Source organism: Hippocampus zosterae, chromosome 11 (assembly GCF_025434085.1).
Source record: "Hippocampus zosterae strain Florida chromosome 11, ASM2543408v3, whole genome shotgun sequence".
NCBI lineage: Eukaryota > Metazoa > Chordata > Actinopteri > Syngnathiformes > Syngnathidae > Hippocampus > Hippocampus zosterae.
Window position 1 is genome coordinate 15,424,619 of NC_067461.1, and position 72,089 is coordinate 15,496,707.

At 42.2% G+C, this 72,089-nt stretch overlaps 1 protein-coding gene and 1 long non-coding RNA gene across 2 annotated transcripts; one reads left to right on the forward strand and one right to left on the reverse strand.

Annotated features, from left to right (window-relative positions):
- Window positions 1–5,825: 5,825 nt before the first annotated feature.
- wdr11 (WD repeat domain 11) lies at window positions 5,826–51,078 on the reverse strand. Its single transcript, XM_052080060.1, has 29 exons — window positions 50,870–51,078; window positions 49,960–50,071; window positions 45,811–45,964; window positions 45,379–45,552; window positions 45,076–45,277; window positions 41,153–41,318; window positions 38,528–38,639; window positions 37,746–37,944; window positions 36,698–36,798; window positions 35,711–35,887; window positions 28,549–28,633; window positions 26,507–26,613; window positions 24,605–24,680; window positions 23,370–23,478; window positions 22,598–22,719; window positions 22,322–22,469; window positions 21,242–21,348; window positions 20,600–20,714; window positions 18,563–18,734; window positions 18,316–18,424; window positions 17,499–17,561; window positions 17,274–17,339; window positions 15,411–15,591; window positions 12,299–12,394; window positions 11,017–11,182; window positions 10,613–10,710; window positions 8,711–8,856; window positions 8,283–8,354; window positions 5,826–7,943 (listed from the first exon to the last, which is right to left on the reverse strand). The coding sequence occupies exons 1-29, from the start codon at window positions 50,953–50,955 to the stop codon at window positions 7,736–7,738; spliced, it is 3,729 nt and encodes a 1,242-aa protein (XP_051936020.1). The 5' UTR covers window positions 50,956–51,078; the 3' UTR covers window positions 5,826–7,735.
- On the forward strand, window positions 7,794–8,645 carry LOC127610226 (uncharacterized). Its single transcript, XR_007964785.1, has 2 exons — window positions 7,794–7,943; window positions 8,283–8,645. It is a non-coding gene; the product is annotated as an uncharacterized LOC127610226 (long non-coding RNA).
- Window positions 51,079–72,089: the final 21,011 nt, after the last annotated feature.

The window sequence follows — 72,089 nt, forward strand, 5'->3', positions numbered from 1 at the left end:
CCAGTGGAGTGAACATCTGTACATATCTATCCCATCTTTACTTGATGGACTGACTGAGACCCGCACCCTGCCTCTAGCAAGTCTCCAGGGGAGTGCACACTTGTGTCACGGATGACTTGCAAATCTTTTAAAATCTAGCATGCCATTACGTGATTGTTTACCTTACTGAGGCAGAACATCATTAGGGTATCATTAACGGCCGCATTTGGAGAAGATCCATCTCTTTTTTTTCTCTGCTGTTTGGGCCTTCGCTTAAAAGCGGGGTAGAGATGGGGTTAAAAAAAAAAAGCAAAACTAACCCATTTGTGCCCCTTTATTAACCTTTGCTGACTGTAAGCACAGGCTGTGCCGCTACAGATTTGCAAGACAGTACGCAGTGGTGAGATGTTACTGCACCAGAGTAGATTTTCAGGTATCGACACTCTTCACTTAGAACAGTGGTTCTTAACCTGGGTTCGATGAATCGGTCTTGGGGATTTTGACCGAGCCTCTGCCATGGAGGGTAACACACAACTAATTCAACATGACAATTAGTTATGACATGCGCGCTTGGTCATCACTGGCAGTAAATGTTCACATGACATTGCTTGTCCAATCAGTGCTGCGGGAAATTTAGTTTGCTTCGTAGTCAACGTGCGACTGTCGTGATAGTACATACAATAAAAAAAAAGTATACTTATCCCTTGAAATAGTAGTAACCGTTTTTAATAAATGTGTTTAAAAATAAATATATAATTTATATTAAAAAAATATATATATAATTAATATATATATTTACTTTTCATGAATGAAGGGTTCGGTGAATGTGCATATTAACTGGTTGGGTGCAGTACCTCTAAGAAGGTTAACAACCACTGACTGGGAGTAATAGTACATTTTTTATTTTTATGTTGACTTCTTCATATATTTGAAAAGCAGATATTTTTACTCTCTACTCACAGAATGTGCACACGACTTTTGCCATCTCAGACAGTATGTCTCGAATGCATGTAGCATTATACGTTGCTTTTCCGAAGACAGCATTGAGTGCCCACCTAAAGGGATGACATCTTGATTGTTTAAAACCATCAGCGGCCTCTCATTGTCATCTACTCTTTCATTCTGTTCTATGGACAGGCTTCTCACCTATTCACCTAGATTTATCACTTCCCTTTCATTGCTTTGTCACTTATCCTTTCATTTTGATGTGACACCTTTCCAGTTGGCTGGCATTTCTACTTCAGGGAACTCATGAAGGTGAAGGTCAGATGAGATGAGGCAAACTGGCGTATAAATTGCAGTTTTCGTGTGTGGATTCGGGAGTCAACACCAATTCTGAGCGTGCAGGGTGTCCGATTGTCGCTGTGATAGCGGATACTTGGCGCCAAAATGCACAAGTACAGCGACATGTTATGAAATGGGCCTGAAACCACTGGGTGATATTCTCAGGAAACTAAGCAGGCATCTCAGCCAGTCAGAAAGCATGCAGACACACTGGAATGTGAAGCTTTTCAAAAGAAATCAGGCAGAGATCCTGTGGTTGAGCCTGTAATTCTGAAGCATAAATGAAGAAAATGTTCACTGAATTTAAAAAAAAAAAAAAAAAAAGCTCAAGAATTTCACCCTGGAAATTCTAACAGTGTGATTTTTCAAATTATACAAGTCAGTGTACCAGCAATTTCAGCAAATTAAACTATTTCACAATCTTGAAACACACCTGCCACGGTATTAATGTCCAGCCTCGATCTTATTATTTCCGTTGATTATTTCAGTCGCGTTACTACTACCATATACCACATACCAAAAGACATACGTCTATTTCTCGGTCCTTTAGCGCCCTCTGGTGGCTCATTTTATACAGAGGCACATCCCGTTCCAACTGTGCCAGCTTTGATCCAAACATACAACTGCAATTTTACTCTCAGACCCTTACAATATATAGTGACAATTAATTTAAAAAGCAAATTGCTTAACATTGCTTCCATAAACCTTTTAGTTCTTCATTAGAAATTGTAATCATTTTCAGATATAACTTTGCTGCAGCATTTTTTGTTGTATTGATCTGGAGTATTGTGGGATCGCTTGGCACCTTAATTTGCTTTCTTTTAGTCTATGCAGTATATGCTCCATATTACTCTTTAAGCGTTATGTTTACTCTCGTTCCAGCGACTCTGTGGTTGATTCCTTGAATCGAGCAACGGATCATGGTGCTGATTTTATTTTGGCAGTGGAGCTGCTTACCCTCAGGAGCGCATGCACGCACATGCCGCTGCAAAAGAGACTCCCCAGTACTGAGCCTCGAGTCCCCCGCTCGACCCCTCTTCTCACAAACACAGGCCCCCAGTGTGTCCGGTCGTAGCCGGCAGAGAGGAAACACATATACTTTGCTTGACTAGAAACAATAACATAAAAGTCCATGAGAGAAACAGCAGGAAGGAGGCCAGGCGAGTGAGAGTGGATAACTGCGTGCAGACTAATAGTTCACTGGGCACACGTTCGTGAGTGGAGAGGTACATAGATAACTTCTGAGAAGCACACACACTCTATACATGCACATCTGCACAACCATCTCCACACGAAATGGGTCAGCTGCAGCAGGTATCCTTTACTTCCTCCGCTGGCCTCCATTGTGCATCAGAGAAAGGGAATACCTTGTCTCTGCTGAACTGGCCCGCGTCAGTCAAACTTGCAAGAGGCTATTTCCTTCATAATCGTAGCTGGGGAATCTGTGGCATGCATGTATTAGATTATGAAGACATTCACAGTTTGGCCATCAAGAAAATTGCTTCAATTTACGTTAGCAGCAGACAGCAAGCAGTCATTGATGAATGTGTCTGGACAAACATCTACTATACAATCTTATGAATCAATGAGGGCTCAGGCTACACATCTTAAACAATAATCACTATGGAGTTATTTTAATACATAATTTGAATCTGTGGGAATAGATTGGAGCAGTTTTTTTCTGCTCCTGGACTGACTGTGCTCCAATTTACCCAGCAAGATACAACAAGGAGTTTAGTATGAAGAACACAGATTGTGAACCAGGCCTCCTTCACATGCCGTATGCAGCGCAAATGTTGTACAAAGTCTTGCAAAGTGGTTATCAAAACAATGTTTTTCTTTCATCATGGCCAGTTGCATAAAGACTTTTTTTTTCTTGTAGTATGGAATTGATCTTTTTTCCCCTCTTCCGTCAATTTTATTACCACACATGCAAAGACCATTGTCAAAGTGCGGTTCAGGCCTTCAAAAGAGAGATTGTTACATCTGTAAATTGGCATACACATTAATTCATAACATAAGAGCATATTGAAGTGTGTCAGTACTGTGAGCACATTTTAGTGCCCGTGTTAACCTTCTGCCTGCTCTCTCATAACATAGTCAGTATAACATTCTCTTTCACATCTCCAACTGACACTGCAGTGACGGGGCTGGCGGCTGCATGCTTGCGACACAAAGCATCCATGATTGCATTCCCCCCTTTTCATGAAAAGCCTCGACCAAAGCGTGCACATGTGGAGGAAGACAGAAAAGAGTAGATCACAATCTTGAACAAAGATAGCTCACCCTGGGCTCAAATCATTACCTAGGAGTCGCTAAGAGTTTGTCATCGACTCGTAATGCTCCGGAGTTCCTGTTGTTCCCCGATGCAACCCAAGTCTAGACTCAAGGTCACAAATCTATTTCTCTCTCTCGCTCATGGCTCCCTGAAATCAGAGCAGCGTGGTGTTGTGAAACCACGGTCGACTGGCGTTCAACTAAACATAATCAGATAAAGCCGAGGGACTAAATACCTTTTATGCAAAACAATCTGTCACTGCCTCAGTGTGGTGGCTTACTGGTCTTACATTTAAAGGTCAAATATGTGGAAGAACTGGGAGATAAGGCTGTGGTCCTCAAACCAGGGAGAGGAATCAAATGAGATCAGGTCTGCTTCCATTTTTCAGGTGATGAGAGGTGATGCTTAGGTGACAGAAACTCACACTTCTTCCCTGCAGTGTGGTACAAAACATTCCAAAAAGGCAACGGAAGAATGAGACCTACTGGATCACAGTCGAGTAAAGGCAAGGAAAATATGCAAATGGGGAAAAACTGCAGTCAAGACGAACCAATAAATCCTAAATTAAGTCAATACTTGGTTATTTTACTGTCAGGGGGCCTCTCCCTGTATCAAATGCTCCAAAGAAACTGAGGAATGAACTGAGGGATAACCCTCAGCATGGAGGCTGTCAGTACGCAAGCTCACACCTGCCCACCTTTTATGGACATACAGTAAAGCTGTCTGTCTGTCAGCACCACACGATAACACACTCATGGGAACGGAGTGACCTGCTGCTCCTGGTTTTTTTTGTTTCCCCCCCTCCGCATGATGCTGCACACACAGGGGTGCTTAATATACTTACTGTCCAAAACATTAGGTACACTTTGAGGAGATCCATGTCATCCACTGACGTTCTGCTCTCCTCAGGTTGTTAAATACTTCCAACCTCCGAGGTCTTAATGTACCAAATGTGGTACTGAGCAAACCAAAATGTTCAACAAAAAGCCATTCATTTTTGCATCACTTGTCTGGGTTTACATGTGAGCTGGGGCCTCTCTCTCAACTGGTTGCCAAGCAAAAGCAGGGGGGGATGTAGATCAACATTTTTAGATCTTTAACTAGGCCAGCATTCATGTTTTTAAGAATATCAAAGCGAGACTGCAAATTGAAAAAAATATTCTATGCTTATCGTTACATTTTAAGAAAACTTTCCCTTTGTTTCTAATTAAATATAACTTGGAAGTCAACCAACATCAAGAAAAATATTCAACTTGAGTTATAGAAAATGTATTCAAAACAGTTCATGGCAAAACGTAGGGCTTTCTCCAGGCACTCCAGTTGCCTGCCACATTCCAAGACAATTTAAATTAGCTTCACTGATGACTGAAAAGTTTTCTTAGGTGTCGATACAAGTGTGAATGATTGTCTATATGTTTCCTGTGATGGCTGGCAATCACCAAAGATCAGCTGGGATTGGCTCTAGCTCACCAAAGACCCCAAAAGAGGATATATAGAAATGTATGCATGGATTGAGCTGGCATAGCTAATTTAGTGGCCCGTGAGAGTCCATACTTTGAGCAGCAGCTACTCTGCAGCTTTTTCTCAGCTCAGAATCAAATTGCATGTAATACTCCAACATAGTAAAACTAATTACACCGGCGGAGCAGATGTATCTTGGAGCAAACAAGGGCCAAACTGAAAGAGGCTGGATTCAGAAGGTGTTTGGCACAAGGTCGAAAAGTAAGGTTTTACAGCACAAGCAGTGTGGAAGGCTGAAGTAAGAGAGGTTGTTTGGGGACCTGCACTTGGGGCCAGCTAACTGGGTGGTAGGCAGCGTGCTCAAGAAGAGAAGAGAAATGCTATGTGGCACACTGCATACTGATGACGAAGTTGCAGCGGCCGGGTCGGCTCGTCGGTAGTTATTCATGGGACCGTTACAAAAGAAACAATCGAGTTATTTGTGTGGCCTTCAGTTTTGCACTGCTTTTATTCTCTTTGAGCTTTGCGGAGCAAAGAACAAAATGCATGTCACTGAATGAATAAATAAATGTGAGGGAAAGAGGAGGCCAGCTGTTGGCCCTCCTTTGGAGCAGAGATGTAATGAATGGCGGAAGCGGGTTGCGTAAGAACAGATTCACTTCAAGACTGTTTTACGAATGAATGGACATTTAACTATAGCTGAGCTGGAATTAAATAAAGTAACCGTGATAGGACTTAAAACAGTATAATAGGTCTTTGTGCCAAACCCAGATAAATTGCGCCCTCTAGTGCACATATTTTCAAGCACAGCGATAACAAGTACAACAATGTAAATACTCTTTTTATTGCCATTCATATAGGGGTATGTTTTCTTTGAATATTTATGCTTGTAGAATTCAAAACATCACGGTGTGATCATAAACTGACAATGATGGGGGGGAAGAATGTGTATACTCTATGATTATTGATTGCAATAAAGGAGGCATATGTACAGGACTTAACCTGACACATTATTTTGTGCTATACAAACAACAGCATGAGGCTACTAGAAGCCATGAAGTAATGTGTATGCGTGTCTTGCATGACAAAATTCAGAGCCGCAAAAAAAAAAATTGATGTACATTGATGGTACTGTGACCGGATACTAGCTCTTCCACATACTGTGCAGTGGATATAAAAAGTCTAGACACCCCTGTTCAAATGCCAGGTTCATGTGATATAAAAAATCATTTTGCCTAATAACCTGTACCACAATGCAAAAATAACACTGTAGAGGTGGGAGTAAAAAGTGAGATAATGTGGTTCTGCATGTGCATACACCCTTTTATAACTCAGGCTGTGGCTTCACGTTATGTGAGATTAACTTGACATTTGAACAATTGTATGTAGACTTTACATTCACTTATAGAAGTGGGAATTGTGAAATAGATACACAACAACATTTAGATGTCGATTGACACTGCCTGGTTACACAGTAGGGAACATCACTGACAGGTTTATGAAACACAGCAACACACGGACGGTCCCACACAAGACATTTCTGCCAGACTGCAGGACAGGTTGACACATCATATTGTGGATAAACAGACAAGGGCTGTCAATGCATTCACGTACAAATGGTTTTGAGCAGAGTGGTTCCTTGAAAGGGGAAAGTTGTCACCTACTTGCGCAGAGTAGGTGACAACTTTCTTTCAAGTATGCATCAGCAGGAGCAACATGGATTAAGTGCGCAAAAGCAATCCATCCAACACATGCTGAAAAGCTAATGCTGAAAGCAGCCATAGATGACTCAAGCACTCAATACAAATACCAAGCTAAACACTTTGCCTCTTATTGTTTGTGTGGGAATATACAGTTAATACCACAAATTATTCTTTTCAGAGCCAATTTTACTTTAAAAGGATTTTTATTTGTTGAAAGGGAATTTTCTTGGTTGGGGAAACAAAACAAAACATATCACGAGTCAAGATAAGCCACATTAAACAAATGGATGGATGGTAAATACAATAAAATCATTTTTGTTCAAATTATTCATATGGCCATATTTTTTAGAAAATGCAAAAATTAATTTCAACTGAAAATTGGGCCACGTTATGGATATTTTTGGGATGCATTGTACATACAAGTGTCTGACAGGAATGGATTGTGCGTATCTGGGATTTGGTCATTTACTATTAAACCTCTTTAAGCATTGAGGTGCTCAGCGCTTGGAATGCTACTGCAAATGATTATTCTTTAAAGAACAATTAAGAGTGCGATGCTTTGGAATTCAGTGATGGAGAAGGTTAATGGTGAGAGCAACCTTTCAAGGCAGTGCAAACTTAACATGCAATAAAGAGGGGAAAATGTAGCATCTCACTGCATCACAGTAGTAGAACAGCAAAATACATTTTATCCCTCAAATGTATTTAACACAGGCACACGTAATACCCCACCATATTAAAAATTCAATTCAACAGACATCAAGTCAACAACAATGCGCAATACGTCAATTGTTGGGAAGATTAAATCTTTTGAAGAAGTAACATGCAAACACAACTGTCAACAGACACGATGGTCCCACCATCACAACAAAAACATTACGAAATGCCAAATTCGCCATAGCCACAAGACGATGAATGAACTGACAAATGACACAATGGGACTCTTCATCTCTCACCATTGTCTCATGACAAAGAGATAACAACAGAGTTCCCCGGTCAAGGTTGATGCTCAGTAGTTGGGGTCCACTCATCATGAAGAGTCAGTCGTCACCTTGGCCTCGTCACTGTCAATCGCGACCTCATGTCCTGCTCCCTCCCCCTTGAACAGATCCTCCAACAGCTGCTCGCCTGCGGTGCCGGCCCGCGACGCCCACAGAGCAGCTCCCTCTCGTAGGCCAAGTGAGCGCAGCAGCCGCGCATAGTCCAAAAATGCGGTCTCTATGAGTTTATGTGCAAATGTTAGGTCAAGGAGAACTTGTAAAAGGAGCTACAGTAAGCACACGTGATCCGAATAGCGGAAAGCAGGGAGGTTCGGCGACTGTGCAATCTCGATGCGCAGGATTTTACATTTATTTTTGTACAAATGACTTTATCCCTCAAATAAACCAACTAAGGGAAATCAAAGTATAATAAAAACAGAATTAATTCATAAATCAAGTTCCTTTGTTGAGAAGTAATTATGTTTGCTTAGCTCTGTCTGCATGCCTACAACAGAGATGGGCAAGCAGCAGTAAGACCACATCCATCAGTGGCCCTTGAAACAGTGTAATGGATTTTCAAAAAGGATATTAGATGAGTCGTTGGCCTCCATGACCCCGTATTTCAGGCAGGCTTCGATAAAGAGAGCGGCACTGTCAAAGTGCCTTGTACTGACAGCAAAGTGGATGGAGGAGAAGACAGACATGCAATTGTCAGAAAGCAGCACGAAACCTGATTTGATGTGAGTGACCCTACAGCATACGTGAGATACATGTCTCCTGAATGTCTTTCAAAATGTAAGGCACCATTAAAGGGGACGCTATGAAGAAAACAGATAAATTTTGAGACTAAAGACAAACGTCCATGACATGCAGTACTATGAGATATGCGAACAACATGAAGTGACTTCAGTGAATTATAAAATCAGAAAAAATAACAAGTGAAAAGTGAGAGTTGTGCATGTTATGTCAAAACTTCAACCTTATAGTGACATCATAATAAGCTCACGATAAAGCCAATGTCATACCTGTGTAGCATCTCTCCAACTTTGTAAAAGCAGCCCAGGGAAAGCAGCACCAGGATGGCTTTGGATTTCTGGTTGACCTGTGGGGAGCACAGATGCTCCGCCCATCGCTTCAGCACATCTGAACTCTCCGCTGGGTTCAGACGCACCTGACAAAAGAGCCACGTATATGGCGGACATATTCAAACAGTGCAGCTATGTAACAGACACACGCTCTGTAAAATGTCAGTTAACATCATGACTAAAGTAGTCCTGTATACCGCACGCACTGTATGTACAATGCTTGTGATACATTCTGGATCAGCACACAATTGTGCACCTTTATGGATAACCTCTTTTCTGCATTACGATGCATGCATTATTCAGCGAAGAGTTAAGAAACATGTGCTAAGATGCTGATACAACAAAATCTTAATGGCCCCTCCTCTCCACGAGGCTTTGAGGGAATCAGGAAGGCAATAGTTTGTGCGGAATTCTACCCACAAAGAGCCACGAATTCATAGATAATAAAAGGCACCCCAAAGAAGCTAAATGCATTTTAATGAAGACAGGCAAACAATTAATCCATCCATTTTCTAGACCGCTTAGCCTGTTCAGAGCGGAACTGTGCGGAAGTCAGGCGAGTGAACTACAAACGCTACTGTTCCCCTGCATATCGGCACCTTCTAAAATCACCCGTTTAAATTTTTTAACCTTTAGTATTTTCTAAAAACGTAGTTAATTGCTGTTATTGTGCTCAGTCAAAAGTCCGTTCTAATACAAAAGAATTGCTTTGGCAGCATCTTGTGGAATTGTGTTGCCATGAAACTCCATTGAAGTATGAAGAAGAGCTTAAGTTGGACAAGCCAGGCCCTCGTCTAACTGAAAAATAGTGCATTGCCAACATGTAATGTCATGAAAAGGCAATTATAGACCTTTTCGGGGAGGGGGTCAATTACACACGGATTGTCACTATTCAGTCTCTATACCCCTTTAATACAAAAACAGTACAATAATAGAGAAACCAATCTTTTTTGCCGTTTTTGTGTGCGGGCTAGAGCTGTTCAAGTGATGCTGTGGCACCCTCTTATTGAATCATGGTGCCAAGGAGCTACTGTATGCCAAAGTGAGGTGAGGTGCTTCTTTTGGACAAAAGCAGTGCTTCACTGCCATCTTGTACCACCTTGGTGCCAAGGAACTACATTGAAGTAAATTGAGGATCTTAATTTAAACAAAAGTGGTTGCATGAGATGCTTGTTGCATCTATGAGCAATTTTGAACCTTTTAGGGGGGCACCAATTTCCTGCAGACTTTCACCAATCGTGGCAGAGTTCCTGTTCCTATCCCCCTTTAGTGGCAGGGTAACAATGTAATGTTATATTAATAGGTCATTGACAGTGTCAATTGTCAAGTAGCATTGTATACATCTTTTTAGATTCAGGATGTGTCCGAATTTTCAGTGCCAGGTAGATTGAGTAACAGAAACTGAAGTGGTGACAACTAACATTCAATGTTGGGAGTGCTCTTAATAGAGCACTCCCAAAGATGCAAAGATGCAAAGATGCATCGCAACAGGGACTCATTTTGCTTGCATCTATCCAGGAGCATGGGCTTCCATTCCTAATTCATTATATTGCGGTTTGCCATTAAACTGACAGAAAACCTCCAGGATGTTCTTAGATGAGTAAACCTTTTCTGGTCTGACTACATTGCAGACCTACACATGGAAAAGACACAATAATAAATTCACAAGTATCATAAATCGAATGGAAATAATTGTTGTGAATGCTGCGGGGCTATCAACATTCATCCCATCCAACATCTAATCATATCCCCCTGGACAAAACTAAACAAACACACAAATAACTCCCCATGCCCCAAGAAAGTATTTGATACTTGTTGATGGACACACTGCTACTGAGTTACCTTGGCAAGCCAGGCAGCGCGGTTCCACTCCCCGTAGGTCTGCAGGTAGCGGCAAGCATCCGCAGCCTTGTCAATCAAACAAAGCAGCTGCACCCCCTCTGGTAGTAAAACAGCGGGATGCAAAGTTGCAATGTGATAACGAGTGACAAAAACACACATCAATTCATTTCGACACTGTAAATCTGCCATACTCTCAATACTCCTATCTACTTGGATGAGATCCAACAAGGATGTTGTGTGTGAGTGTTTCGTATTAGAGACACCACTACAGTGATGAATCTCGAGCAATTGCAAGCCTGGAGTTTTCCTGATTCAATTTAAGAAAAGCAAACCTTGGCAGACAGGCATGCACCCCTTCAAAGTAAAAAGTAAAGTAAAAGTCGCTGTGAGCGGTCAAACCATACCTGCTAACTTGCCATTGGCGATCATGTTAGTGGCTACAAGTTTGATGGTGGACTGGGAGGGACCGGAGGAGGTGATGGTGGTCACCAGGCAGGCCTTTAGGGAATCACAGTAGTAGCTGGGATTGTCTGCGCTCGTCTCCAACAATAATTGGACAGCACGGTCCGTCTGAAAGCAAGATCGAAGTACAATAGAAGGTAATGATTGAGGTATAGAGGATGGCAACAGCAGCCCGAAAAACGCAGAAAGTAATGACCAAACTGTAGGGGTATTATATTTATTATCACCCTTTTTATCCGGTGGCCATAAAGACTTTGCGCTCGTGTCAGAGCTGACTGACCTCTGCCTTTCTGCCTAGATAGGAGCGACACATCCAATACAAAGCCTGCTGATTGCAGCCTGCGATTACAAAAGGAACAGTGACATTGGGAGGTGACTACAATCCCCACGGCCAGAGTTCCTAAAGAGGAATGAGGGAGCTGTTATCCTCCATCTTGCCTCATTTGGCCTATAACATAAAGCAAAAATGGCTAACCGAACGAGCCACAAAACGTCCTGCCACAAATGGGTGTGAACACTACCATGGCAACAGTAATCGAACATGCCCAGCCACAATATTACCATATGTACAGTGCAATACTTTGTTGAGCTCATTTTGATACACGAGGAACAAAATACTTGGAACAGCTGATAGTCTCAAGTGAGCATTTATGGAGTAAGCTTTATAAAGGCAAACATCTGGGATTGGTTGTCAACTAGGTAAGGGCATAATACCCTGCCTCGTGAGGATTAGCAGGTCTGAAAATGCATTAATGGAAGGCAGTTTAAACAACGCTTGCATTGATCTCATTATTTTGTACAGTATATGTCAATGACAAATGAGGTGTCAATTGGTCACTTCTTCATTTCGTTCACTGTATGTAGGGCAACCAAATGATTTATAGCGTAATTTCAGTAATGGCCATTTGAATTATCTTTTTCATGTGTTGACAACAGAGACATGTTTTGATTTTACTTGTTGTAGCCCTTTCATGCACCCTATAACCTGTTAACATGTCCACTGTAGTCATTGCTGTCCCTGAGAGAGTTAATGTGTGTCACTGCTCCAAATGTGTTTTGAGCCCCTGAAAATTGAGGCACTGGCTCTGCTTCCTTAAGAGTTTTGCGAAACCATTTCACTGTGGTGTTGTATCAACACAAATATAAATATATATATACAAATTCAAAATACTTATTGGCCCTTGAGGGATGCTGGAAGACTTTCAATGGTCGTGGATTACTTACCTGACCCAGAAGGAGGAGCTGGTCAGCACATTTCTTAGTATGCTCATAACTGGTGCGCTTCACTTCCTGCAGGTGAACACGATCCAACTGGAATTTCTGTAAAGAAATGAAGGTTATGAAGATGAAAGATCAGTGTCAGCAAGTCATCGCGTGGATGGAAAACCATTCATATAGGACGGGGCATCACTAGTGATTAGGAAGATCTAATATGTAAATACAACTATACAGATGTGAATACCGCATAGAGATAATTTCGGGTTAATTATGAAGGCTGTAAAATATTCAGGAGTTGCTCATGTTTCTCAGTGCTGCAGTCCTGAAAAATTTATCTAATTTAGGGATATACTTTATTATTATTTTTTTAACAGTAGAACAAAGATTTCAAAGTCAGAAAGCTCTTTGTTTATGTGGGAATAACAGGAAAAATAGAAGACAGAGAGATAGACACAAATTATGTTTACTGAAAACGTTTTTTCTGCATGTAATTAGGCTCAATTCTTCGGTGAGTCAAAGCCACGGACATCAATCAACTGTGTTTTAAAGCTTTGGAACTGTGTGCACTCCGTTGGAGGCTTAGATATTAGTCATTACAGCCAGGCTGCCGCCAATGCGGCTGTCTTATGACAACACAAGCCAAGTGCAGCTACAGAACGACTGGGTGGTTCTTTCAAAGCCTTCTATTTATGCTCTCTGTGTGGCCCATTATTAAGACAGAAGTAGAAACTTTCATTAAAACAAAATCATGCATCATCTTTTTGTAAGTCATGGTGCCGATGATGGAGTTACAGAAAGACCCTTTCCAGCGGAAATTAGAAAGTCACATTTCCATTACTCTAATGCCATCTCAAAGATATTTCTCTTAATTTGTTCATCTTCCGGGGCATGATAAAAATAAAATGATTTACATATTTATCCCACAGTTCGAAGGTTCTGTGTTCAAATCTGAGCTCTGGCCTTTCTGTGTAGAGTTTGAATGTTATCCACATGCGTTTGTGGGTTTTCTTCCAAATTCCGAAATCATGGATCAGGTTCATCAAAGAATGTAATTAATAAGTGAGTGCCGTACTACACCTCTTGCCCCAAATCATCTCGGATCGGCTTCAACTCACAGTGATACTAAGATTAAGTGGTATAGAGGATCTTGCTGCAGGGAAATAGAGTGCATATTGAAGTTTTTCCCTTAATCTTTTATCTATTTCTTACTATCTATTTGGGAGGAAGAGTTAAATACTAGGGCGGCCCGGTAGTCCAGTGGTTAGCACGTCGGCTTCACAGTGCAGAGGTACCGGGTTCGATTCCAGCTCCGGCCTCCCTGTGTGGAGTTTGCATGTTCTCCCCGGGCCTGCGTGGGTTTTCTCCGGGTGCTCCGGTTTCCTCCCACATTCCAAAAACATGCGTGGTAGGCTGATTGAACACTCTAAATTGTGAGTTGTGAGCTGGCAACCGATTCGGGGTGTCCCCCGCCTACTGCCCAGAGACAGCTGGGATAGGCTCCGGCACCCCCCGCGACCCTAGTGAGGATCAAGCGGCTCGGGAGATGAATGAATGAATGAGTTAAATACTTTCACCTATTACCTCCCTTCCTTTATTTGTCTGAACAAAAACAAAGAAACATTTCATATCAGCCTGTAATTTAAGTGAAGGCAATCCAATCGTTTTAACATTGGAATGTTAATTAAGTGCTGAATCTCTCCCTTCATTCAGAATCGAAGCAAATGTCTCCTCGCGAAGTGTTTTGTTTAAATATGCCAACCAGGAATGAATTGTCATCTTCAATCTTTTTTTTTCTCAGGATTCTTTGAGCGAATGGGTTGAATGTTGAATAATAATTATATAAAAACAGATTCTAAAAACATTATTACTCACCAAGTGCTTCAGACCTGAAAGCAACAAGAGGTAATAATTTTGGCAAACAAAAGTCGCATTAAGTGCATTCGCGGAGTTTTCGTTCTTTTGTAAATGTGCTCGACTAGTGCGGATGGAAGGGCACATGTGCACCTTTGTGCGCCATTGTGGAAGTGAACGCTCCCAACTTATACCCTTTAAATTCAGCACAGAGAGAGGACCGTGGTTTACATGTACATGGAGGAAGGACACGCTGGAATCAATGCAGCGGCTTGGTGCCTGCAAAATGCATTCATACTAAAAGATCTCCACTGCAGATGATGCAAAGTGGGCTGAGGATTGGATGGACACCTGGAGACCACCTTCCACCCATGAACATGTGGCAATGTGTGACAATCACCAAATTGCCAGATGCGCTGGGGGCGTGCAATCAAACATGCCGAAACGCCTATCAAGGCATAGCACAATCCACCAAAGTCACAAACAAGGTAAATTAGACTTGCCCCGACATAAAAAAGGTGTGCCAGTTTTTAAACACCGGATGTGTTTTTTTTAACTTCATTTTTTTTTGGCCTGGACTCATACATGTTTTTTTTTCCATTATTTTATATTTTACACTGTACATATGCGAGTACAGCTGGAAGTTGGTTTATAAAAGGTGCCATCTGCTGTATCAAAGCAGCCCCAGGCATTTCAGCGTAATATCAGCCTCACTGCTTCTGTGAGGACCCATCCGTTTCTGGGCAAAGACCACACCTGGAGTTGGGTCTGTTTCAAATCAGATAGTCGTCATCTCATTAAATTCAAGAGCTTTGATGTGGGAGTGTGCATGCGTCTTGTTGGGACAAGTATTTCAACCAGAAGTGGGTTCTTTCAGCCTAAAGTGGATGCACACGTACTTTGCTTGTGAACAGTTAGCCAGCTATTGAGTTTTAAATCAACTGTTCAGCATTATGGTCAATGAAGCCCATCTTAAAGTTCAACACCTGTCATAGGCTTCTCCGTCATTCTGTAACACATGGCAAAACATGAAGAGTGTGTGTTTGCCCCAGAGATTTAGTTTAGCTTTACAATGCCGCTGATCCCTCCCAATGTGGATGATTTATTTTGTTTGATGCCGATAGGCGCAATAACAAACCTGGATTCTACATTTGGATCTTGAATAAGCAATTTTAAATGAACAAGTAAGACTTTTTGACGTTCAGGAGTTTCTTGACAATCTTTTGTCAAACCAAAAAAAGGGAGATTCTGAGCTCTTCTCACTGACCTGGAAATAGGAGCTCTCACAAAGCATGTCGTGGCAGATGTCCAGGTGATTCTGAGGCGACTGCTGAGCTAATTCACTTTGAATCTCACCCTCCACACTGAGGTGATGAGCCTGGGCAAATGACTGGAGGTAGTGTGAAGCCACTGTCCAAAAGTGAAGGTCAGACTCATCTCCGAACAACCTGCAGGGTGCCACATGACCACCTCCGTCAAAATCAACATATTAATGGTTTGTTTTTGTAATATCAGCTTTCTAATGATCATACTTCTTGCATCTTTCAGCACACATTTTTCCAATCTCACCATCTCTCTGCCCAACCACATCATCCTGTTATTTTTCTCATCATTTACCACTCTGAGCCTCCTTTAGCAATTCTGCACAGACACATAGCTGTTGCTAGGTTACCGAGCCACATTAACAGTGGCATGATATCTCAGGATGGCCAGATGCAGAGACATTACAGATTCATGAGCTCTATGATCGCATTCTCATTATTTTCTCGCCAAAAGTGTCCTTCATTCTCCCCAAATAAATTGCAACCAAGACAGATAGAATTGCTCTAGATTTGCTGGGAAAATTTTGAACTAGAATACAGCAACCAATGTTGTCAACACTGGTCATCATGTCGTGTTTTTTTTGTTGTCGGTTTTTTTTTTTGGTCATGATGCAAGACAATTTGCAATTCAACAAAACACATTGTGGAGAATTACAATGAACTAACTGTCAGGGTGCCTCATTTGATTATAATAATGTTGTCAATTAACTGATTAGCAAGTTTTCTGGAATTCATTGTTGCTCGTGCTCTGAAGCAATTCGTGCAAAAATGGGAGTGCACGGTCTGGCTGCATCCAGCAAAAGGGTTGTCGATTCTAAGAACATGTATGTGGTCTGAAGAGAATGCTGTCATCAATTTACAATAATTGTCAAGAAAAATGTTTCTTGGAAGGAGGATATACTGTATATGGAAAAAAACACATCTGAGTACGTTGCCATCAACTTATGATACGCTGCAACAACCGTAAGTTAGCATTGGTTACTCTTTTCATGACCTTTTATGTAGCAACCATTTTGACATAGAAGACGAGAAAATTGTATGATGGATACAGCTGGAAAAAACACGAAATACATTTCTACCAAATTCTTCTTTTTTATGCATAGGCCAAGAAATAACCCTTTCAATTACTAGTACATTATTTTCACCATTTCAGTCCACCCCCCAGAAACATAATGGCACCCTCACCATCAAATCAACCATTCTCCATGACTCAGGCAGTAGGATGAAAACTAACAGAGATGGGCAAATAAGTTCAAAATAGAGACACTCCATGAATGCAATTCACAGTTCTGCCTTTGGCAGAGGTCCTGGCATCAATGAATGAGCCAACCGAATTATAATTAGATATTGTCATCTAATGGTGTCAAAGACTTATGCACAGTACTGTATCGAGATTTGCAACACCAATTGATGAACAATTGACCCCCCCCCCCCTCCACACACACACAGACTACCAAGGTAATGCAAATATTGATTTCAATTTGCAAATTACTATATGTTAGAGTCTTTGCAAACGTCAATCATAGGATACCATAAGGGTACATTTAACAAAATGATTTCGTCGTATCCTTTCCAAAATAGAAATAATAACTACATTATATGAACTGAAAGATGCTTAACACAATTAAAAAAAAAAAAAAAAACAACAACAACAAAAAACACTGTAAAACATAATGACAGACAATGACACTGTGTTTTTTAAAATCAAGTGTACTAAAACTAGAAATGCTGCTATGGAATGTTTAAAAATACAAAAAAGTTGGAAAAGCCTCAAGAAGCGAGGAAAATGCATGCTGACAGCAACTCACCGTGAGACCAAAAGGCAGCGCTGCAGCAGACTGAGCTCTGGGTCCTGGAGCACACACTTCATGTCACTGGGGATACAACCAGAGATACACAGTAACACCAGAGCAATCTACATATATGTCGGCATGGCAATCCTCAGCAAGAGTATTGTTGTATTTCTTATAATAGTCATAGAAAATGACCTACACGTTCACTGCTTCTAAAGACAAAGCAAAGCAAACACGTACTTTGACAAAGAATTGAGCTGCTCCTGGATCAGACCTTTTATCTCATCTTTCTCACTGTAGTCTCTGCAAAGGCAAACAAAGTGGTGTCCATTGGTTGCTGAACTGAAATCCAACTTGAACTTGCAGATTACATCTGTGGTGAGTAAATATTATTTCTTAATACGGTATATAAAGTACAGTGGAACCTCTGGTAACTAATCTCTCTTTTAATGAACAATTCAGATTAGGAAACACATTTTCTTAGAAAAATGACCTCGATTGATATATTGTTTTCAATTTACAAACGATTCTTCTCACGCTATATAACCATCATTGGCAATGTGCATAAGGCGGAAACCATTGCATATAAAGGCGGAGGTTGCTGTTTTTATATTTGTTTGTTTAAAAAAAACACACACACATTTTGCAATTATTTTTGTTGTTTCTATACATTTTTTGTACTATCATGGCAAGACCAAAAATTGTGATGCAGGTAATTTTGGTTATGATAATCTTGACATGGAATTATCAAATCACTCAGCAGTGATACTGGTGTTATGGCTGGGAGCAAGAATAAAAGCAAGGACATTATTAGTTGCACATTTTTGTTTCCTCGCAAAACCTAATTTACATGCCACAATTTGAAAAGTTACCTAATATTTGTTTTGAAGAACATTCGTGCTTGAAAATCTAACATTTGTAGGTCTCTTCTGGATGCCACAGTTCAAATATCTATGTTTGTAAGTACAGTATGTATGTTCTAAAGTCAGATTTAGGGGAATAAGTACGATCTATTCTTGCTTGAGATACATGCGCCGAAACAAATTCTTACACTTACACTTGTGTAATGTCCATCGTGAAGGTTCCCGACCACGGCTGCAGGAGGAGGAAAGCCTTGAGAGTGAGGGCAGCTCGGGGTAGCAGCAGATAGGGGCACCACACTGAATCTGGACAAATTGGTCACAGAGCACACAGAAAGAAATTGTCTTGAAGAGCAGAACTACAACACGACAATTTCAAATGAAAAGGAACAAATTCTATTTTTATCTGTCTTTTACATGATTAATTTTCAGTGCGTAGCTTACCGGTGAGATCTTGTTCATCCATACGATAGCTAGCGGACTTCATGGCCATCTCCAACACCCGAATACACCCGTCATCCGAAGCCAGCACGACTTTGTCTGAAGTGCACCAGTCAATGTCTAAGACGCGATAGTTGACGTTGCGACCAATGCGCATGCTGCTGACCATTTGGACCTACAAGAGGTTATAACCAATGAAGATCAACACAAACCATTGAAGGTAGTGGAAAGTTACTTTCTTCGGAACCTGCATAAAGAGTAACTTAAAAAAATGGAGGAATTAGTTTTGACAAAAACCTTAAACCCCACTGAATAAATGAAATGTGGGATGGAGAAGGGAACACTGTCAGCAAACAGCCTTGTCAAGGGGTGCAAAATGCTTTATGGCTTTTAATGGGAATGTGCTGAAGTGAGCGTATAAGCCAGCTGTCAGCAGAGTGCTAAAGCATTTGGGAGATTTCTCCTGCTCCTCCCTTGCTTCTATGACTGCTCCCCTCTGCGTCTTGATCTATCAGCCTTTTACGATTGCCGACTGAGCAGTGCATCTTATCTCGGTTCCCATAAAGTATCCGCCCATCTTCCTGCAGCCTACACTGCTAAAGACACAAGAAAATAAACCTGTGTCCACCTTTGCTGGGTCCAAATTTCATTCCTGGTGAAAAAAGTAGGGTGAGTATACAAAGTAAAATATCGTCAAGTCTGTTCAAGTAGTTGAAAGGAGGAAGTTGAGCTAAAAATATGATTTCCAATTATTTATAATATTGCTAGAGTATATTATATGATATAATCAACATCGAATATTATTTCATAGGACCGTTACAAACACTTTGCAAAAACCAAGTCTGGATTAAAAGCGATTTAAGGAGTAATGAACATCCATGCTGCTTGGTTTGCACTTCTATTTATCCATGCAAAGCTTGTTAAAAACCTTGATGCATTTGTACAGAGCAATTTTGCATTCAATATGAATATTTGCCCATTATATATATATGATATTTCACATATGTACGTCACTCCAAGCAGTAAAAAGTTAATGTGTTTTTAATTACTTTTTTTTACTTTTTTATTTTTTATTATGCATTTAATATCGATTTTAAAAATAATATAGCTGGCCACCATGTTCATTGATCACCAGACAAGCATAATGCGTATAAGCTTTTGATTACACTACACACGTAATGGATCGTGTTCATCCTGAAGCAATGAAACCGTATTGTTTCCAGCCTTTACTATAAAATAAGTCTCCTGAAAAAAAAGATGCAGCACTGGATGGTCTTTTGATGGCATAAAATCCATTTTGGAGAAAAAAATGGACCCGGATGTGGAGCACACATGGTGCTCATTTGCCAGCGAAACACGCATTGACAATGTTGGAATCAACACAGTATGTCTTCCTACCTTCCGATGTACAGAGAGCTGCTTTTTGTCCAGTGTCTCAGCAGTTTAATTTACAAGTGCAGTCTCTGCTCTCATTATTGACATAATGCCCACAATGCCGCCACCGCCGCCAGGAATGGCAGGAGGTTTGTGAGAAAGCAAACCCTCTCTCGAGCAGTTAAGCTCATCTCCCTCTTGTTGTCCATGAAAAATACTTTTTAATTATTTTTTTTTTAATGTCAACTGAGTGGCATGTCTTCTTGGACTTAGCACGGACCTACCCGTGTGCTGAAAATGTTGGCATACAAGTCAAATTTTATTAATATAGAAGTGTATTATTTTTTTTGCTATATTTTTAGTAAACTAAACTAATTCATTACTACCAATCAATCCACACGTACAATTAAAGAAAATGTCCATATATCAAGTATCATACAATGTTCTAAGACCTACAGTTCAACATGGTCTTGGGAATCGTACACATATGTTACAACTGCTATCAGAAACAAAGACCTGAGGCATGTCACACACCTTTGAAAGAAGATGCTGATCAATGAAAATTTAAAGAATTACAGATATGCAGACAGCACCACAAAACAAAAACAAACCAAAAAAAACCTTTCTCATCAGAGGGTCACACAAGCTCACACGATGCATCCATACCTCTTTCGTGTCCCAGACCTCTGCTCCATCAGTGTACATAACCAAGAGTTTCTGGTTGCCTTTTCCTGGTGCAAAGCGAATTTTCTTCACCCAGCCTCGGTGAGTTGGGATTCCCCTAAATACCGATGACGTTGGGACATTCAATAATCGAAAATTTGTTTTTTTTTAGATTTTCATTTTTGGCCACAAGAAAAACTACACTTTCGGGATAAAGCAGTTCTGTATGTCTATAAACAATGCTTTTAAGTTGCAAATGTTTTTGCAGGATTCATCAAATCAAAGATTTAGGAATTCAATTTAAGAAACATATTTAGTTTCTCTCTCTCTCTCTCTCTCTCTCTCTATATATATATATATGAATAGAGAGAGAGAGAGAGAGAGAGAGAGAGAGAGAGAGAGAGAGAGAGAGAGAGAGAGAGAGACTGGCTGCAATGCAAGTTATTTCATGGGCTCATACACAGTAGTTGAAATACATGAAATGCGGTGGTGTATTATGCACTTGAGATAGCACAGAAAGAATGTAAAAAAAACAAAGACATGCCAAAACAATATAAGACTTAAGACAGAAAGTGAATTCCATTCTCCAAAATCCTTATTAGAATAAATGAATGATGCAGGAAGGGAATAAAAAACAAATTTTACCTGGACAAACGTGCTTTAAGGTCCCAGAAGTTAAGATTTCCATCTACATCACCGAGCACCAGAGTGTCACCTTTCCATGCAATGCAGGCAATACTACCCATACTGCCCTGCAACATATTCAATGAGCATGAGAAAATGACAATTCCACATTTCCAAACCTTCTCTTATATAAAACCATCACGGGCATTTGTGTTTTGGATGTGAGTGATATTAATATTTATGACAGAAAGGCTGTAACCATGGATGAGTATAAATTAGATTACATCACTAGACAAGACAGGTGCTGTGGAGTTGCTACATGCGTCTCACCTTCAAGTCTGTACGGTGTGGCTGACAGGATAAAACATTGTCGGAAAGTTTCTGTCAGTTTGCTGACACGGATATGAAGGCTGCAAAGCCTTTGGGGTATGCAAATCTAAGTGAAATGAATCTGCATCAGTCATGAAGAAATTATGAAGGATTTAAAATCCCTGGGTAGCCCTCTGGTCTCTACAACTGCGGTATGAAAAGATACTTGAGAGAGGGAGAAAACACCAAATCCAATCCTTAAGAATCCAATCTACTACTTAGACATAGAATGTGATATGATTGTGATGTCCCATTATAAAAAAGTGAGCTCAAGGACACTGTAATACTATAGACAAGTAATACTTACACCTTAAGTACCTACGGAGAAGTCAACTGAGGATTTATAAATACTTTATACTTTACTGAAGTTGCAACCAAACCAACATATTACCAGTGAAAAAAAGAATGATAGATAGATAGATAGATAGATAGATAGATAGATAGATAGATAGATAGATAGATAGATAGATAGATAGATAGATAGATAGATAGATAGATAGATAGATAGATAGATAGATAGATAGGTCCCTATTACCCACAAATAGAAATCAATATATAAAAATACCGTACACTTGTAGCCTGTAATTACCACTAATTGTCACTTATTAAACTTACAGTATACCGAATCTTCATAATTCAGAGTTATGAGGCATTGGAATGACTTGATGGGGAAAAAAAGAGCCAAAGGGACCACAGGACACAAAACAAAAAAGTGTCATAGACTGGACTCACATCAGGAGGGATACGGGCCCCATCTTTGACAGTGTTGCCTTCTACAGTGATATGGTACACCTGCCCATCTGTGTCAGTAAACACAAAATGTTCCCTGGCAGATATGGCCTGGGTGGTTTCTGACTTGCTCTCTGCATCCTGAAGCAGACTAGTGGAGAAATCAAACAAATGTACAATTCCCTCACGTATGCATTTTGTATAAAGCTCATCTGAAGCAACAGTATGTGACACATACACAAATGGACGACAGAATTTCGGAGGCTTTTGAGAGCTGACCTGATAACTGAAGATTCAACACTATTTTGCTCAGCGTCTGACACTGTCTGACGAGCCATGGCCTCCCTCGCTGCCATTTGCTTCTTCTTTAAACTTTTCAAGTTGTGTGATGGAGACCACTCCTGAACAAATACAAAAATTGTGATATGTGAGGAGCAAACCAAGACAAAAGCAAATCAAGACAAACCACAGTATGATTGAAAGCAAAAAGCAACTGAGGAAATGCATGTGTTTTTATTCTCACATAAAAGTAAAGCACACAAGAGTGACTCCCCAACCTTACTCCCAAGGAGCAACTGGTGGAATACTGTAATGGTGGTCTTGGACCTCAAGTTTGCAATCAATATGGAAATAAGACACCAATACGGTACTAAGGAAGGCCGGCATGTATTATTAAGGCTACTGTCGGTTTTATTCATTCTGTAGAGGCTTTTACAGCACCACTGTAAAGTTTGTCCCACATAGCTCTTCCTTTATGAGCGTAGCTGGACTACAGATGCCACAGTATCTTGCTGAGCAAGAATATTTTGTAAGAGAAATCATTCCAAGTGGCCACATGAGCTCAGGAAGATGCAGAAGAAAGAAGGTAAGTACAATGAGACGTCATCAACATGTTTTAGTTTAGCAGTTAAGGGATTATACCGGGCTAAATATGGACACAAACAGAAAACTGTAAACGTCACATGGTTTTCAATTTTAGTGACTGTAGATGAGCCAATTCATATCATTGTATACACACGACAATTAAAAAAAAAAGTATTCATCTCTGTACCAGAGCTGTAACAGTAGGGAAGTTCTTTGCCATCTCTCGGAGAAGTGTCCCTGTCCTGATGTCCCACAACTCCAGCGGTTTGTCTCTGAACACCACTACCAGGTACTGCCTGTGGATGAATGTGTGAAATGACAAAACTATGACAAGAAACTTTATGTTATGTAGATCTTTGGTTGCCATAAGTTTGGAATACCAATAGTACTAGGCAGCTTCAATGAATTGCATCATGTTAATTTGTACTTCATGATCAACTTTCTTTTTCGTCGTATTATAAGTGTGAAAGCACAGTTGCAGTCTGATGCAAATCTAATGGAAACATTTTGTGCTTACTTTGCTGTAATTTTGATGCTGTTACACAACCTTTATCTAATGTCACACATTAAGTTTTAATCATCGCTAACCCTTGTCTGTAATGGCTTTCTATTCTGACATTTTATCATAAATGCCAATAATGGCTATGGTCAAGTTTTAGTGGACTTCAACTAAAATTTCACTTGGGATGTGTGCGCTACCTGTTTCATCTTCCATAAAAGTAATCAAGAATTTGATGCTTTAAAAAGGGATGAGAAAAAAACACATCAGTGGTGGTGACAACTCCAGAGTCTGGAACTGCTTTGCTACTGCAAGACCTGGATGACTTTCTGTGATTAATGTAATAATAAATTATTGTTAAATTAATCAGCCCGCACCTCATGCAGAAAGCGATTCTGGAATTAAATTAATCAGAGATGCTGTAATGTGACCTTAAATCGTCCAATTTAAAAAAAACTCCAATATGATTGAGCTAAATCAATTCTGTGAAGATGAGTGGGACACAATTCCATTATAGTACGATCAGAGACTCATCACCATTTATAGCAAACACATGATTCCCATTCTGCTGCACAACCACTTATTCAGTTCAAGGGGCAATTAATTTTCATGCAGGGTCAGATGGGTTTTAATTTTTGTTCCATTCACGAATAAAACCAATATTTAGAAAGTGACTGTTATATTTACTTGTCTTTTAGATACAATTGGTATGATGTGATGATCTGACAGAGTGATAAATTAGGAAATGAATTTGAAATCTGGCCCAAGACAGAATCTATCTTGGCTTCACGTTTAGCAATGAGAGCGCAGGCGCTGAGTAAGTAGAGCAAGTAGTGTTTGATGTTTGTGCTATACAGTAGTACAAACAACTGCATTATGTTGATGCTTAGTTTTGTGGGTAATTGGAAAAACAGAACACTTACTTTAGATGTGAAACTTTTATCATCTCAATGGGTGGCTCATCATTCCCTCGCTCACCTCTGAAAGCAAAACATCGCCCTGAAAAACACATGGAAGGAAAGAGTAGATAAAGGGAGAAAGTTAGCTCATTTATGCGCTTGTGAAAAGACTGATTCTTTCAATTTCACTTTCTTGCTGGCTCCCCAGGGAAGAAAACAATCATCAAATTCCTCTTACCTGTGCTGTAATGTACAGTTTTCTCAAAATTGCACCCACTGAACAAGAACTCATGCAGCTTGCCAAGTTTAAGTACCAGTACTCGCACAAGATATCCATTCAGTTGGACTCTAATTGCCCCACGGGGATAAATAAAGTTTTCTGAAATCTAAATCTGAATCTATATTACACACGCCAAAAGAGGTGCTTTGCTTGGTTCATGTTCATGTGAGTTGTAATAATATAAATCATACATTTGATGATGTCTATTTTACAGCTGTAAATAATTTTGGAACATAAAACCGAAATACAAGTTTTGTTTGCTTTAACTTGCCTTAAGTGCATTTTTAATTTAATTTTTTTGTTACTGGCATTTCAAAAAAATTTTTTACATGCACAGAAAAGCTCTTACTTCCTACTCCTTTTCTTTGTGCAACGTTGGCACCCCTATGAATGCTAGTGTGAACCGGCCTGTCAGACACACGAGTGAAAGACGCAAAATCAGGCAGCGCAATTCATCTCACATTGAAGAATTCCCACCGTGGGGGCTAAATTCATATTCATACACATACTCCACCCATAGACTACCAAATTATATGCGAGGCAATGAATCTCATTTGGCAGATGCAATCCTGGTTGAGCCCAATTAGTACCGTATTTTCCGGACTATAAGACGCTCCCGAGTATAAGCCGCACCAGCCATAAAATGCATAATGAACAAAAAAAAACATACATAAGTCGCACCGGAGGTCGGCTTCACAGTGCAGAGGTACCGGGTTCGATTCCAGCTCTGGCCTCCCTGTGTGGAGTTTGCATGTTCTCCCCGGGCCTGCGTGGGTTTTCTCCGGGTGCTCCGGTTTCCTCCCACATTCCAAAAACATGCGTGGCAGGCTGATTGGACGCTCTAAATTGTCCCTAGGTGTGAATGTGAGCGTGGATGCTTGTTCGTCTCTGTGTGCCCTGTGATTGGCTGGCAACCGATTCAGGGTGTCCCCCGCCTACTGCCCGAAGACAGCTGGGATAGGCTCCAGCACCCCCCGCGACCCTAGTGAGGATCAAGCGGCTTGGAAGATGAATGAATGAATGAATGAATTTATATGATAAAATTAAATCCCAAGAACAGACATGTCGTCTTGAAAGGCAATTAAAAATAAAATAAAATAGCAAACAACAGGCTGAATAAGTGTACAATCTGCTCACGTTACATGACGCATAAACGTCAAACTGAGAACGTGCCTGGTATGTTCAGGTAACATATTAATATTTATTCAGATAACTATAGCATAAAGAGCATGCTAACAAGTTCACCAAACCATCAATGTCACACCAAATCACGAAATCCAATGGAATCTTCATCCTATGTGTCACTTTAAAGCAACTCCACCAACTCCGGAGGTAGAAGATGCAGCGCTTCCTCTTCTTCGTCACTTACATCAGATTCATCGTGGTTTTATCAACACAGGTCTAGAGCGGCCTCTTGCGGTTTAATGTCAAAATAACATGTGAAATGTTAATAATTTCATCCATAAATCGCTCCAGAGTATAAGTCGCACCCCCAGCCAAGCTACAAAAAAACTGCAATATATCATCAGGAAAATACAGTAGATTAGATTCCAAATCTGTTTGCATAAACAATCCAGTTTGCGACCATGTTTGCACACGCAAACTTTAGAAACTCATTCCCCTTGTATTGTTGGTGTGTTTCTCACCAGTAGGCATATCGACGTGCTGCAGCTCATTCCGAACCACGCCCATGTTGTTGGGAGAGGAAGTGGCAAAAGATAGAAAACTGGTGAGACTCACCCACTCAATACCCCTGTGGAATGAACACACAAGCAGTGACAAAATTGAACACTAAATCAAATCAGCCAAGTGTGCGAAATGATTTTTTTAACTCCGTGAGCAGAAACTGCACCATAATGAGGTAGTGAGGAGCCATATGATTAATTAGTCAATTTTCCCCGTAAATGTAAACGGGATGCGTTGGGGCATCGGCTGCTTGGCTAATCAGCATAAAGGTCTCTTCACCAAGTGCGACAAGTTCTAGATCGAGAACCAACAGCGGTACTGTACACCACAGAAATATCTTGGGAGAAACTTTGATGTCAAAGGCAAAGTCTTCGAATATTTATACTTTGTTGTTGGACAGAATGCGTGCAGAAATTTTGTCCATGAGAGACATTTTTTCACTGCTGACAGCTTCTACTCTGGTCTATTTAAGTTCACCATTGACAGTGCTCGGTTTCAAGTGTAAAAACTGCCTGGGTGAAGTTTTCCCTTTGAGCAACTGCCACCACTCAAAGTTAGTTCATACTTTTATATCTGCAATGACACATTGTGATCAACCAATCAAAGCAGTGTGAGAAACCATATCATAGCAGTGTTCAAGTACTCAAGTAGTCAAGTCTGCTTCAGGGTATATCATACAATATAATACAGGGTGGCCCACTTAAAAGTAGCCCGGATTTTTTTTTAAATTAAAATATTTTTTTAATTTTTTTCAAAACATGTATTTAATTACGTGAATGTTACAAGTGACCCAAGTCTTTCCAAAACCTGTTTTTATTACTTACAGGTTACAAGAGATGCTGGAAGTGTCCCCCATTGACATCTATACATTTTTGAGCACGGCACAGGATGTTGGCTGATACTGACTGCAGCTCTGCTAAGGTGATGCTTCGGATAGTGTTGGTGATGTTCTGTTTGAGTTCGTTCAGGGTATGAGGATTATTTGCGTACACCTTTTCTTTTAAATTCCCCCATAGATAAAAATCGCATGATTTGAAAGAATGTACTCCTTCTTCCAACAAGATGGTGCAACATGTCACACGTCCCACATGTCACTGGCATCCATTCATGAAGTCTTTACGGAAGAGCGAACTGTGAGCAAGGGGTTATGGCCACCACGGTCTCCGGACCTGACCTCATGCGATTTTTATCTATGGGGGAATTTAAAAGAAAAGGTGTACGCAAATAATCCTCATACCCTGAACGAACTCAAACGGAACATCACCAACACTATCCGAAGCATCACCTTAGCAGAGCTGCAGTCAGTATCAGCCAACATCCTGTGCCGTGCTCAAAAATGTATAGATGTCAATGGGGGACACTTCCAGCATCTCTTGTAACCTGTAAGTAATAAAAACAGGTTTTGGAAAGACTTGGGTCACTTGTAACATTCACGTAATTAAATACATGTTTTGAAAAAAATTAAAAAAATATTTTAATTTAAAAAAAAATCCGGGCTACTTTTAAGTGGGCCACCCTGTACAATACAATACACGCTGATTTATATAGCGCTTTCACAACAGCTGCAGCTGTAATGGATCATACATTGTCTACCACTGGAAAAACAAAGGCTTGACTTTTCACCAAACATGGCAAAAAGAAGTAAATATACATTACATTTGACCTAAACAAAAGATGGAGAGGACATTTTTTTAACATAGCACGGAGAACTTGGGAGAAAAATGCGGATATTCACATTATTAGGTAATACTGTACTACATTGGACACCCATCATTAGGTGTCAGAATATGGGATGCATCTGTTGTCCAACTCTCAATATTCTTATTTGAGACGGATAATGCCAGCCGTGAAATGTACAGCTTTCAACTACATTGGTAGTTCATTAATACAAAACCCAATTCCAGTGAAGTTGTTATGTGGCTTAAAATGGAAACAAAAACAGAATTATCGATATTAGATAATATTCAAACATGTCAATGTGCACAGTGGCTCCACATCTTACCTGACTTCACAAGAATGCACACTGAGCTCCTTGTGGAGAAGACCACTGGTAAGGTTGTACACCAGGACAGACCCATTACTTGTACCTGACAAGAGACAAAAATTATAATCAGAATCATCTTTATTGTCATTGTATAGCATACAACAAAATGTGGGTGCCACTCCTTGCAATGCAAAGCAATGAAGAAAGATAAACCACAGGGATACACCAAAAATGAAAAGCCTGCCCCCCTCCCAAAAAAAAAACCAAATTAAATTTCAATTTAAAAAAACATTTTTGCCAAATTTGTCCAAGTGTATGTCTTTTTACATTTCAAAGATTGATTTTCATGAGAGCAGCATTATAAGACAAATTTTAGATTTTTAATTCCAGTTGCTATGTGAAAAAAATGAACATCTTGCATTTCTTTCTTGCTCTTCTAAAAACTGCACATCTTGCAAAAATGAAAATCATTCATTGAAAAATACAATGAATATCAAATCAAAATTTTCAACAGAAAATAATCTGATGGCTTTTGTCTTCAGTACGGTGCTTTTGGGTCAGAGCTGGAAGGAGCATGTGTATTTCTATGAGTTATTTTGACTTAACATGGGTATAGACTAACTCTTTGCACTGATGCCACCAGTACAAAATTTTCACAAATCAGATAATTTCACTCTAAATCTGAGCACACATTTATTCTACCTACAGTATAATGATTGCTTAAGGGTAAATAGAATTTGAACTCTGCTGTACATTTAGTGTCACACACACCACAGAGAGACCACATGTGTCTAATTTTATTGGACTTAACTGCAGCATTTGATACAGTGGATCACAGTATTCTGCTGACTCGTTTGCAGCACTTGGTGGGCATTGGTGGCAGTGCTCTTGAGTGGTTTGGGTCCTATTTAGTTGACAGAACCTTTTGTGTCAGCCTTGGCTGCTCTGAGTCACGCACTGCTCCCGTCATGTGGTGTTCCACAGGGCTCAATTCAGGGGCCTCTGCTGTTCTCGCTGTATCTGCTCCCATTGGGTTCCATCTTAAGGAAACATGGTATTCCCTTCCACTGCTATGCAGATGACTGCCATATCTATGTCCCACTGAAAAAAAAAGACGCCTTCTCATTAAGGCCACTCCTATCCTTTCTGGAAGAAATCAAAACCTGGATGGCACAGAATTTCTTGAAATTCAATAAAAAGAAGACAGAGGTGATATTGTTTGGTCCCAGTGGCCCTTGTACATCCCATCATGTAGACTTGGCCCCCCTGGTCTCCTTATCTTAAGTCAACAGTCTCAAACTTGGGCCTTAAAATGGACAGTGATTTCAAACTTGATCGGCAAATTGGTGCTGTTGTTAAATCCAGTTTCTTTCACCTTAGACAGCTGGCCAAAATAAAACCTCTCCTCTCACATGAACACTTTGAGACAGTAATTCATGCCTTTGGCACATGCTCACTTGCTGCAATGTCCTTTACTTTGGAGTCCGCCAGTCCTCCATTAAGCGCCTTCAGCTGGTCCAGAATGCCGCTGCTCGCCTCTTGACTGGTACTCGTAAGAGTGAGTACATAACTCCTACTCTGGCATCCCTTCACTGGCGCCCCATACATTTTAGAGTTATTTTCAAGATCCTCTTATTTGTTTTCAAATCTCTGAATAATCACGCGCCACCTTACCTCTCTGAGCTCATCCGCCCCTACACACCTGCCAGGCGCCTCAGGTCTGTGGACCAGATACTATTAGAAGTACCAAGAACTAAACTGAGGCTCAGAGGGGATCGAGCCTTTTCTGTTGCTGGTCCCTCTCTTTGGAATGATCTCCCACTGAACATTCGGCAAGCCTCCTCGCTGCCAATCTTCAAAACCCTCCTCAAAACTCACTTGTATTCTTTGGCATTCGACTCAGCATGACTTAGATTTGTTCTTGGTTTTACTGTTTGGTGCTTTCTACTGCCTTTATTCCAGATTTGTCTTACTGTTTATTGTGCATGTTAAATTGCTCCATGTACAGCACTTTGTATGCAGCGATGGCTGTTTGAAAGTGCTCTATAACTGACTTGACTTGACTTGACCTTGTATCACCTTGATTCCCATTTGACTTTCATCACAGGATATATAATGCATATCTTTATGTAGATACTTTGTGCAGCCACAGAACAAAGTCTTTATGAATAAGGGGACAGAGTTTATAATAGTCATGAAATGAACTCCCACGCTTCTCCACAGCTGGGACTTTTCCCTAGTGTAAAATCAATGAAAAATGTTCACATTTGTTGCTTGATGAAAAGTACTCCCACACTCATCACAGTAAAGTGAGAGTTTTCCCTGGTGTGTATCGTATCATGGATGTTCATGAAACTTCAAAGGTTGATGGAAGTAAAAGCTTTCCACAATGGGTGGAGTAGGATACAGTAGAGCGTTTACTTTGAGCTAACCTCCATGCCCCCCCATTGTTCCTTACACTTTCATATTTTCTTTTTCACCCATAGACAGTCCTCGGCTTTCATGTTGGTTACATGTTTTACAATACTGTAATACAACAAATACTGTTGACTTGACTTTTAGTAGTTTAAATGCAGTCAAATGGGTAAAGCCCAAATCTGAAGCTCAGTGTAGATGGTAAACTTTTTTTTTCTTTTTGAAAAACTGTAATTCAACACCGGTAGTCCAAAAAAAAAAAAAAGAGCTTAACGCAATAAAAAATATATTACGTATATTTGCGGACACAATGTATTATTGGTCTAATTCAAAGCAGATCCATCCTGAAAGAAAAACCTCTCATGCAATGTCACCTTATATATATTTTTTCTCTATTGAGCCTGACATCAGTTCTCAAGCAGGTCGTGTTCATTCCAACAAAACCAGAGGGTAAAGGAATAACAAGATTTTCATTCAGCATATGGGTAGTGCTCTAGGAAGTTAATTTATCATTGCTGTCTCTTTCAAAAGCAATGATGCAACCAGTTTCTGAAACAAACAATAGTGTTGAAACAACAAAAACCAACCGAGGGTACACCAATCTCTGATGAGGTTATGAGAAAAGCTCAAAACATCATGTTAAACAGCTAATATGACAATATGGCATGTATCAACATGTGAAAATGGCCAACTTTCCCAAACATGTGGTCCAAAAGCCTCTCCGTGAGCCGTCACCTTACCGTGGTGGAGGGGTTTGTGTGTCCCAATGATCCTAGGAGCTAAGTTGTCTGGGGCTTTATGCCCCTGGCAGGGTCACCCATGACGAACAGGTCCTAGGTGAGGGACCAGACAAAGCACGGCTCACAAAGCCCCTTATGAAAAATAAAATCAATGGTCCTCAGTTTCCCTTGCCCGGACGCGGGTCACCGGGGCCCCCCTCTGGAGCCAGGCCTGGAGGTGGGGCTCGTTGGCGAGCGCCTGGTGGCCGGGCCTACACCCATGGGGCCCGGCCGGGCTCAGCCCGAAGAGGCAACGTGGGCCCCCCTTCTCATGGTCTCACCACCCGTGGGAGGGGTCAAAGGGGTCGGGTGCAATGCGAGCTGGGCGGCAGCCAAAGGCGGGGACCCTGGCGGTCCGATCCTCGGCTGCAGAAGCTAGCTCTTGGGACATGGAATGTCACCTCTCTGGCAGGGAAGGAGCCCGAACTGGTGTGTGAGGCAGATATAGTCGGACTTGCCTCCACACACAGCCTAGGTTCTGGTACCAGTCCTCTCGAGAGGGGTTGGACTCTCTTTCACTCTGGAGTTGCTCACGGTGAGAGGCGCAGAGCAGGTGTGGGCATACTTATTGCCCCCCGGCTCAGTGCCTGTACATTGGGGTTCACACCGGTGGACGAGAGGGTTGCATCCCTCCGCCTTGGGGTGGGTGGACGGGTCCTGACTGTTGTTTGTGCATATGCACCAAACAGCAGCTCAGCATACCCACCCTTTTTGGAGTCCTTGGAGGGTGTGCTGGAGAGTACTCCCGCTGGGGACTCCCTTGTTCTACTGGGGGACTTCAATGCTCACGTGGGCAATGACAGTGAGACCTGGAGGGGCGTGATTGGGAGGAACGGCCCCCCCGATCAGAACTTGAGTGGTGTTTTGTTATTGGACTTCTGTGCTCGTCACGGACTGTCCATAACGAACACCTTGTTCAAACATAAGGGTGTCCACATGTGCACTTGGCACCAGGACACCCTAGGCCGTAGTTCGATGATCGACCTTGTGGTCGTGTCATCGGATTTGCGGCCGCATGTTCTGGACACTTGGGTGAAGAGAGGGGCGGAGCTGTCAACTGATCACCACCTGGTGGTGAGTAGGCTCCGATGGTGGGGGAAGATGCCGGTCCGTCCTGGCAGACCCAAACGTATTGTGAGGGTTTGTTGGGAGCGTCTGGCGGAATCCCCTGTCAGAAGGAGTTTCAACTCCCTCCTCCGACAGAGCTTTTCCCATGTTCCGGGGGAGACGGGGGACATTGAGTCCGAGTGGACCATGTTCCGTGCCTCTATTGTTGAGGCGGCCAATCTGAGTTGTGGCCGTAAGCTGGTTGGTGCCTGTCGTGGCGGCAGCCCTCGTACTCGCTGGTGGACACCAGCAGTAAGGGATGCCGTCAAGCTGAAGAAGGAGTCTTATCGAGCCTTTATGGCCTGTGGGACCCCAGAGGCAGCTGACGGGTACCGACTGGCCAAGCGGAACGCAGCTTTGGTGGTCGCCGAGGCAAAAACCCGAGCATGGGAAGAGTTCGGTGAGGCCATGGAAGCCGACTTCCGGACGGCTTCGAGGAAATTCTGCTCCACCATCCGACGTCTCAGGAGGGGGAAGCAGTGTACCACGAACACTGTGTACAGTGGGGATGGGGTGCTGCTGACTTCGACTCGGGACGTTGTGAACCGGTGGGAAGAGTACTTCGAAGACCTCCTCAAGTCCACCAACATGCCTTCCTTGGAGGAAGCAGAGCCTGGGGACTCTGAGGTGGGCTCTCCTATCTCTGTGGTTGAAGTCACCGATGTGGTTAAAAAGCTCCTCGGTGGCAAGGCCCCAGGGGTGGATGAGATCCGCCCGGAGTTCCTCAAGGTTCTGGATGTTGTGGGGCTGTCCTGGTTGACACGCCTCTGCAACATCGCGTGGTCAACGGGGAGAGTGCCTCTGGATTGGCAGACCGGGGTGGTAGTCCCTCTTTTTAAAAAGGGGGACCGGAGGGTGTGTTCCAACTACAGAGGGATCACACTCCTCAGCCTCCCTGGTAAGGTCTATTCAGGGGTGCTGGAGAGGAGGGTCCGTCAGGAAGTAGAGCCTCAGATTAAGGAGGAGCAGTGTGGTTTTCGTCCCGGCCGTGGAACAGTGGACCAGCTCTACACCCTTAGCAGGGTTCTCGAAGGTATGTGGGAATTCGCCCAACCAGTCTACATGTGTTTTGTGGACTTGGAGAAGGCGTTTGACCATGTCCCTCGGGGAGTTCTGTGGGGGGTGCTTCGTGGGTATGGAGTACCGAACCCCCTGATACGGGCTGTTCGGTCACTATACCACCGATGTCAGAGTTTGGTTCGCATTGCCGGCAGTAAGTCGGAATCGTTTCCATTGAGGGTAGGACTCCGCCAAGGCTGCCCTTTGTCACCGATTCTGTTCATAACCTTCATGGACAGAATCTCTAGGCGCAGCCGAAGCGTTGAGGGGGTCAGTTTTGGTGGCCTGCTTTTTGCAGATGATGTGGTGCTGTTGGCTCCTTCAAACAGGGCTCTCCAACTCTCACTGGAGCGTTTCGCAGCCGAGTGTGAAGGGGTTGGGATGAAAATCAGCACCTCCAAATCTGAAACCATGGTCCTCAGTCGGAAAAGGGTGGAGTGCCCCCTCCGGGTCGGGGGGGGAGATCTTGCCCCAAGTGGAGGAGTTTAAGTATCTTGGGGTCTTGTTCACGAGTGAGGGCAGGAGGGAGCGAGAGATCGACAGGCGGATCGGTGCAGCGTCTGCTGTGATGCGGACGTTGTATCGGTCTGTCGTGGTGAAGAAGGAGCTGAGCCAAAGGGCGAAGCTCTCAATTTACCGGTCGATCTACGTTCCAACCCTCATCTATGGTCACGAGCTATGGGTCATCCGGGAGGAGCCGCTTCTCCTCCACATCGAGAGGAGCCAGATGAGGTGGCTTGGGCATCTGATTCGGATGCCTCCTGAACGCCTCCCTGGTGAGGTGTTCCGGGCATGTCCCACCGGGAGGAGACCCCGAGGAAGACCCAGGACACGCTGGAGAGACTATGTCACCCAGCTGGCCTGGGAACGCCTCGGGATCCCCCGGGGAGAGCTGGAAGAAGTAGCTAGGGAGAGGGAAGTCTGGGCTTCCCTGCTAAAGCTGTTGCCCCCGCGACCCGGCCCCGGATAAGCGGTAGAAGATGGATGGATGGATGGATGGATGGATGGTGGTCCAAAAGAAATGTATTTTGTATTCATTTACCTTAATTTATCTAGGTAAGGCAAATGAGAATCAATCGCATCGTATGCTGAACTTGAACATACATGAATCACCTTCAACTTCAGCATTGCTAAAATTGTAAATTTTAGGTCAGGGTGCTTTCCACCCTTTCGTATAGAACTCAATAAGTAACCTAGTGTGGTTCACAGTCAGTAATCAAACTTATAAAGGAACAAAAATCACACTCATGTGTCTGAGCACCATTTAATCTAAGTGGCTTTGATATGGTTCAAATAAAACAAGATAGTGTAATGGTGATAATAATAATAATAATAATACATTTTATTTATAAGCGCCTTTCAAGACACCCAAGGACACTTTACAATAACAAAAAAAAACACAAAACAATAGTGATTAGGATGTAATCTGATAAAACAGTTCCCTTAACAAAATTGTTTTCCATTTACTATATGTATGTAATTATTATCCATCCATCCATTTTTGCCACAGCTTAAAAGCTTTTTAAATGCGTTTCCTAAAAGGTCCATACACTAAATCTCCCCTACTTTTACAATCTTGCTCTTACTGCTAACCAATGAGATGAGAGAGTGATCTTGTGTGATTTGTTATGATGCAATTTGACTTTCAAAGTTTTTTTTTTTTTTTTTTTTTAACAGCGTGAAAAGAAATCAAACCATAGGGGTAGAAGAACAAAATTACAAAGCCATCAATTTGTTCAGACCAGAAGGAGCAAAAAAATCTGTATGAAAATATGTATTTATGCATTTGAAAGCAAGTGTGTGTTTGTAACATAACCTACCAACAGCCAGCATGGGTTGGTAGTGGTTGATGTTTTTGGTTGTCAGAGGTGGACACATGCGGATGGCAAAGGGTGGCAATGGCAAGCCAGAGAGGAGACCAGTCAACAGAAACTTCAGCTGGACTTCTTGTTGGTTGGAGGATGGAAGAGGGGCCTCACCAGCTATTAAAGTTTGACCTTGAGATGAAAATAACACACCATCAATGTTCAAATACGTATATGTAATTTCCTCAGTGATTGAATGTTAGTGTCCTAATACTTTTGACCAACCTCCACATTTTGTTCACTTTTAACATCCTGTTGGTGTCCCAAATGTTTTGTGCAAAATAATAATGCATTTTGTGTTTATTATTTTACTTTATGTTAACTATTTTGTTAATCGCTTTGTTACAGCTGCCGCTGTTGTGAAAGCGCTATAAAAATCAGCATGTATTGTATTGTATTGTAAAATATTCAGACCTTGATGTTTTTCTCTCTTTTTTTTGAGTATGCTTAAAAAAAATCAGCTGATTCAATTGTCAAGCTGAGCAGATGCAAACGTTTGTGTGGTTTACACAGGTGCATCATTATTAATAATCCACTAAACTCTATTTGTTTCATTTATTAAATGTATAGTCATAGTAAATCATAAAATGTAGCACAAAGGATCTTCTTTTTATATTTTACATTCTCATGCCCATTGTATTTTTAAACACCCAGGGTTATATATCTTGCACAACTGACATTTTTTTTTATTTTCTTCACTTCACTCAACATTAGGAGAAAAACACTCACTGAAAATAATGCTTGTAAATGTAATTTATGCCAACACCAAAATGATCAACTGACACGTGAATATGATTTGTAAGGGTTGTTTATAACAGACATAGGTTTGGCCTGTGCCCAACTGTCTCTGTTCCACAGACATTAAATAACACTAAGAAGATTACAGAAAAAAGGTGCATGATGTTGACACAAAACGGTGCGGTTGATGGCGTGCAGTCGTACCTATCATGCTGTTGAGAGAGAGATTTTGAATATGTTTTTGGTTTGGAGCCAGAGGAGCGCCACAAAAGGACACCGGAGAGTAGAGTGGGGACAATCCTGAACTGCAACACAAATGACAAGGTCAAATATTAATCCAAATATATAATGAAAGTACAACATGCATTAACTACTCAAGCCAAGATGGGAAGTGATAATTCAAATGCTGGGATGATTTTTTTTCTTAATTGACCTAGACATGATTTTGTAATGATTTAACATTGATCCATCAAGAAAAATAATTGGTGACAATCTGATCAAGTCAAATACCAAGAGGCGTTAACATGTAAAGTATAAAATAACGTGTATCCTCTTAAATCAAGCTAAACAACATCCGGGTAATCTCTTCGTTCTCTCATCACATCGTCTGTGTGGGACAACATCACAAAGAAATTGGGAATTATCATCAAATTTATTTGAACTAAGCCATAGATATTGTGGTATGGTTTTCACACGTGTACATTGACTGTCAGAATGATCAGAGATGCATGTAAACAAACATTGGTCTGTCATTTAGTTTCACATGAACTGCTTCTTCATCCAGCTGAAACCAAGAGAATTTCAAGATTTATTGAAACGAGGCAGTTCTATCACAAAGTGAAGCATGACATGCGTTTTTAGTTCATGCTGCTGGGACTTATTCGCCTATATTAACTTGATAGTAGGCATGCAGGAAACAAATATAAAAATGAGATATATAGTCATGAATCTTCGACAGAGGCTTGGGAATCCTCTATCAAAGGAAAGTGAGATAGAGTACGTCCTTGCCTGGCCTACCTGTGCCAGTCACTAAGAAGCCTAAATCTAGGTCAGAGGATTAGGCAGTTTTCAGGGAAGTTTATTCAAGGAGACTGAAAAAGTAGCATGGCTCTTACCGTTACCTCCTTACCTCTGTTTCAAGCCTGTGCCTGGAAATGAGTGTGACTGCAGAAATATTGAACAGTGTGTGTGTGTGTGTGTGTGTGTGTGTGTGTGTGTGTGTGTGTGTGTGTGTGTGCATGCGCTGGTGTACCTTGGATTGGCAGTAGCTCTGCCTGTGAAGGCTTTGAGCTCCCATAGCATGACTCTACCATCGCTGACCATGAGAGCAGCGCTGTTTTCGTTGATGGGGCAGATAACCATGCGGTATGGCCGGACGGTCTTGGTGACCCGAATAGCATCACACTGAGAGCGGAGGTCATACACAAGTTCCTGGGCACTCTGTTCAGGGTCTGAGAAAGAAAAAGAAGTAATGATCTTAGTGTGACTGAAAAGAAGACCGAGACAGGGTTAAAAGGATGGGAGAATGGGAAGCATAATGACAGCTGTTCGGAGTGTGAATAAAAGGAGACAAGTGTGGGATAAAGCATTGATTAGTACTTAATAAAATAAAAAAAAGAGTCAAAAAGATAAATTGAAGTACAAAGTAGAAAAGCCAAGCGTGAGGTGAAATGAGAGCAGGACAATAAAGTGAGAGGATTTAGTGAGATAAGTACCAGGAAGAGAAATATCCGTTAAAATGTGGGTGTGAGAGACTCATAAAAGAAAATGTCGGGGAAACAAGAAAAGAAGTGAGGAAGAGAGAGACATTTGCTGAGACAATAGACTCCTATTGGCCTGCAATACTAAGCTGAAGATAAATGAGATAGTAAGAGTCTGAATGCCCACTGGAGCATAGCGAAAAAGGCTTCAGGCTCTGAATGAACTATGCAATGGCTTAGTAAATGAAGAAGGGAAGGCAGTGTTGCTGTGAGTTAGCGTCGTCAGTGAGCACAGTCCAAATGGCACCCACGGCATGTACGAGAGGAGGCATACCTGTTGCTACTGATCCGTCTTCAAGAGCTGCAGTGGAACGGCACACACGAAGGGTGATGCAACCGTTTTCGTGGAGGCAGTACAAAGCATCCCTCTGGGCGCAGGGGATCACCTGAGACACACAGTTGAGGAAAATAAGGATAAAGTGATGATTGGCCGTTCTGCCACCTAGTTATTGGCACAACGAAATGTGTTCATGTTCACAGGTTCGTAAGCTTTATAAAGAGGTTATGTGGCACGGCAGCCAGTTCCATAGATAGCAGTCACAAACTATAACAGTATACAAAAATAAAAAATAGCAGTATGTACAACAGCAGTACAACTTTTTTTTTTGGGGGGGGGGGGGGGTATCAGGAGGGGGGTGTAAATCTCAACATGGATGCAGTCTCATTACCTTGCCGGTGTAGATAGCTGAGTTACGAAAAATAAGTTACAGTACAATGTAATACGGCGAAATAAAATAATGGAAAATCTTAACCTCTTGATCTCAATCTTAATCAGTTTTCAGTAAAAACTAAAACTGCATGTGTAAATAATGAATGGGAAAAAAATGAAGCATTGTGTGTTAATGTCTTCGTCTAGTGAACCCGAATTACAATATGAACTCGACATTTATTGCATGCTGAAACTTTGCCATAAATTATGTAAATTAGCTCTGTGTTGGAAAGCATTGGAAACCACTTTGAAAAAAGCAGAACTTGACTATGCAAAGCATCTCATCCCGCTCTAGAACAGAACTGGAACATCACCAACATGTTGACCATATTTGGCCAATTACTGTGAGATATCATTAACATGACAGTGTCTTCACATTTATAATGTAGCATTAAAAAATAACATACTATATAATTAAAGGTAATTGAAGCAAAAATTATTTTATTTTACAATAGAAGTGTGTATTACACTGGAAGCTCTTTGCAATAATCAGGGTCCATTTGTATGCTGTATGTCACCACAGCCGATTGGCTGCCACGCGACATCTGCGAAGCCCCGCACACATCCGCGCCGGATCGCGCAAAATGCATTGGAATCGCACTGCCAGAAACTCTCACCTCGCATTTGGTGTGAATGTAGGATAAATAAACTAGTTAATTCATCATTAGAAATGACATTCATCCATTTTCTATACCGCTCATTAGGGCCACAGGTGTGCTGGAACTGATCACAGCTTTTGGCGAGGGGGCAGCGTGTACCCTGGACCAGTCACCAACCAATTATAGATAAGACACATATGGATAGACAAATGTAGCAGACAAACAACCATTCACACTCACACCTACGGACAACTTAGTCTTCAGTGACTTTAGGAGGAACATGGCGCACCTGGAAAAGCATGCACGCACGCACACAGACACACACACACACGCGCACACGCACACACACGCACACACGCACACACGAAAAACTTGCTCCACAAAGGAAGGCCGGACCTCAGAAACAAATCCACAACCTTTGAATTGTGACGCCAATCTTTTAAACAGTTTTTCACCATGCCACCTCAGCAGAAATGTCACTCAACTATGGAATGAATACGGAAGACAAAAAAGAGGCAGAAACCCATAAAATCCAACAAGTGTACTTGAGTACACTGTCTATTCCATCCCACACTTGTTGGGAGTCAAAACTTTAAGATAATATTTCATCAACATTATGGAAAAAATCATTCATTCTCACAAATGTCATCCATTAGAACACAAACCAATGTTCTTTTAGTGGTATTCCAATGCACATTTATATGACTAAATATGTAAAAGGGATGTGCCAGGGGTCTTAGTCGGGTCTTTACATGGCCTTTCATCCATCCATCCTTGATCTGAACGCTCCATCCTCATGGGGGTCGCAGGTGTTCTGGGGTCTATCCCAGCTGTCTTCAGACAATAGTTTGGGTTCACCCTTAACTGGTTGCCAGCCCATCGCAGACACGGCCTTTCAAAACCCGAATATTGCTTATATTCAGGCGGCCCGGTAGTCCAGTGGTTAGCACGTCGGCTTCACAGTGCAGAGGTACCGGGTTCGATTCCAGCTCCAACCTCCCTGTGTGGAGTTTGCATGTTCTCCCGGGGCCTGCGTGGGTTTTCTCCTGGTACTCCGGTTTCCTCCAACATTCCAAAAACACGCGTGGCAGGCTGATTGAACACTCTAAATTGTCCCTAGGTGTGAGTGTGAGCGTGGATGGTTGTTCGTCTCTGTGTGCCCTGTGATTGGCTGGCAACCAATTTACAATACAATACAATACATGCTGATTTATATTTAGGGTATCCCCCGCCTACTGCCCGAAGACAGCTGGGATAGGCTCCAGCACCCCCCGCGACCCTAGTGAGGATCAAGCGGTTCGGAAGATGAATGAATGAATGGTTATATTCGGGTTTTGAAAGGGTGAATGAGCGAATGTAAACGGAGTCACAGACTCACTAAGCAAACTGAAGCATCGGGGAAATAACATGCTCCGAAACCTTCAAATTCATGCTGCAAGTGTGATCCAGGAATTGTTCATTTAAAAAACGCTGTGATAAATTCGATAAATTAGACCTTCAATAAGCAATGTAATTGGCATATACAAGAGGTTAAATGTATAAAAACTCACTGATACCAATTTTATAACCGTTTATATATGAAGAGCCTCACCTGGATGAAAGGCACTCCAGAACGCTCAATGGCAACAACACCCACAGTCTGGCTGAGCTCCAAGTCAAGGATGAGAATCTCTCGGGGATAGAGCAGCAACATGTGGTTCCTTTTGGATGGCAAGTAAGACAGCTGCAGGCAGTCGTTCAACGTCACCGACTCTGCGCTACGGACCACAAGGACAAACGGCAATGTAAGAAACAAGCGAAACACAGTTTGAAAGGATCACCGTTTCACATTCTATACTTGGATTATACTGTACTTTGATTCTATATTGCGATTCTATAGCCTGCTCAGGGGGACGCATGGCTGGAGCCTATCCAAGCTGACTTCAAGGTGAAAGGCAGACAAAAATTTGAACTGGTGTGAAGTGAACCCACAGCAGCTACACAAAAGGCTGCTACAGCATGTGAACCACTACACATGTCAACCACGATGATACACAGATGTAAAAATGGAAATGGTATGGACAACATCATCAAATTCCTAAGTTTAATATGAATAGAGTTGAACTGGTCGATCGATTCATCCCCATTTATGGTGTTCCTTCCAGCAGGTCGAGTGAATTATCCCTAATCGCATCCCTTAGCCCTAATATATATAAAACCAAGGACACACTGGACAAACAGGGTGCAAGTATATTGGCCTTTTCATGCTGTCAAATACATGTTTAAAATCCTTGAAAATATTAAGCCTTAACTTAATTTGTGCTTTGAAATTAATTGGGCATTCCACTGATGAAAGGCAGAACAGGATTCCCTAAAACAAAGACAGTCGCAAACACTCACTCGGTTGTGGGGGAAAATGGGGCCAAAAAGCTGATTACAACTGCACCATTCCTCTACGATAAGATCACATACAGAAGAAACACCAGACAAACGCCAGTGAGATCATAATCATAAGGTGAAGGTGATGAAGATAAAAAAATATTTAAAGAAAACAAAAAAAAACAAGGGGCCAGAAATGTTTGAGCCAGTAAGGCAACATCAAAAGCAAACTTCTAAAAGCTTCTAAGTCTTCCATGAAACGGTGAATGCAACAGATCTTCAGAGAGAAATACAAAAGAGAAATTAAATACAAGGAAGATGAAAGCAGACCTTTCAGCTATCCAGCACCGACAACATCTAATATTGCACACATTTACTTGGGTACGCATGGCCAATTTAAAGACATCTGAAACAACGGCAATATTAGTTAAGGCATTAATTTAACAATGTACTTATTGAGGAACTGACAACTATACCACAAATCACAAGCAACTGCGCTTCATTACACGGACAGATGATTCTTAATATAATGTTTCCCCTTGTGAAATTTTCAGTATAATGCAGTATTTGAAACATTTGCCCACTTATTTTGTGTTGCGAGGGAAACTGTTTACTCTTCTTAAGCAGAGTTTAGAGGCCAGTTATCTATTTTTATAAGTACAAGCTGGCTCTAAATTGAAAACATTGACATACAGTTCAACATTTGACTGCGCGTGAGAACTGTCGAGCTGGACACACTGATTGGGAAAAGTTATCTGCATGCCAACTGCCAGATTCGCGGCCACCTGATGAGACAGTCAAATGTATAGTACAGCAATTAAGTCAACATGTTTAAGATGGAGGGCGGCCCGGTAATCCAGTGGTTAGCACGTCGACTTCACAGTACAGAGGTTGACATTTTTGGTGATGTGGCCGCTGTATATACTACATGCAAGGATCCATGAAAATTAAATTGACGGGTTTTTTTTTCATATTTTCTCAGCTACGGCCTCCGTGTGTGGAGTTTGCATGTTCGGGCCTGCGTGGGTTTTCTCCGGGTACTCCGGTTTCCTCCCACGTTCCAAAAACATACATGGCAGGCTGGTTGAACACACTAAATTGTCTCTAGTTGTGAGTGTGAGTGCGCATGGTTGTTCGTCTCTGTGTGCCCTGCAATTGGCTGGCAACCGGTTAAGGGTGTCCCCCGCCTACTGCCCGAAGATGGCTGAGATAGGCTCCAGCACCCCCCGCGACCCTTGTGGGGATTAAGCGGTTCGGAAAATGGATGGATGTTTAAGATGGGGCGGCATGATGTATGGCTGGTTAGCTCGTCCACCTCACAGTGGAGAGGTGCAGGGTTCGATTCCGGTTCCTGGCCTTCCTGTGAGTTTGCATCTTTTCCCTGTGCCTCTGTGGGTTTTCTCCAGGTTCTCCTGTTGCCTCCCACATCCCGAAAACATGCATTGGCAGGTTAATGGAGCAATCCAAATTGTCCCTAGATGTGATTTGAGAGTGTGAATGGTTGTTCGTCTGTGTGTCCTATGATTGACTGCCAACCAGGTCAGGGTGTACCCCGCCTACTGCCCAAAGATGACAGCTGCGATAGGCTCCAGCAAGTCCGTAAGCCCTGTGAGGATAAGTGGGTTACAAATTAATGGATGGATTTTTAAGATGACAGACAGACTTTTGTTCAAATCTGCTACCTGTCAAGCAGAGGTGGAAAACTGTGGTAGAAACCACACAAATATTTTCCCACACTAGATTCTAAATAAAAAAAACATGAAATGGACCAAGGAAGAAGAATGAAGACACACGTGAGTGTGAGTGTATGTGCATGTGTGTGTGTGTGTGTGTAAAGCTTATTGGCTGGCTGAGTAGATAGACTGCCGGGCGCTCCTCTTATGAATAACCAGGCATAAGTGTCAGAGTGGCTGCCAAAAAATAATGCTCAGCCAATTTTTGTTTTTTCTAAAAGGAGCTTCAAGAGTTAGCCAGATACTAATTTGAAATAATGGCAACCGTTGCTTGCTTTATTAAAATGTTATGGGACATTTTTCGCCAGTCTTCAGACAATTTATATTTGACAACTGGTTTTACATGATGTTGAAATGTTTGAGACCATCTGTTAATTTGGCAAATGTGTTACTGTAAAGCAGAGGTGCCGCGGACCGGCACCGGTCTGTGGGTCATTTGGTACCGGGCTGCACAGTAAGAATACATAACTTACATTACTTCCGTTTTATTCATTTTGGAATCTGAAAGATGTTTTATTTTGAAAAATTACCGGACCCTTTGTTACTGCTGTCTGCAATATGTCACTCTTGACGCAGGTGAAGGCGCACTTCTCAGTCATGTGAGAGGTTATGCTAAAATGAAACCCAGGAGCTAGCAAAATGAATAAAAAACAAAGGTCTTTGGAAAGGCCTAGCCAGGGGACAGAGGAGCCTATGACTTTCAAGAATAAAAGAAAGGCTACATTTAATAGACGGTGTCAGGAGTCCTACTTAAAATATGGATTGATCACAACGAGAGATTCCCACGTACCAAGGCCAATCTGCATAATATGCAGCGATGGCGAGTCGTATTTTTCATGCACTTTGTATTTGCGGTCTATCTTATTTTGAAGGCACGTGTAAACATTACCATAGCGACCAGAGTGTTGCGGCCAGATAGGATGTTCCTCGTATCGTGATTCGTGTTTATTAATATGTTTCGAAAATACCACAGTTTTCATGCCGGTCATATCATATTATTTTGTTGCATTTATCCGGCCTTTAAAGGCTGGTCCCTGAAAATATTGTATTGACATTAAACCGCTCTGTGAGGCAAAAAAGGTTGGGGACCCCCGCTGTAAAGGATGAACACACCTCACAAAGATAATCTTTGCCAGATCTGGTACGCATTGTTGTCATTTGTCTAAATTTATTAGAGTACTTTTAAGTAGCATCTGGGATTTGAAATGTTTCATACAAGTGTCAGCTTTAAAAACCTCTGTTAGGGCAGTAACTGGCAATGAAACTCTACTCATAGACACGGTGTATTATTTCGCTGAAGGAGCCATAGAAAAAATGTATCCTTGACAATGATTATTAAATCAGCAGGGTATTTTCAATGGGATTGCTCTTGGCTAATTTTCAAATAAGGTTCTGAAGCTGAGTGAAAGCTGGTGGCTCTTACGTGGGCTTTTCATTGGTGATTAGCACTTTAACCTTGTTGAGAGCCTTCTTGGCACCGGTAGGAGGGGGAGCCACTGTGGGTGCAGGCTTGGTGTGGGCGGGGCTTGCGTGAGGACTTGCAATGTAAACCTTTTTGCCTGCACTTCCTGGTGGTTTTGAGTGGGAAAAGTCTGTGATGAAGACTATTCCTTCGCTCGTCAGCACTAAAAAAAAATAAAATAAAGATATCACATGTACATTTTTCATTAGAGATCGAGTGTAAACAAATTAGCACAGCTTCAATAAGACATTATCGTGTACATACATGCCATGTTGGATGGGTCAAATGGGTCAAAAGAAAAGGACAGAATGTTTTCAGCATAGCTTTTCTTCCACAGCTTGGTTCCTGTGTCTCCATTCCATAGAACAATGTAGTTAGGTGGATGCACAGCCAACAACAGATCACGGGAAACATCCTGATTCCACAGCCACTCCAAATCTGAAAGAAAATCAGGGAAGCCAGATAAGAGCAGGCAGGAATGAAGAAGATGAATGCACAGTGTTTGCAGCAGGACATATAGAGAGATGGCAATAGCATTGTAATGAAAACAAATCGCACACAACTTAAGAGATACTTGACAGAATAGATTGCTTTCTTGACAGGTCTTGCTTGGGTAATGTCCAGCCCCAAGATAAACAATCACTTCAGGCCGCTATAAAAAAATGGAGGGGGTGGGGGATGACAATGATATCTTACCCTGGATGGGTTTGGAGTGCTCTTGGATCTCACAATGGGCAGTGCCACTAACAACATCCCACACTATTATCTTTCCCGAGGCATCTCCGGAGGCCAGTCGCAAACAGTAGGGCGAGCTCAAGTTATGGTAGTAGTTTTCTCTTGACCACTTTACCTGGAAGAAGGAATAACAATACTGTACCATCATTTTTTATTACTGGAAGCACATGATGAAACTGACAATGGCGTGTAAATACTTGTGAGTCATACTCAACCCAAGGTTGTGCTGTGTTGCTAGGCATGACAAGCATTTATCCAATTGCATTGCCATTTCGCATTTAATTTCAGCTCGTGTAATAATAACAATAATACATTTTATTTGTAAGCGCCTTTCACAACACTTAGACATGCATACTGTATTGCTACTTGCACGACGGATGCAAGACACAGTATGAGAAATGAATAGGTATGAAAATAAACAGAGTGGGCGGCACGGTACACGACTGGTGAGTATGTGTGCCTCACAGTACAGAGGCCCCCCAAATGCAATACCAATCAGAATACTGTGTTTAAAATAGTGCGATTGCATAGAATATATGACTGTCAAGAAATTTTAGGAATTTAATCACTTAACTGTCCCACAATGCTCAGGCTAGGGGGGTTAGGTGATGAGCCCTGGGCACCTGCTTTGCTGCCTTGCTCAAGGGTAATTAAGTATTTTGTGTTTTCACATCTCACCACCAACCACTTATAAGTTCTATATTTTTGGCCATTTATGTAATTCAACTGAAATGTTAAAGAAACATTCTAAAGAATTCACATCACAGTATAAGTAATCTTTGACCTAATTATTTATTAGGCTGATTACTCTAAACCACCACTGAAATGTGAATCTCTGTGACTTTGACCTTTTTAATAAAATAAAATGTCAGGATGTCAAAGATGGAATTAATCACTGGAGGAGGTACAATCCACTGCCTACTCATCTGTTTTCAAGATGACGCACAAACGTTGCTACTTCAGGGACTGCTCCAAGCATTTTTGTCCACAGCGAATGTTTACCATATGCATCCACATACGGTAACTGTGGAGTTGCTCCATGCTGATGTTTGTGGCTTGTTTATGTACTGTTGCGTGTTGAACAGAAATACAAGCACATTCAGATTCAGATTCACATTCATTCATGGTTGTGTGTATCTACTCTTTTCATAAGATGGGTTGAACATGAGCAATGGTGATTGGCCTCTGCATTGATTGTGTCCCTACATTTTACAACTCCAATGATCCATCAATCTGCCAGTAAACTGTGCAAGTAAAAAAAAATGTAAATGACAACGCAATTCCTAACACAGAGGTTCTCTCGAAATAATAATAATACGCATATGCCTGTTTCCGAAAGATGAATGACCGTGGTTGGTCTGCATACTGACTGTCCCTCAGTCAGTATGACCATGATGAATTTTAAACAATCAATATTATCATTTAAAAACCTCTGAAAAGACTATTAAGGAGACTGCCGCATATTCACAGTTCAACACTCGCAATTTTGCATATTCACGGATGACTTTTTTCAATATTTTTCTTACAATTTCACCCCGACTTTTCATGGAAAATGCATTTTTAATCTTGATAAGCCTTTTTAAACAACTTTGGGTGTTGAAAAATGCTGTATAATAATCCCCCTTACCCCCACCTCCCAATCAATTATATGCGGATTTCAGCTGTCCATGGGCCAAATACTAGTGTAGACTGTTTGCCATATACATGTGGGCTGAGTCCGAACCTCTACAACTGAAATTTAAAAAGACAAATTTCTCAACGCACAGTATCTAAATAATTGATTATATTCATCTATTTTATTTCCGTCTACATACTGGTTATTTTATTTCATTTTGTGCTATTCTATTATCCACAAAATGCCCATTTTGTGACTGTGCGGTGGACAGATGTCCAATTGTTGCAGCACATCCAAGATTTAAGTGTGTTTTGGAGTAGAGAATAGAACCCTCAGGTTGATCCTAACCTCTAATAATCACTGTTGAATTTATGACCCTTTCTTAGTCTTCTTCAAAACAAGCACGCACACACAAGGACACACATTCTCAGTCATTGGAGAAATGCACCCTCCCACATGATCAATAATCTCAGACAACAACTACTTACCTCAAGGTCAAACAATACTGACAATGTACTCTATAAATGTTACTTTATTTTTAGAAGGTACTCTACCAGCAGCCATGTGTTCATCTTAGTAGACACATATATTGGGCCCAAAATATAATAACAATAACAACAACAATAAATGGGAATCATCTACTGCAGTAGAAACATAATTGCACAAAAATTCACATATTAATGGACTATATATATATATATATATATATATAGTCCATATATATATATATATATATAGGATATATATATATATATCCTATATATATATATATATATATATATATATATATATATATATATATATATATATATATATATATATATATATGTATATATATATAGTTTTTTTAAAGGGATAGACTACTTTTTAAAGAAAAATAATAAAGCTAAAGTATTCAATTTTTAGATAAAATACGAATCCATAACCTTCTGCGAACGTATGAAAATATAAGCATTTCCTGTTTTAAGCTCGATTTCATGACTCCACTCTTAAAAAGACACACAAGACTTAATTAATATATTGCAGAATAATGTGAGTTGTCTTATTCAAACAAATTCATCCATGTCAGTAGTTGTATTCAATGTAAATGCCTTGAAAAAGTATTTGCCCCCGTCCAGATTTCTGTGTTCTTTGCATATTTATCACACACAAATATTTCAGTTCATCAAACCAATTTTAAAATCACACAGACAACCCAAGCAAATACAATATGCAGTTTATTTCAGAAAAATGAATTATTACTAATATAATAGCAATAAAATCTATTAATTTAAAAAAGCAAAGAGTCCTTTTATATCAAAAACAAAAAAATGAATAGTGTAGTACCGCTTCTGCCACCACGACTTGGCTCATGGTGGCCGGGCCCTGTGGCTATACAACCAGTCTTCAAGGAATGTTCGCTGTTGTCATCTACTGTACATTGTAATGTAGTTAGAGCCATAAACAACTCTTAAACATGTAAGGAGTAGTGATGCTACAGTTACAGAAACATAGCGGTACATTCATTTTTAATACAATGGTAGTGTAGTGTGGAAGGAAAAGGAATTCAGTTTATCTTGAAGCGCACGTGCCTGAAGCAAAAACCATGTTACAACAGTCCCTCAGGTTGAGAGTCAAGCGAGCAGCGGCTAGCGCTATTTTTCAGGCTCTAGAGGAGGAGAGCAAGCTCCGAAAAAGCCTGATAATAATCCTGATTATTTGATTCAGGTGTTTCGGAATCGGGAGACCTATAAAACACGCAGGACAGCGTCTCAAGGACTGGGTTTTGACACCACTGCACTACAATGTTGTTTTCATTCACTAAAATAATCTTGTCTGGGGATAGCTGGTTAAACCATAAACGAATAGCAAACAAAAATTTTAAGTGCGAGTCTAAACTCTATTTGCACTTGTGCACTGCACAGACTCAGTTCATTGAAATCAGCTCACAAATGACCAGAGTAACAGTAAAAGTCGCTTTTTTTAACACGTCATCCTCGCATGCCACTCTCCAGGGTTGACAAATTGATGTACCGGTACACTCAATACAGCCGTTCCATGAATGTAACAATTGGATTAACTGTGGGTCAGTCATGCAGGAAGCGTGAGGCACAAGAATGTCCCAGTAGAAAGGCGACTGTTGTAATGCTACCACCACAAATGCTACATTAGTGTCACACAATACTCGACACATAAGACCAAAAATTTGAGTTATGTCGCAAAGTAGGCATTTTTCATATCGCACTGTGATATATCGTATATTGTTGTATTGCACAGTATCTTTGTCTGCTTGGGAGGTTACATGAATAAAGAGAAACACAACATATCAATTAAAAAAATCAACCCAAACGTAAAACAACCTATTAACTCATTTAGTACCAGCCAATTTTGGACCAAGTCTGAAAAGACGTTTAAAAACGTCTTTGGGAGTGAATGAGTTAAAAAGTATCTCAAGTCCTTTTAGGGTAACAGGCATATATTTGTGTTTCTTGCCAGGTAGTTTAGGATGAGCTTACCTTGACCACATTGGCTTTGTGTCTTTCCAGCACTTGAATGGTCTGTGATGTCTTTGGATCAATAATGAGAATGCTAGAGTGACATCCTTGAGCTATCAGCCCCTGCCAGCCCCTGCACAACAAAACATGGAGGGTGGAGAGGAGGTTTGTAAGAAATAACATGCAGTGCAGAAAGGTTTGATATTGAGTATATAGCTAAACAAGATAGGTTTGGGGAATGGGTACCACAAAACCCAACCTCAATGGCTGTAATATAATTAAGAAAAATAAATAACAAAGGTAGATAATGAGAAGTACATTCAGCTCAAATAGTGGTGGAACATTATTTGTCGGCCCAACGTGTCCGATTGATTACTCTTGACCATCTGGCATTTTGTCGAGATGCAGGCAGAAATATAACTTGGACAAAAAGTCAACATTCTGTGTAAAAATGATTCCAATAAGAGCAAGTTGACACTTTAACAGACATAATGTACCAAAAAACTAACTGTACATTGCATGCAACTTCATTCCCCAAATATAAAAACATAAATGAGTTATGTCGACTTTTCAAGGAAAATATCAGCATGGTATAGGACTGCACCATGTACGTATGAACACCTATGAGTGGTGATTTGAATAACATTAATCTAGCATATGCATTTAGAAAAAAAAGGGGGCATAAATCCAACAGGCCCAGTAAATCACATGACACGAAATGTCTTGCGTGCATTTCCTTTCAAAATCCTTGTCAAATTACATAGAGGTCCACAACTACTAACGGGTACACCATACTACGCTAAGAAAAGAGAATAAATAACAACAACAACAACAACACATCCTGAGAGCAACGCGATGTGGAAAAAATGTAAACACCGTCGTTTCTAATCAAAGTATCGATGCATGCTAACAGAAGAGCTGCAGTACTCACCAATCTACTGCGGTTTTATTCTGCAAATTTAGGGTGCCAGTCAACGTCCGAGCCGCGAGTTTGATGTTGACAGTGTATGGAATCATATTCTTGATCACTGCTTGCACGTCATTTACGCTTGCCGGTCGAAAGTTGTGACAGTTGATGAGCTTTCTGGCTGAGATACGCGTTTGACGATTACAGGAAGTGGAAGCGTGCTGTAGAATTCAGAGTCGTGCGGGAGCAAATACCGACTTCGCAAAAGTTCCAAATATAATCGCGCATCAAAATTGGGTTTCTGAAGGCGAAAAATGTTGTCGCAATGCAAAGTGAAAAAAATGAATTAATGAGGACTATGCACGGTAATACATCACTGTATCATCATATACCAGTCCCTCGATACTTTGCAAATGTGTCCCACATACTTTTTTTCTCACAGTTATTTATTTATGTGTGTATTTATTTATTTATTCATTTGTTTATTTGTGTGTCTCACATTGCTCAAGAGCGCAAAACAAGATATGACGTCAAAACGTTGTGCATTTTTTTTTCAGGTCTGCCTTCTCTAATTTGTGACTTTGTATCTTCCAGTGAAGGATGTGAGGGCATCACTGCACATTGCTGTTACATCTGGACATGCCAGTGACCATCAAGGGAGGTTATCAACATTGTTGCATTGGGGCTTATTGACTACAATATTTAAATAGATACATTTAGATGCATTGTACTGTATCGTATTTATTTAGCTGCAACTATACGGCTTGGAGGGAAAAATACCTAATTTCACCATTCACCAATTTTGGTTCAGAGATCACATGCTCAAAAATTATCGATAGACCATTTTTATTTATCTTTGTATACAAGAGACCAGCTTTCTCGAACTTGCTACCAATTGGCCATGTGTGGGCCTGCAGGGGTTTTCTCCAGGTACTCTGGTTTCCTCCCACATTCCAAAAACATGCGTGCCAGGCTGTCAAAGTCTGTACTGTGCAAGCTTTTATAGATCAAACTTATCAGGCAAGGTAAGACAACTTTATCATATAACACATTTCATACACAGGACAACTCAATGTGCTTCCCACAACTAAAAGCACAACATCAAAAAACACACGTCTCTAATTAAAAACGTACTGTGTGTTGACAACATTTGAGCACATTTGCAGCCAATTAGCCTCCTAAGTTGGCTAAAAAAACGTATGAAGAAACAGATTTTTAGTAACACTGAAAAGACCTTAATCAAAGTTATGCGGGGGAAAAGCATAGTTTTTAACAATGATTTAAAAGCGCTTGGCTACTGAACATCATCTGCATGAAGCACTGCTATTATTTTTGCTCATCTTACCGCGAGATTGGTCAGCCATTTTCAGTTTTTATCAAAGCTAAATGGCATACAATTTGCAATGATGTGCATAAGTTAGTCTGTCTTTGATGTGGCTTTCAATGTGTTTTCACACAACATTAAATTGTTACGTTACAATAAGCACTCATGTAATTATTTTCAAATTCATAATAAATCTCCATAGAAGTATAATTTCAAAATTGTATGAATTATTGTTTCTCATAACCAAATAACTGTGGGAAAAGAACCCTCCATCTGAGAGGTCATCATAATTGTTGTCACGCACATTTCTCTGATAAACAAATTCAGCGATTGTGTGGTTTAGCTTTCTCTAAAAATAGATCTAATGACAAATGCTGAACGACTCCCATGGCCCCCGTGGCTCCTGTGAGTCTCCACACTCTCATTTCTGCCATTGCCGCCTGCCATCATCGTGATCTTTATGTGAGGTGAATTCCCCCAGCGAGCACACAGTAGTGAGAACAAACAAGACATACAGTAGGGCAATGATGGCAACAAAAGCACAGCAAGCGCACCACGGGTTACCTCAGTTTGACGCAGGTGAGTGAGGAAATGGTTTTGCATATCCACACGGACCATCACATGTTTGTAAAATATTAACAGCTCAATGCAATATTTCAAACAATCTCACTTTATGTTACTGAAGTCGATGTCAGAATGAGTTACGGCGAGCTTGGTTTTCTTTTATCATCAAGGCAATTAGTGACCATCTGCCACATCAAAAACATTATTAATGAAGACTAAATGAGTTGTCAAGTAAAGGAATTGTCATCTTTGTAGTCGACAGCACTGGTTCCATCCCATCTGTGGCTATGAAAGGGAATCTAAATTGCTACTTTGTTACAGTAAAAAGAGCCATTATGCACAAACAGTGACTAATAACTTCACAGTGGGGAAGTGAGGCATTATGGGAAATTCTTATTTAGTATAGATGTGTTAGAATTAATCATGAGACAGTGAACATGTGCTGTTTTAAATTAGTTTGTATGCCCTTAAATCAGGGGTGCCTAAACTTTTTGGACCGAAGATCTACTTTTCGATCAACCTAACCTCCCGGGATCTACCCTTACCGGCACGCGCGCACGCGCACACAAACGCACACACACATGAACGTCATGATGATAAACAGCCTGAAACTGAGGCATGCGATGCACTTTTGCAGCCTGTTTACTATCGTAGCTCTCACGTACAGTTTTAAAGTGCTTCGCTGGGCCCTCCGAGATTCCTATTCTTTGCCCGTGCCCTCGGTGAATTGTACACGAAGCAAACTCTGAATGAGAATAATGACGATAAAAGATAGAGCCCAACAGCTCTGATTACAAGCTGCAATTGCAGACTGCAGAGCGCAAACAACTTCTGGTGACGTACTCACGCGCCACCGTAAATTCAAGATTTACCCGCTTCATTTCATTTTTTATTTTTATTTTTTTTGTGAAAATGAGACTGATAGGATGATTAGGGTGCAGCGTACATTAACACAAAAAATATATATTACTAACATGTACAAAAACACACAAATGGTTGGGGTTTTTTTTTTGTTGTCCTCGGATCTCGAGATCGTAGAGACCTTCAAGTTCCTGGGAATCACAGTCTCCCAGGACATGAAGTGGGAAGTCAACACCATCTCCATCCTGAAAAGGGCCCGGCCGCGGATGTACTTCCTGAGGCTGCTGAGGAAGCATGGCCTGCCACAGGAGGTGCTACGACAGTTCTACACGGCAGTCATCGAATCAATCCTGTGTTCTTCCATCACGGTTTGGTTTGGGGCCGCCACAAAAAAGGACAAAATCCGACTTCAACGGACAGTTAGGACGGCAGAAAAAATCGTTGGCACGGTCCTACCCACTCTTGAGGACTTGCACACTGCAAGAATCAAGACAAGGGCACGGAAAATCCTCCTGGATCCCCCGCACCCTGCCCACCACCTTTTTCAGCCACTCCCCTCAGGCAGACGCTACAGATCCATGCGCACCAAATCCAGTAGACACTTAAACAGCTTCTTCCCTCTAGCCATTAACTCCTTAAACAGTCACTGACATAGTCACTCTTCTTGCACCACAAAATGGTACTACAAAACTACTGGTTACTCTAAAATGGTTCAATGATTTTGTTGTTTACGATGATACTAGTGCAGCGTGTTATACCGGAGACAAATTCCTTGTGTGTTCTACATACTTGGCCAATAAAGATGATTCTGATTCTGATTCTGATTCTGATCTACTAGGGACCTGTCTTAGATCTACCGGTAGATCAGGATCTACCTAATGGGCACCCCTGCCTTAAATAGTGTTCACATATAAACAACAATGGTAATTGGAGTGCCCTCTCATTCTGGCTTCAAAGTACATATTGACATTGACATGTTCCAAAAGAGATTTATCTGAAATGACCCATCCACTAACGTAAAATTCCGCAACAGAGTGCAAACGAAGGCCAATCATTTGTGTAACATGTCAAAGGAGGCATAAAAGTATCCAAGCAACATCCGCTCTAAGTGCAGATTTTGTTGCAGGATGTCGCCACGTCTGATGTTGCTTGAGAAAAAAAGCAAGAAGAGAGCTCAACCTTAATAATGGAGATGACTAACCTTCATAAAATGTGATTAACTTTCCAAAGCTGTGAAATTATTTTCAGGTGTTATTTTTTTTTAAATCACCCGGACGGAAAGTGTTTGGATACACACTGAAAATGCATGTTTTCGATGCTTAAAAAAAGTCTGCTTATTAGTAGCCATTGAAAATAGCAATCACCAATAGTTCCAAACAGTGAAGTAGTTTGGCAATGAGTCATTAAGACACCAAGCACTCGGGAGTAAACAAGATGAAGGGAGATTAGAAAAGGGCCTCATCATTTGACCATTATTTTAACATTCTTATCCCCCCAGTCATTACAGTGCATATTACCACAATTCATTCTTTTCTCTTTGGTCATTGCTGCCGTAGCTATTCCATTTTATTTCCATGTGACTAATTTTGGATGTTCTCATCCAATCCAACTCCATCTCATTTCAGATCATCAGAGTACAAAACAGACTTGAGCTTGTCAAGCCTTATTCATTCTTTTGGTTGATCCTAGTCTTAAGGGACTTGGTATTCACTTTTTTTAATCTGAAATGCAGAGAAACACAGCAGTTCATCGATGAACTCGAGAAGCATCGTTTCCTAACTAAATTATGAAAGTGAGGGTAGAGAGGGGGAGTCTGTCACGTTCTGTCCGAAGCGATAACTATCGCTTCGTGCAGAACAATGAAAATAAAGAGTTGGATCCCCGGAAAACAGACACGAAAAAACCTTGTCAAAACAAAGAGTGTCTTTAATGACAAAAACAGAAAGAGCCCGACAGGGAAAAAACGGTAACACAAAACGCTGGTCAAATAAGGACCAGGGGAGAAATAAGGAAACAACCGAAAACGCTCGCCGAAAAAACAAAGTGCGAGGAACTACTGAATAGGCAATATAAGAGAGTACAATTTAGTGACTAATCGCGAATGGCAAGAGTAAAGGCCGCAAGGCAAGAAGGCAACGAGTAATCTATAATCGAGGAATTAGCACGAGAGAGCAATGGCACGGCGTGGAATTCTCCGGCAGCGAGATGACTGTCGGAGTCTCTTAATAAAAGAGGGTAATCAGCCCGAAATTACGGACAGGTGCGCGGATGGCGGGGGAGAAAACCCGCCACCTGCTGGCGGACACGCGACGTGACAGTACCCCCCCCTCAATGGACGCCTCCCGGCGGACTACCCGGCTTGGATGGATGTGCAGCGTGGAAGTCGCGCAAAAGGGACGGATCAAGGATCCAGGAGCGAGGCACCCACTGCCGCTCCTCAGGCCCGTAGCCCTCCCAGTCGACCAGATACTGGAACCCCTTTCCCCTGCGCCGAGAGTCCAGGATGGCACGAACCGTGTACACCGGGTCACCGTCGACGACCCGCGGAGGTGGCGGCGGCGTGGGAGGAGGAGCCAAGTCACTGGGAGACACGGGTTTGAGAAGGGAGACGTGGAAGACGGGGTGAACCTTCATGGTGGGCGGTAGCCGGAGCCTGACTGCAGCTGGACTGATGACGGCCTCGACCTCGAACGGTCCAGTAAATCGGGGTCCCAGTTTCGCAGACGTGCCGGCCAGCCGAAGATCCCTCGTCGCCAACCACACCTTCTGTCCTACCACGTATGAAGGAGCCGGGCGCCGGCGACGATCCGCGATCCGCTGGTTCCTGGCCGCCGTGCGGGACAACGCAGCCCGGGCCTCCTTCCACACGCGATGGGCCCGCTTGAGGTGGTGCTGCACAGAGGGGACCTCCACCTGCCCCTCCTGGGACGGGAACAGCGGCGGCTGGTACCCGTAGGCGGCCATGAAGGGGGACCTACCGGTGGCAGAAGAGACGAGGGTGTTGTGCGCGTACTCCACCCAGGGTAAGTGGTCGACCCAGGACGAGGGACGGTGAAGGCACACACAGCGGAGGGCCGCCCCCAGATCCTGGTTGGCACGCTCGGCTTGTCCATTGGACTGGGGGTGGTACCCCGAGGTCAGACTGGCAGTGGCCCCGAGGGACCGGCAGAACTGCTTCCAGACGCGGGATACGAACTGGGGCCCCCGGTCCGAGACAATGTCCAGTGGAATGCCGTGGAGACGGAAGACGTGTTCGACAAGGAGGTCGGCGGTCTCCAGCGCCGACGGCAACCTGGACAAAGGAACAAAATGAGCCGCCTTGGAGAAGCGGTCCACGATTGTGAGTACGACAGTTCGACCCCGGGAAGGCGGGAGACCCGTGACGAAGTCCAGGGCGATGTGGGACCACGGGCGAGGAGGAATGGGCAACGGCTGGAGCAGTCCCGCCGGCGGCTGATGGGACGACTTGCCGCAGGCGCAGGAGGTGCAGGCCTTGATGAACTCCGTCACGTCGTTGCGGAGCTCCGGCCACCAGAAACGCTGGGCGACGAGTTGCACAGTCCGGTTCACCCCGGGATGACACGCCACCTTGGACCCATGTCCCCACTGCAGAACTTCAGATCGTAAGGAGGGAGGTACGAATAGCCTCCCTGCTGGGCACTCCGTCGGCACCTGAACCCCCTCCAGGGCTGCCTGGATCCGCTGCTCAACCTCCCACTGGACGGCCCCCACGACGCACCGGGTCGGGAGGATGGTCTCCGGGGATCGATCCCTCCCCGCAGGCTCGTGGAGACGGGAGAGGGCGTCGGGCTTGGTGTTCTTAGACCCGGGAGAGTAGGTGAGGATGAAGTCAAACCTGGTGAGGAAGAGGGCCCACCGGGCCTGACGGGCGTTCAGTCTTTTGGCGGAGCGAAGGTAGGCGAGGTTCTTATGATCTGTGTAGACCGTGAAGGGTTCCTTTGCCCCCTCGAGCCAGTGCCGCCACTCCTGCAAGGCGGTCACAACTGCCAACAGTTCACGGTTGCCCACGTCGTAATTGGACTCGGCGGCACTGAGTCGACGGGAGAAAAAGGCGCAGGGGTGCAACTTCTGGTCGACCGGAGAGCGCTGGGACAGCACAGCCCCCACCCCCGAATCCGAGGCGTCCACCTCCACGATAAAGGGGAGATCAGGATCAGGGTGCTGTAGTACGGGGGGACTGGTGAACGCCGCCTTCAGGTTTGCGAACGCCGCATCCGCGGTCGAATCCCACTTAAATGGGGTTTTAATGGACGTAAGGCGGGTTAAGGGGAGCGCCTTCTGACTATAACCGCGGATGAAGCGTCGGTAGAAGTTGGCGAACCCCAGAAAGCGCTGCAGTTCCTTGCGATTGGTTGGAACCGGCCAGTTAGTGACGGCACGCGTCTTAATGGGGTCCGCCCTTAACCTGCCCTGTTCAATAATGAACCCTAGGAAGGAGATGACGGGAACATGGAATTCACACTTTTCTGCCTTGACGAAGAGCCGGTTCTCCAGTAGACGTTGTAGCACCAACCTAACGTGTTGCTGGTGCTCGTGTAATGACCGGGAAAAAATTAAAATATCGTCAAGGTAAACGAAACAAAAGATGTTAATCATGTCCCTTAGCACATCATTGATTAGGTTTTGGAAAACGGCAGGGGCGTTGGTGAGCCCAAAAGGCATAACCAAGTATTCAAAATGACCCAGAGGGGTCTTAAAAGCCGTCTTCCACTCGTCACCCTCCCGGATGCGAACCAAGTGGTAAGCGCTGCGCAAGTCTAATTTGGAGAAAATGGTGGCTGACTGTAATGGGGCGAAGGCGGAGTCCAGCAAGGGTAGCGGGTATCTATTCTTAATAGTTATCTCGTTTAAACCCCGATAATCTACGCAGGGTCGCAGGGTCTTGTCTTTTTTCCCTACGAAGAAAAAACCCGCCCCCAACGGTGAACGCGATGGTCTAATAAGACCTGCGGCGAGCGAGCTGTTGATGTACTCCGTCAATGCCTCGCGCTCGGGTTGGGACACCTGATACAGCCGCGAGGTCGGCAACGGAGCGCCCGCCTGCAGGTCTATAGCACAATCGTAGGGGCGGTGTGGAGGCAAAGAGTGGGCACGATCCTCGCTGAACACCTCCTTTAGATCCCGATAGCAATCCGGCACTCCGTCAAGGCAGATCTCCTCGGGGGGTGTGACACGTTCATGCCTCCCGACGGCCGATTGCAGACAGTGCTGGTAACAGTACTGGCTCCAGCTGTCTATCGCTGGGCGCGCCCAGGAAATCACGGGATTGTGTGTCTTGAGCCAGGGTAACCCGAGAACGATCGGGGCGTTGCGAGACCGCATTAAGTAAAAACGACGATGTTCGACATGGTTGCCGGACAGTAGAAGTTTCAACGGCTCCGTCCTATGCGTAACTACCGCCAGGAGACGCCCATCAAGATCACAAACCCGCTTCCTATCTATCAGCTTCTCCACGGAACAACCCAGCTCGGAAGCGAGATCGGTGTCCATTATGCAGTCATCTGCCCCCGAGTCTACCAGAGCCCGAACCCGCCACGACCGGGACCCCCCTAATATCTCCCCCTCGAGTTCGAGTCTGTTGGGGTGACCAGGCCGCGAGTCGACTCGCCTAGACTCGAAGGGAGGCGCGCGCGGTCGTGACTCACAGTACTCCTGGTGGGCAGGGGGTGACGGCCCCGGATGGCTGGTTGCGGCGTGAGGAGATGGTGGAACGCCGTCAGTCGTCGCTCGATCGCTGAAACGACGCTTTCCTTCCTCCGCACCAGCGTCCCTGCCTCCCAGCTGCACCTGTTCCTCCGTGGGTGTTCGTCGGAACTGGGGCCGCTCACCCCCACGCTCCCGGCTTCGCTCCCTCAGGCGATTGTCCATGAGGAGGGAGAGGTCGATTAATTCCTCCAGGTTGGTGCTGTGGTCGCGGGTCGCCAGCTCGTCCTTGAGTTGAGGGTTTAGTCCACGGCGAAATAGGCCACACAGCGCCCGATCATCGTATCCACTCTGGGCGGCCAGGATCCGGAACTCGATGGAGTAGTCCGCTACCGATCGCTCCCCCTGGTGGATGGCGAGTAACCGGCCCTCTGCCTCTCTGCCCCGCACGGGATGATGGAACACCCGGCGGAACGCAGCCACGAAGTCGGGGAACGAAGTACGGAGATTCGGCTTGGCGTCACTTGTCGCAATCGCCCACGATGCTGCCGGACCTGTTAACAGACTCATGACATATGCCACCTTGGCGGCGTCATTAGCATAGGCAGACGGCTGTTGATCAAAAATGAGAGAGCACTGGTGGAGGAAGTGTCCACACTGCCCGTGCTCGCCCCCGTAGCGAGGGGGGTGTGGAAGCGATGGCTCCCTCGTCATAATGGGATATGAGGGGGGCGCTTCGGGAATGATAGAACGAACCCCGGGGGGAGATGGTCTCCGCTCTTCCACCCGGACCAACCGAGGTTCTAAATCATCGGACCGATGAGCCAGCATGGAGACCGCGCCACGGAGTTCCCTAATGGCTTGGCCCTGCTGACTCATCTGTTGCTCTTGTCGGGAAAGAGCGGACAAAATTCTTTCGATGTCTGCGGGATCCATGGTGGCCGGAGAATTCTGTCACGTTCTGTCCGAAGCGATAACTATCGCTTCGTGCAGAACAATGAAAATAAAGAGTTGGATCCCCGGAAAACAGACACGAAAAAACCTTGTCAAAACAAAGAGTGTCTTTAATGACAAAAACAGAAAGAGCCCGACAGGGAAAAAACGGTAACACAAAACGCTGGTCAAATAAGGACCAGGGGAGAAATAAGGAAACAACCGAAAACGCTCGCCGAAAAAACAAAGTGCGAGGAACTACTGAATAGGCAATATAAGAGAGTACAATTTAGTGACTAATCGCGAATGGCAAGAGTAAAGGCCGCAAGGCAAGAAGGCAACGAGTAATCTATAATCGAGGAATTAGCACGAGAGAGCAATGGCACGGCGTGGAATTCTCCGGCAGCGAGATGACTGTCGGAGTCTCTTAATAAAAGAGGGTAATCAGCCCGAAATTACGGACAGGTGCGCGGATGGCGGGGGAGAAAACCCGCCACCTGCTGGCGGACACGCGACGTGACAGAGTCAACAAGAAGCAGAAAAAGAAGCAAGTTCCATTTTGACATCTGCATTGGAGGAAGAAAGAAGCCACAGGAAGCGGAGATGCTCATTATCACAACTTCCCAAGTACACAGGCAGAAACTGAACTGCCTTGACCTCATTCAGCACCTCCTCCAGTAAAAATTTACTCTGCACCTCACAGTCTCTGAAAACGTACACTCACAATCTCGTGTCTGTGCTATTGTTTTAGCGTTTACGTGTACACTTTCAATTTAGGCCTTGTGCTTGAGATATAATGCCACATCTTGCGAGAACATTCTGTGCATGTCCAGTTCCCACATCACAGTTTTGATTAAATAAATAACCTTGCAAAGGCAATGCAACTCAATATTAACAGGCAGCAATACTCGTGAAGTTTTCTCTTTTTAAATGTAACAAAAAATCAATTAGTCCCCTTTTGTATCTTGTGTTGTGTATGTTATCTTGTGCCAATATTGCAATGTACCCTTTCTTAATTGTAAATAGCCTTCATAGTAAAATTAGAGTGTCAATCTTAATTATCTCTGCCAAGTCTGCAACTGTGGCAGTTTTGTTGTACCACGTTAAACGGTACAATTGTAACTAATGAAGGGCAATATTAAACACGACACCTTCACTTCACATCGAGTGATCCCGTAACATTACTTGATTCACTGAAGGTCATGTGCACTGGAATAATGGTGAATTGAATTCACTCCATTTTATTTCATTCAGTGGTTTCATGAAATAAAATTATCTGGACCCAGATACATATTTGAAGTAGACGATACATCTACTTTAAAAAATGTATCTAAATCCAGATCATTATGTTGTATTTTTTTTCCGTGTGTATTCTAAAGGCAACCCCCCCCCCCCAACCATTTAGTGTACATTTCTTAGAGTACAGTAGAAGTAGTTATTAGTAGAAGTAGAAAACCATGTCTTTGTTTGATAATTCTGCAGTTTTTTGAGATGTTCCCAGCATTCTGTTAACACCAACTTAATCTGCCAATGTGTCAAAAGTTAATGGAGTCTTTCCTCCCATTTATACAGTGTTTATGTGGGTGAAGGGAGGTTGGGGGATTGAAGAAATGGCTTTGCTGACTGCATTCTCACTTTGTTTAAAAAACAGTGAGCAAAGCCTATGAAAACAAAAACATTAAAAAAAAGCAATGCCAACATCCATTTAAGGGTGTGATGCTGACATGAATTTACAAATGGAGAATGACATGCCAGTGCTCGCTGTGAGAGATTAGATTGAAAATCCATCACTGACAGGAAAGTTATCGGAATTTGAGAAGCTAAGAGTTATAATTTATTGAAGGAATGACCGGGTTTAGAGGGCTAACATACTGGGATTTTATCCATGTCTGACGATTACAGGCATGTCCTTATTTTGGCCTCTAGCAAACAGCAGTAAACAATGCTTTTGCTGAGGAATGAGCATTGACTGCAGAGGAGAAATATGACAGAAGTCGTTCTGCTGATGGGCAGCTTCTTTGAACACGGGACGGTAATTGGCAGCGGAAAGAAGGGAAAAGAAGGCAAATCAAGAGAACTCAGAATGGTCGAAAAGATGAGCAACAGTTTGGATATAACGACTAAATTAGATGAAGTGCCCAGCATGCACTTCTCTCTGAAGCCTAAAGAGAAGACTGTCGGGCACACTGCAGGTGATGTCATCATGGATCAATTCTTTTGGGAATTATAATGAAAAGTGCAATGGACATTTTAATCCCTCGAATATTTTATTGAGATTTCTGCAAGACAAGAAATTAGGTGCATGAAGCGAACTATAATTCTAGTATTGGGAGTATTTTGATGAAAGCCTCTCACAGACATATTACTAAAATAACTCTGAACTGTTCCTGTGTGCAGCTCAATACTTTGAAATAATTACAAAATCCTGAGAAAATAAACCCCATGTGGTGGAAATGGCACTGACATTACCTCAAATTGCAGGGCACATCCATTTGATAGAAAAGCCAAGGCTAAGTGAATTGTTTTTCTGTCAACATTATTGGAATATGGATTTCACTTACGATGATGAGTATAATTACCCCTACCTCTTATCAACATCTTGTAAGGGATTCACGAGAGCAATGTTGTTGGATCTAGAGCCAAACAATTGCTTGATGTAAAGGCAGCTAGTACATACCATACATTACTTCGCATATGACAGGGGATTAAATGGGTGTTGTTGACAGAATCAAGGTAGCGATAATTTTTCTTGCAACATGATAGGCGTTATCAAAATGTTGATAATTGTCATTTGAAATGGCTTGTTAATTATATTTCAAGGGCAACCAGGTCCAGTGGATAATACATCGACCTCACAGTGCAGAGGTACTGGATTCAATTCCAGCTCTGGCCTCCCTGTGTTGAATTGTCCCTAGGTGTGAGTGTGAGCATGGCTGGTTGTTCGTCTGTGTGTGCCCTGCGATTGGCTGGCAACCGGTTCAGGGTGTCCCCCGCCTACTGCCCGAAGACGGCTGGGATGGGCTCCAGCGCCCCCTGCAACCCTTCTGCGGATTAAGCGGATCCGAAAATGAATGAATGAATGAAATTTCAGAGCAAAGAGCTTTTCTTTCTCCCTTTTTGTCCAGCATGCTCCAAAGCTAAGGGTTTATTCACAGGGCTTTAGATTTGCTAGGGAATTTTCATGGTGCAAAAGTAAAGCCTACCATGTTGATTGTGTAAGAGCACATTAGAATGTAGAGTGGGCTGAGATTGTCAGAAGAAATTAACACAAGCATAAGCATTATTCTTCCTCTGAAGTGATGTTGCAGGTAAAAGCCATTACTTTGCCCCAAATGATGGCAAAATAGCCTTTTTGTGTGAATAATTTATTGTAAACCACTGCCATTCAGGAAAGTTTGCCCTTTTATATACCTCAATGCATTTCTGTGATGCGAAGATTTCCAGATGGCTGCTCTTGAAATGTGCATGATAAAGTTAAAAGAAAAAAACATTCAGAGTGGCAGTTTCAAATTTGCGTGTGCCTGTTAAAGTTTGGAAATGTAATTTTATTGTAATTTATATATATATATATATATATATATATATATATATATATATATATATATATATATATATATATATATATATATATACCCGTATACTGTATAAATGTGTGTGTGTGTGTGTGTGTGTGTGTGCGTGCGTGTGTGTTTGTGTGTGTGTGTGTGTGCGTGTGTGTGTGTGTGTGTTTGTAAGCAAATGGAATACACGCTTTGCTGGAAACTACACTGAATCTTCCGTTCTCATCAGTAGCCTGTCTTTGAAGCTTGTTCCCACCCTAAAAAAAAATTAATCTGACTCCAGTATCCCATCCATTGTCTTTAGCGTCGGCCTCTAACACTAACTTGAGATGTTCATATTAGAAGCTCCCGATTTGCTTACCCAATGGTTCATCCATCCATCCATCCAATTTCTGATCCACTTATGCTCCTAAGGGTCACTTTACACTTACTGAAAAAAATGACATGGAAGAGAAAAGGAAAAAGGTAAAATCTAACTTGTAAATGAAGTCATTTGTCTTGTTTATTATTTAGCATTATTTTGGAAAAGGATTTGGGAAGAAAAAAAAAGTGCAAACTGCAGGTATCGGTAGTCTACTTTATTGGATAGTGACCAATGTCTTGCACCCAACCTGAACTTTTTGCAAAATCCAAAAACACTGGTGGTGTTAGATGTAATGTGCTATGCTAAACTTGTACTTTATGGACTTGATTCAAAAAAGAAGTTAAATTGAGTGTCGTGATGTTTTATCCAGATACTAGGCAGAATAATGTGGTGCTAAAACACACTGTTACACGCTACAATGATGTGTACTGCTATTTTCCTTTTTATGTGTCTCCATGGTACATTCAGTAATGGTGACTCCTAATGCTCTGGCTTAATAGTGGAGCTGTTTCCCAATACATAGAGGAGCAGGATCGACCAGCAACACCGTGTGGCCACAAAACCTTTAATGAGCAGCAATTTCGCCACTGCACTAAGTCAAGCAGAACAAAGGAAATCAGCAAACACACACAAAGTGATGAAAGAGAGAGGCCGTTTGTGTGTAACCGTAGATGCAGACGCTTCTCTTCGTGTGGCTGCATTAGACTTCCAGCCTCAAAAGGAAAAAAGAACAATACAACAATTCAACCAGAGGCTGAGATAAGAACAATGTTGACTTGGTTTTGCCAAGATGACATTTGACAACAAACCGCTGTCCTTCTATACTTTTGGTTAAAAAAAAAGTAGAGGGTTGCTTGTCACTGAGTTCTCAATGGCACTGCTTTTCTACTACCCTTGGTGACATTTGACCTTTACAGCGTGGGAACACGCCTGTACACATGGACGGCACAACATGGACGGTGAGGGGAGGCTCGAGCCTTGCCAGAAATCTGTCAAGCCTCCCCTTCGGTCCCACCGAGCAATGTATTTATTGAAATGCTTTTTTAAATTTAAAAACATTTTCTTTAAGTTCACAGGTAAGTATCCATTCGCTTCCAATAAAATTCCCGTTTTTGTGTTTGTACCGCACCTGTCCCATATACCGGTATGTTTGTTTGAGAGTGCAGTGAAGGGCTTTCAGTTACTTGCGCATTAGTGGCGTGTTCTAAGATCATCTCCGAGTGCACATTAGTTCACTGCAACTGTTCAGAAACAGAGTGTTGTTGAAATTTGTCATTCGGCTATTCAGAGTTCCTGAAAAGCAGTACTAGTTGCTCTGATTGGTTAGAGGGAGTTATGTTGCAATTATCGGTAATCCTTTAAGGTTACAATCACTCCACTGTCCCTAGCCATGTCTCCACATGTCATGTCCGTCTTTTAATCATCTTTTGAGATGCAATTGTAGTCTCAATGAGGCATTTTCAATTGGGATAGGGTATGTGTGATGGCCTAACGAAAGGCGGGATCAGAGACTGTGGGTGGTTGGGTGGCGACTTGTTCTCTTTTATTACCTGTTCTGTGTAGTATCAATGTATAAAATGTGCACAGTAATTATCTGATTGAACAGATGTAATCTATGAAAATGTGCAACAGAACACTTTATACAGTAATTCTCTATGATACTTTAGGTTTTTTTCTTCAGCTAATACACCAGTATGAAAAGCATACACATGTCCAATGTTCACAACCATGAATGAAATGGAATTATCAGGATATTGCCATTCCAGCTGCAAATAAATGATTACGAACAACCATATGTGCCTTCATGCGCTCAAAAGAAGATGGAGCTCGAGAGAGACTGCAGGGGTAAACACACACAAGTTTATTCAACTTATCAACTGTCAGGTAATCCATCTTGTTCTGGAGTGAAAAGATTAGGAACGCACACCGACAGGTATGAAAAAATGTTAGAGCCTGTGCTGGGTTTGACTGGGAACCTGTATCAGTCCTGCCTCAGCATCTTAATTAAGGAATGAATACTGCATGACGGAAAGGTTCTTGCAGGAGAACACAAACACAACTCTATTCTATGACAACTTTTAGTATGTGTCTTGTGATCACACAAATGGAAATGCCCTTTCAGTTTAACACCAATGCCATTCTTATGGTGGATCATGAAAGGGACTATTTGCCTGTACTCATACTCCACTTCACTAGCCTGTTACACAGTATACCTTGTGGGCGGGAGCCATGTCAACCATGTGGAGATACTTTAACACGGATGACAACACTTGGTCGACAGCAAATTATGCTCTGCAAATTGGATGATGAATTCCGCTCAGGCAATGATGGAGGCGGCTGCCCTTGGGAGTTTTGGCAGCATGCTATAAAGCTCCCAATGTTGTCGAGGCCAGTTGCCCACTCCGCTCTGGTTTGTGTTTTGGAACAGTATTTGGTTAAAATAAAACAGAACGTCCGTGACTGAACGGTAAGGAAATGGGACTTATATGCTAAGAAATACTGAATGAAAGTCGTCAATTAACACCAAAACAAACAAACAAAAAACAAAGTTACAATGGGCTAAGGAAAATCAATTGTAGACTGTGGATGACTGCTTGAGAGTCGTATTAGGTGACGAATGGCAAATCTTTTTTGGGAAAGGTGATTATGCATGTTTTTTTTTGTATTGTATTGGTGCACTTTGTTTTCGCTATTGTTAATCATTACCATGACAACGCCCTCAAAATCAAACATATTTCTTTTAAATCACCCACAGAATAGTATAATTACACTTTCATCAATATACAGTACCACGGCCTCAACATGCATGACAGGCCTGCCGCCTGCCATAAACATCACATTGTGATTAAACGTTTTATTTTACGAGATTTTTGAGAACAAAGAACAAATAGGTTCAATTGCATGACATGTTTCACAAGCCATAGGACAGAAGTATTCTGAAAAGCATGTGCAGTGGGAGATGCAATCTGATCTGGAGCACGCAGCGATTGATGTTTAGCGCTGATGGGCATTGGCACTACTGCTTGGCCCGACCCAGGAGAGGCCAAGCAGAGAACAGGGAGCACAGCTGGCCTGAATAACATTAGCAATCAAGACCGCAATTTGGAATTGCGTTGTTGCTCTGCAGCTCTTTCTGACAGACAGAAACGATTTGGCTTACAGTACACAAATACAAACGGAAGTCTTCAGCAGTATGGAATGGAAACCAGTGACTTCCCATTTAGATCCTCTTTAGGTGTATTCAGTCACCTCTAAATTTCATCTCAGCATATGAAATTCCATCTGCATTCATGAGCTTCAGTTTTTTGGGTTTTTTTTTTTTTTGCAAGTGTCGATGCAAGTGAAAAAGACACAGGCCCAACAGGCACCACTTTTTCTTTGGATTCTGCAAGATACTGGTGAACTCAGTTTCAGTACCCAAAACACACCTGGGTTCAGTTTTTATGGAGTCACCAGTTGTCAGAGTAAGATACCAGTAGTTGTATTCGCGCCTGTTGCATTTGTCAGTATTTCTAAGTACATGCTAAATGTATACTGTATGTTGGTTGTTTAGTGGTTTACATTTCTAGGTTTCATACAGCTGATGGAACAATTCTGTGCACCGCTCACGATTGCACTTCAGTTGCAGCCTGGTATTTTGAATTTTCTCCAACATAGTTTGAAAGGCAGAACACACACAATTTGTGAATTGTCTGGAAAACACTGCTTTGCACTCGGAGCTATCGTCTTCAGCTGAACTCATTATAATGAAATGTAGCTTTTATCCCAGCCGTCATTCTGTTCTAGTTTTTGGCACTAGTCAATGGCAACATTGGATGTTACTGCCATGCTTCAGAAAAAGATCAGCACAGGAACAAAATTGTGAAATGTCAAAATTATCAGTTGTCACATTTCGGTGGTTTGAAAAGAAGGTGATTTGCCCAAGTACGGTATGTTGTTTTTTGTTGACCATTATTCTGTGGTCACTGGCAGATGCGAAGGTAAACAGAGAGACATTTGAAAATGTGAGACTGCATACGCTTGGAGAAATGTTAACAATATATCAACAATTCCCATGTCTGTAAATAGGAGGGATAGTTATCCTGGGAATTTGTATGTTCCATGAGTCATTCAACTGAAACCGATTGCTTTTTGCTCACAGCTTGCAACTTGCATACACACACACATATATTGCCTAGGAACTATAGATTCAGAGGATAATGCAAATTGGATAATGCAAATTGGTGGTGCAAGATTAATATTTTAAATTCTGCAATCTGCAATAATGTTCAATACATGTATAGGTTGATGTGAAGGTAACTCAATTACCGTATCTATAACTAAATCAGTAGCTAGACCAGTCTTTAGTATGGGTATATTGGAGTTTGTCTGGCAAAAATCTGGGGGCTGATTTTCAATGTAACTATCCTTTTTCAAATAAATTAAATCCAGTACAATTCAGATGTATTTATTTTTAAATGGATCACGGGTATGGCCCGAGCTATTACACTTGAGTTTCAAAGGTAATTGTAGCCCCAAGGATACAGGAATGTCAGGACTTACTGGGCAGATATCAACATAGCAGGTGTCACATTCTACTCTGCGCTGGTTCTGGGAGGCATTTCAGAAGGCCAAATGTTCACATTTCCAGTGTGGAGTGGTTTATGATTGTGTTGTATTTGCAGCTCTAAGTGAATTAATTTAACCACAGTAATGTTCATTCAATCTACCTACCTGCGTCATGTTGTTGCAGAATGCTTGATTATCATGAAATGTTCATTGTCCCACTTAAGGTTTTGACTCCACTCAATTATTGTCATTTTGGTGTGAGATGTGCATACTTTCTATGGTCTGATGTAGCTTTGTGTGAGCATGAAAGACATTTACCACAAGCATCATCACAGTATTCAAGAGCTTATCGAGTTAAGATAACCCCATCCCCTCCCTGTGTAGCACTTCGCATAAAACAACATCATAGGACCAAATCAGCTATTATTTATAGTCATCAGCATTTTTGCACCCTCCGTGGATTTTAAGGGCATCGATAAGACGCATCCTGTATCATGTCTTTAAATTGAGTTATTGTCGCTGCATTTTAAAAATCCACCAGTGTGTGTCATAACATTCTATCTGCTCTCACTCACAAAGGTCTGACTACACACACAAATGTGTAGACAAACGGATTTGGGCATGAAAGGGAAATGAAAAAAAAGTTTGCATTGGTGACACTCTTCAGGCAATACATTCCACAAGACTTTAGGGTGTGGATCTGTGATATTTTTTGACCATTCATCCAGAACAGTAGTGAGATGTCACGGTTGTTGGATCGTAGATAGAATCTGCCCAGGGATGTGCAGTCAGGGGAGGCAGTATGGCCATGTTTGCAAATAATAATGGCCATCAATCAAACATAAATCACACCACTGTTTCTCTATATTATTGTTCATCCATCCATCCAGTTTCTAATCCGTTTATCCTCACCAGGGTCGTGGGATGTGCTCGAGCTTATCCCAGCTGACTTCAGGCAGGAGACAGGGGTCACCCTGAACTGGTTGCCAGCCAAACCCAGGGCACACATAGACATACAACCATTTGCACACATACTCACACCAAAAAACATTTTAGAGGTTTCCATTAAACTGCCATGCATGTTTTTGGAATGTAGGAGGAAACCGGAGTACCTGGAGAAAACCCACAAAGGCACGGAGAGAACATGCAAACTACACACAGGAAGGCTGGAAAGCTGCACCGTGTCCCTCCTGTGTGGAGTTTGCATGTTCTTGCCGTGCCTGCATGGTGTTTTTCTGGATACTGCAGTTTCCTCCCACATTCCAAATTATGCATGTTAAGTTGATTGAACACTCTAAATTTTCCTTTGGTGTGATTGTGAGCATGAATGGTTATTTGTCTATGTGTGCCCTGCTATTGGCTGGCAACCTATTCACGGGGTGTCCCTTGCAAGCTGCCCGAAGACTGCTCGGACAGGCTCAGACACGCCCGCAACCCTCATCAGGATAAGCGGATCAGATCATGAATGGATGGATGTTTATGTATGTCACAACATCAAAATAGATGGTATTTTATCTATTATCTTATCTTATCTTATCTTATCTTATCTTATCTTATCTTAAATCTGTGCCTCAAATAGGGGGGGGCGCAAGCATCTTGCTGGGCAGACATGGCCACCTATGACCCACCCGTGGTGACAGGTCTGGGCCAGACAACGCTGCTTTACGCCTCCTCTTGCCCAGTGGATAAGCTCCAACTCACACGCAACCAAACGCGAAATAGTGCTTTGTCCAGCATGTTTTGCATGCAGGGCAGGATTGGGACAAAATTTCGCCCTGCTATTTTGGCTTAGAGCAGCCATTCATAATTAGTGGAGTGCAACCAAAAGGTGCAATTTTGTATGTGTTATTTAAGGCACATACTTTCGTATTATCCCAGCCTGATTGGACCTAACAGCTACAGTTAAAATTTATAAAGTGGTAAACTGGAAACTTGGTAAAAAAAAAAAAATCAAAGCAAACAAACCAAAAAAATGTCAACTACTGTATTTGGAACATTCTAGGGTGTAAACTGCTGCAGCTAGCAATATTCAAAACCAGTGATGGACTATTATATGGGACTATTGTATAATTGCTTGCTGATCTATCTTGTTTGATTTGGTTCTATCTATTAAGTATCTTAAGTTAGGAGATTGTTTTTTGTCTGTTTGTGCTTTTTAATTATGAAGGAATTGCAGGATGCTAATCATAGCACCATTCAAAGGTCTATCAAATAACCATTGTTGAAAGCAAATGAGTAAATCTACTCAATGTCTATAGTTAGATATAGCTTTATTTACTGTATGTATCATCATAATTTTTTTAACTTCCTTTATCATCATACATTCCTTAAGTTTGTCACGTAGCAAGTGGTGGACCCCAAAAAGCAGTAAGGAGAGAGTAGCTGGGTTTATTTGAAGAAGTGTATTGATAAAACACAGAAAACTAAATCCTAAGCAAACAAAGTCCAAAGTAGCGAACAAAAATCATGTCTGAAGATAAAACATAACAGCAACCAAAACTTTGACTGAAACTAACCTGATTGCAGCAAACAAACCGACAGTAGTCAAGAGCAAACAAACAAACATGACAGTAGCAAGAAGCAACAGCAACAAACAAAACATGACATTAGCAAGAGCAACAATGACCCGATACTGAGTGTCTTTTAAGGCCCTAATTACCTATGACCATGTGTGTGCAGCTGCCGGGGGAACCCTACAGTGCCACCTGTTGGTCCATAAACCGAATCATGACAAAGTTAAGCTTCATTTGTGAACTCCAACACATTTTTTTCTCTATTGAGGTCAATGTATTCTTCTATTGCTGGTCCCTCTCTCTGGAATGACCTCCCACTGAACATTCGGCAAGCCTCCTCGCTGCCCATCTTTAAAGCCCTCCTCAAAACCCACTTGTATTCTTTGGCGTTCGACTCAGCATGACTTAGATTTGTTCTTGATTTTACTGCTTGGTGCTTTCTACCGCCTTTATTACGGATTCGTCTTACTGTTTATTGTGTATGTTAAATCGCTCCATGTACAGCACTTTGTATGCAGCGATGGCTGTTTCAAAGGGCTCTATAAATACTGTTGACTTGACTTGACTATTGAACTCATCACTAATACATATTCTGGACATCCCTGATATGTCACTTTTGGTTTCGGATTACAAACGGTACTGCCACTTTAAAAAAACGATAGTAATCAGCAATCAAGCAAAGCAACTCTCTCCTAAATGCATTTGACATTGCCTTACAAATTGTGTTTAAATTGTGGGAGGATACCACTTTTTTGACTTTGTAATGTACTTATGGCACATGCAGCGGGGCGCAGGGTGGGGGGCGTGGTCAGCCTTTCCACCAATTTGGACATTCCAGCATAACATTCAACCACTATTTTTCTTTTTCTGAGGAATGCAAATGGTTACCTAACTACAATTTTGATCAACAAAT

What these genes read in the sequence shown, in the direction of transcription:
- wdr11 (XM_052080060.1), bottom strand. Translation starts at nt 50,955, where the DNA reads ATGATTCCATACACTGTCAACATCAAACTCGCGGCTCGGACGTTGACT. An exon ending in ATAAAAGTTTCACATCTAAA is followed by an intron (nt 23,479 to 24,604) that starts GTAAGTGTTCTG and finishes ATTCATCCACAG; the next exon opens with GCAGTACCTGGTAGTGGTGT. An exon ending in TCCCTACTGTTACAGCTCTG is followed by an intron (nt 22,720 to 23,369) that starts GTACAGAGATGA and finishes GTATTTGTTCAG; the next exon opens with GAGTGGTCTCCATCACACAA.